The 72089-nt window shown below is 41.8% G+C and overlaps 2 protein-coding genes across 2 annotated transcripts; both read right to left on the bottom strand.

Annotated features, from left to right (window-relative positions):
- Window positions 1-18566: 18566 nt before the first annotated feature.
- On the bottom strand, window positions 18567-36408 carry LOC112965517. Its single transcript, XM_026064552.1, is given in 6 exon segments — window positions 18567-18985; window positions 22820-22908; window positions 28985-29142; window positions 29330-29367; window positions 29369-29480; window positions 36215-36408. Coding segments are annotated over 6 exon segments (657 nt in total). The 3' UTR covers window positions 18567-18919.
- Window positions 36409-38213: 1805 nt separating this feature from the next.
- LOC112965568 (neuropeptide-like protein C4orf48 homolog) lies at window positions 38214-47708 on the bottom strand. The gene is made up of 4 exons (XM_026064695.1): window positions 47656-47708; window positions 45337-45481; window positions 43401-43489; window positions 38214-38679 (listed from the first exon to the last, which is right to left on the bottom strand). The coding sequence occupies exons 2-4, from the start codon at window positions 45458-45460 to the stop codon at window positions 38608-38610; spliced, it is 285 nt and encodes a 94-aa protein (XP_025920480.1). The 5' UTR covers window positions 45461-45481; window positions 47656-47708; the 3' UTR covers window positions 38214-38607.
- Between the last annotated feature and the right edge of the window lie 24381 nt (window positions 47709-72089).

Below are 72089 nucleotides of genomic sequence, written 5' to 3'. Positions count from 1 at the left end.
AGAGCAATAGGAAGAACAGACGCTACATCTGCTTTACACTACTGTAACTCCACGGGCTGCACAGGGTGGTCCTCCTGATTTACACAGATGGACCTGACAGGAGAATTCAGCCCATAATGTCTGTCTGGAAACCCTGCTGGCCTGATCCCTATCTCCCTCCATGCATATCCCAATGTAAGCAGTGGAAAGAAGGACAAAGAACTGCCAAGGGCTGGCCACAATGAAGTAAAAGCAGGAAGCCAAGAAAAAGGAGCATGGCCAGGAAGTCAAGTTAAAGAGAGGAGAAGACTCTACAGAACTACAAATGCCACAGGTGGGCAGCATAATTTGTGTCATTAATACCTGCGCTCTAGAGCAGCCAGGATGGTGCAGAGCTCTGCAGAAAATACTCATTGAGGGTAACTGCAAGAAATGCTGTCAAGCCCATATACTCTGCTCCTGCCTGCATGCTGAATGCTGCTGCAGAGGTCTAGATAGGTGTCAACTGGTCTATAGTGGGTATTGCTCCAGAGTAGGTTTCATATTATTTTATAAGATTGAAAAATATGATTCTTGACCATCAGCTGAAATCTGGTATCTTCCTCCTGCAAACTTTTGCATGTGGTAGGACAGTTATAAACCCAGACTGCTTCCAAGTGAAACCAGAGAAGACATTAGGAAAAGGGAATGCAAGTTTCATTCAACTGATTGGAAACTGAGGAACACAAAGATTATAGCAGTTTCCCAAAACTGCTCTGCAAGCTGAGCTGGCTTCTGATGAGCTTTAGAGCTGTACCTCAGTGTGGAATATCAGCTGGTATTCCCCAGTGCATTATGATGGTCATTTTAAGGCAGAGAGAAAATTTTTGTTTCCCACCAATTGCTACAGAGGGGATGCTTTTTTGGCCTCTTTCTCTCTGTTATTCCTATGCAAGAACTTCACTACAAGTCTAATTTTTCCTTGAATAGATTTTGTGAGGCTGCAGGCTGACCCAAAAGCCCTCAGTAAGCAAAAGAAAAATGCTAGTGCCAACAGCTCTGTGATAGCCCGTGGCAGCTCAGCAGTGCACTAAGCAACCAGAGCATCTGAGAGTGCCAGTCTGGGAGCCCACCAATGCCCATCTCCACTGTCTAATTGGCAGAGAACTCTGTAATTGCTACAAGTAAACAGCACCAAGAGTTCAATGCTAGAGCAGAACTCAAACAGGGGGCAAATTAAATGACTGTACAGTGTACACGCTTCTAGCAAGAGAGCCAAAGGTTATGCACCTCTCAGCAAGTGAACTATAAAGCAAGTTCCTTACACATATGCATAACCTTTAGCATGCAGATTTAATGACCTCAGTGAAAATACTGACAAGCAGAGAGTTTGGCATATATTAGAGTATCTCATGGTCTCATGGAATAGAAAGGGAGTTTTCCATAGTTGGGTAGGAAGCAAGAAGCATTTGCCTTCTTGTGTAAAGGATTTATAGGACATACCTAGGCCTGTGAGGCCAGGCATAACTTCTCACTGCTTAAAAGAGGAAGGCAAGTTTCCAGCTCTCCTGTATTCCCATTTACAGGGACTAGAACAGAGCAGTGGGACTGAGAGAGGAAATGAAAAGGCTTGAGGCTTTTTGCAGCAGCCTACACACTGATGGCCAAGAGACATACATTCAGGCCTTCTGACTTCAGTGTGGGGAAAGAAGAGTGGCCATCAGGTGATGGCTGTGGCATCTTAACTCCTCCAGCCTTTTTCTAAGTACCCCCCCCATCCAAACCTTGAGAAATACCTCTCAGTGACATGCACAAGAAACAGCCAAGATTTATTTCTCTTGATTCATATTACCCATCTAAATGGCCTTCTGCTTACGCTCTCACACATTTCCTCTGCTGCATCATCTTGTCTCCCACTTCTCTGCAGACTCACAGAAGAGCAGCCAAAACATGCGAGCAGAGTGATTTCAAGGCAGTAGTGCCAGCCTGCCCTATAAATAATGCATGGAGATCTTTTGTAGTGGCGAATTTTGCTTCTGAATTGTAAACAGTGTTATCTTTCCTATTCCTGCCTTCTGCTGCAGCCTTCCTGTAACCCTCCTGGAATTAAAGTAATATAAACAGCAGATTTGAAGCACAATTTTTTCTTTGAGTTCAGGTATCACTGAATGTCTTCCAATACACTCTGACTTCACAGAAGAGCAGTTCTCCTTTTCCAGGGAACAGACAGCTGTGCAGCTGATGCTCAAAGACAGCAGAAGAGAAGACGCCTTGAATTGTAGCAGTGCTGTGATGCTCAGTGAGAGAGGCATTACATACATTTTCTGTACATAAACAGGGCTTCATCTAAGAAAAGCCTGACCTTGACCATTAATTTTTCCACCTCAGAGGATAAAAAAAACCAAAGGCTTCAAATACTGGCAAGTCAGGAGTAGAAATTCTAAGATCAAATCAGACATTTTCCTATAAGCCAAAATCTAATTATCTCTGATTGCTGACTTACAAATAGCACACTGAAGCAGTACAGCGGGGTGTGAATAACTGGCTGAGATACATGTTTGTGCAGTTCTCTTCCTTAAAACAAACAGAAAAAGTGTAAGATTTGTAAATTTAAGAGCTATTGGCCCATTAATCTGTTTGCTTTGCTCATGGAGACAGAGAGCCTGCTAAAAGTGTCATTCCAGATAGGAAAAAAGTGATTACTTCAGGAGTTCAAATGTGGGGCTGAATATTGCGCTTCCATGTCTGAAAGGTCCCCAGAGTGAGAGGAATAAACAGCTCATCATAAAGTCTGAACTGTGGCTCAGTGCATTTATAATTGTATCAAGAGTGCTAATGGCCCTGAAGGGGAAACTAAGTGCATGAGAAAGCACCCATGCCTTCTGCAAAAAAACATAAACAGATACTAAAAGCAAGGGAGATAATAGGTTTAAAAATAATGCCCTGCAAAGCTCCACCAGCTGAGTGATACTTATCTATATAAAGAAGCTTGTGAGATCCAAAAGCCCCTGGAGGAGTACTTTCTGTTCCCTCCTCCTATTTACCAGTTTGGTCTTGTTGGCTGCCTGAGGCTGAGCACAGAGAAACCAAACAGCACTTTGCTTCTCAGAAATCCACAGAGGTCACTGTTGACCAAAGCGAACCACTTTTTCTCTTCCCATCCTGTTTGGCCACGGGAGGCTGAGCCTGGTTATTGGCCGCCCTTGCCTCAGAGAAACTGGGATACCAAAATCTGAACTGGACCCTGTGGTTGTGCCTTATGGGTCAGTAAGGCCTCACATTTTTGGACCCCAGTGGCATAAAAATAGTTCAGTTGTCTGACAGCCACTGGTGGAGAAGTTCCTAATTGATGTGCATTTTCCCCAAAGGCAGTCAACAGCGGGGAAGCACTTTAACAAACTGAAACCTCTCTGACTTAATAGGCATCATACTTTCCAGTAGCCAAAATATACCAGCACGTAGGATGCAGTTCCTCCCCACCATCAACAGGGACAAGTCCCTTTCCTAGTATTGTAGAAGCTGGTCCCTTCTCCTCCTTCTCTGGTTTTTGCAAAGCAACAGTTCTGGGTAGAGTAAATTGCTGAGCTCTTCTTTTTCCCTCCTCCTGCTTCTGCAGGGACAGCATTGGCCATGGAGGGGGCAGGATGGAGAGCCCAGAGCAGCACTGGCTGGCTGCTGTACCCTGACAGCAGCCCCATGATCCTCAGTGGCCCTCTGCCTCCCTGACCTCCCACAGGGATATCTGCTGAGAGGTCCATATTCCCAGTGCTGGGAGAAGCGGCAGCACTGAGACAGGGTGCTGGTGGTCTCTGCAACCTTTCTGTTCCCAATCCCTGCCCCTGGGTTTTTATGTGCCCCAGACTAGCACTACCACTTGTACACTGGGTATGCCATCTTAGCTGAAGCCTCCAAGATACCACCGAAACATACACAAATGATGTGGTTGATAAATCAAGGTCGTTTAACATCTCGAAGGAGTGGACCTCACTGGTCTCATTGCTGCCATTCTCCTATTCCCCAGCAACAGCGCATATTCTTAGCAACTTCTAGCACTTTCACAACCTCCACTACTTTGTCTCCTGAACACTGGGTTCTCCTGACCTGTCCCAGGAACAGGCTGTCACCTGGGCTACCTGAGTGAAATTGCTTACAGCACATTTCTCCACTGACATTTCTATTAACCCTCAACCACAGTGGATCATTAATCAGTTTGTTACTTGGATCATTAATTATTATTTATGCAGAAACTCAGTGGAACACTGTCAACTTGAAGAATCATGTTCCTGGACAAAAATATGAATTGTTACTAGCTGAAATGAATGGAAAATATTGCCCAAGTTTTCTTTTTCAAGTTCTTGACGCATCTGTTAGCAAGCTGAACAGACTCGTGTCATTCCTTTGCACTTCCATTTGTGCTCTTCAGCTCAGACCTTACCTATCACTGTAAGTCTCTTTCTTAGGAACAAATGTCAAAAAGTAATTATTAGAACTGTGGAAATATAATTATTTAAGATAACTTTCCCTTTTTAATGACATTGACCTTCATTATCATATAAAGCTTTGTTTTCCTCAGGCATTTTCTAGCAGTGGCTCTTCTAGCCACGAAAGAAAAAAACAAAAACCATGCATGGTGATTGAAAGTGTGCCAAACTTTATTGACAGGAAAGCAACAAGGCTTTGGAGGACTATGAACAAAAGCCTACGGAGAAAGGGATACATTATGTATAAGAACACATTCTAGAAAATACCCCAGGGGAAAAATAACCAGACTTGAACAAGTGTGACAAAGCAGACGCTTCCAGCCTCACTGACTACATTTCTGCTGAAATCTCGTGGGGACGACTGGTCAAGAAGTTGAAATCAACAAAAAACATCAACTCACAGGTTTCTCACAGCGATGAGCCTCTTTAAATCATGTAGACGGATGGGAAAGAGAAAGACAGGTAAAAGATTTGGCTGCTCACTTTCCATCAAAATTAGTAAGAAGTGGGTTTTCAAACTCCCTAAGGAGAAGCGAATTCTAACTTTACTGTCATAAAAACTCAGAGAGAAATGTGGAACTGCATAAAGTTAATGAATGTGTGGAAACAAAATAATTATCAGCAAATGTGAAAGTTCAGCCTAGAAATCTGCACATACATGGTAGGCAGAGAGCCAACAGGCACTTGGAGGTCCAAATGTACACAAGACATTGACAAAACAAATCATTGCAGAAACAAAAATAAATCAGTCTCTGATTGACAATGTAATTTATAAAATCACAGACTTGAGGCTCTTCTGCTTGTCCCTCCTCACATAGTTAAAATTCTTGAGTGATCTCACAAGTGCCTCTGTTTGGGGCAGTCACACGTGTCTATGCTTTGGTCAGAAACTCCTGATGTTTCAGACACCTAGTTCCACTAAGGAGCTTACTTGCTTCTTAAGTTATCTTAAAAGCAAAGTGAGAGTACTGGTTCTTATTCACAGTATGGTTTAATCCATCCCAGAAGACCACTCCCAACATCCCAAAATAGAACCTAACATGATGATTGCCTTAACATGCTTTCCCAGATAGAAAAGAAAATAAATGGTTTAAATTCTAGTAAAATTACAAATTCGACCACTTTAACTTGCAATAATATAGAAAGTAGTTGCTTTCCCAGAAAATTCATCAGCTTAAAACAACTGAAATCCCACTGTAATCTACTTGGACCTTTTTTTCTCCATCCAAAATCCTCTCAATGCCCTAGAAGTGGACCTTTTTAAGGTGACTCTAAAGAATGTAACTTTCATCTAAGACATCTGCAGGCTGAGAGAGCTGTCGGCTATTTTGTTTAAGTCTTCACCACCACTTCCCAGCCACAGTTTCCAACACTGTGTTCTGAGTCTGAGGGAAGGCAGCCTGAAACCCTGCCCTTTCACACTTCCTCAGATAATCTCAATGGATAAATCTGGGTTATTGGGTATAGTAGCATCTGTTCATCTCTTCACTTGTGAAAATTCATCTCTAAATGGTTCACCCCCAAATTTATCCAAGTTAGAACTCCTAACCTGCCCTTCCAATATGCTTTGAAAAAACTGTCACATGAAATTTAATAGTCTTTTTTTTTTCTTTCCTCAAAAGCTATCTTCATACTTTTCCTAGCCAAAGCATTACCTTTTTCAGCTGGGACTGGAGGATGGCCACAGAGGCCAACTGATACAAATCCCTCTGACTCACGAGAGGGGTTTCCTCAACCAGTCCTACTCAACCAGTCCCAATGCGGAGCTGACCTTCACGTTCTTCTGTCTCTTTTCTGTGAGACATCCCATGAAAGAGGACCTACTGGAGCTGTTCTGTGACTTTAGCTGGCTTAACTCCGCAGCCCAGTGACACTATAAAATGTCATGCCCTTTGCCACTGTCTGTAAGTGGGAACAAGCTGCTGGAAGCCACATTTGTATCTCTAGTTTCCTGCTTTTGTTAGTGCCTATACTGTAAAGTCCCAGACAACTGTTCTTGAAATGCTGTTTACAAAAATAGCATTTGGATCTTTTGCACACTACATTTCCATCTGGAGCAGATCTTTTCTTCAGCAATTCCAAATACATGGATATATAGTGGAAATAACTGTCATGCCTTGAATAATGGCACCATACAATAGAGAGCAAAACTGACTTAGAGGTGAATCCCTAAGAGTACTGAGCTCTCGAGGTCCAATTCTGCAAAGCTGTTAAGCATGTATGTACGTTGTTTTAAGCAAGCTGTTCTTGCAGCACCTTGCAAGATTTATTGTTAGTACTCTAAAGGCTCACATTGATTCCTCAGACATGCAGAACTGAAAGAATTGTTACAGAAAATGCATCGAGAGTATTAGAACTGGAGCGTTGTATCTTGGCTCACTGATCCATCCAGTTTATCTATCCAATCTATCTACCTTTGTACCTATCCATCAGCATCCCATGCACAGCTATCCTATCTTGTTTTTCAAGCAAAACTTGTTAAAGCATCTCAAAATTGAATTAATTCTAAGATCACAACTAGGTCTGCTGAGCTCCACAGTCCCCTTCTCAGGAAACATTTGATAAGCCATCTGTGTGTGCAAAACCAGTATCTGCTTTTGCTTTATCAGGCACAACAAAAAGCAGTTCAACAAACTGTCTTCAAGTCTACCTCAAAATGTAATGAATGAATTGATGTGGATGCATCCTTTGCCTGATTCACTGCACCAAATACAGCATTAGCTGAACTCTGGGAAAGTCGGTGGAGCTTTTTTGACTACAGACTGCAAGGGTTTTTGGAATACTGTAGGACTTTTCTTGCTATATCTTCTGTAACAACTAAAGGCAAAGCATTAAAAATCTCAACTCTGTGGAGTTATCAGCTCTTCAGATTTAACAAAACTTCTGCAATATTTGGTGTTTCTCCTGAAATCTCAGTTCCTGGAGCCATGTGATATGAGAATATCTGCATTTAAATAAGAAATGAAGCATAACTTCCAGCTAGCGTAATTTTAAAGTTTGAAAACTGATGATAAATTCTCTCTGATTTCTCTCTCTGAACCAAAACGTATGCATTTATTTCATTTTGTGCTGTTTGTAAAAATCCCATGATTTCTCGTACGGTATTCATGACTCTGGACTCCTGAATTTGTCAATACCAATAATCTGACGGTTTCTGTGACCGCCAATGAAGTCGTAACATAGTGGTTCCCATATGATTTAACCACAGCCATGCTTTGGAGATAGTACTGTACCAAATTGCATTTTAGCTCTACTCCTTCCTTGCAAACAAGCAACACGGCAGCATTACGCAGGAATCATTCCAAATACTGCAATATGGCTATCTCAAGGGTGGCTTTGAGCAACTACTGTCGAATCCTGTAGGTCTGGGTTTCTTTCAAAGGCTGCTGGAAGCCAGCTTGGGGCAGGGGGAGCTCCTTCCTGAGGGGCCAAACCCAACTACCTCATGCAAAAAGCAGGCAGGGCTCTCTCTTACCACAGAATATGAAGGCTGCATACGCTTTCCTCCCATCTGGTGCTGGGTCACAGACCCAAAGGATATAGGCAGAGGTGGTTTGGGTTTTTTTTTTTTCATATCTTAAGGATACCTGGATTTGCATTCACTCTGGGGAGGATGGGCCCACGGGCAGCCCTTGCCCTGCCGAACATCTCAGGGAAGGTGACATGTCCAGGGGAATGGCTGGTGACAAAGCCTCTGCCATTTTGCCCCACTGCTCCCAGACACCACACACCGGCCGGTGCTCCAGAGCGGGTGCCCTCATGCCCAGAGCAAGGAATAGAGGCTCTCACCTGGGCCACCGCCGCAGCTTCTGGGGTAGACAGGCAGCTCCTCAGCATGGGCACCGCAGGGCTGTCCCCTGCTCTGTGCCTGGCCCCTGCCTCCTGCAGAGCTGCTGCCCACTGGCAGCCATTTTGTCCACCCCTCTCACAGAGGCCGCTGCAGGGGCACACAAAATGGCGCCCTGGCTGCCTCTTGGTCGTGGTCTGTGAGTTTACTGCATTGTTGATGGCTGTTTTCAGCGCTGTGCTCACAGGTCGGCGGGGCTGTGTTTTAGCAGCCTGCACAGACAGCCTGTTGGCCCCAAGAAGGTAAATGTTGCTCAGCCCAGGCACAGTACAAAGAAACCCAGACCACCTCAGTTGTCCAGGGCGCRCTGCTCACCTGAGGTGTGCGGCTGCCTCGGCCCCACCGGCTCCTTCAGCCGGCCATCCCGCCCAGCGCCTAAATGCGGGGTGAACTCTGCAGGACTGACTGCTTTGGAAGCACTTTAGATTTCAGAAGTGATGATTCAGCCACGCGACAATGCGTTTCTCAGCRCTGCCCTGTAAGGACTCTGTGCTGTTTATTGCAAATAATCAGCTGGGGCACGGAGGGGTTGGCCAGCGGTCCACGGGCCTCATGAACACCTCCGGCCCTGAGTCCTGCTCCTCCCTGCCCTCCTCCGTCTCAGGGAACCCTCGAACACCTCTTGTTGATTCTGCGGCTTTTGGGTTTATTCCTGGCTCTGACAAAGGCCTTCTCTTTGAACTACCAAACTGTTCATAGGCTTTTTCGCTGCTACCTGCTGTCTATCCTGGTCCTCTTCGGTTCAGATACTGCCTCTCACAGTACACTTAAAAAGTTAACTAAGCCCAAGGGAAGTGGCACTTTTATTTGTTGCTATAATATTATTAATAACTAATAACAATACACTGATAAGTAAAGATTATGTTTGCAGGTTTTTTTTTAAATATTCTTTCCACTTTAATCACTGCTTTTCTTACTCTTTTCCAGGCATGTGAGAACTACAATCATTAATGTAGCATGGATTCCTCCATTGCTCCAAGTCAATCTCTCCAGTATGGTCTGGGACATCATAAGGAGAAGTACTGACAAACAAGCATTTTCTAGGCTCCTGCAGCTTTATAAGGAAAGAAACAAATAATGTTCTTTGGCAACATACTGATGAGAATATGCCACTAGCTTGATAACTACAGTGAATAACATGCAGTCAGAAAACAAGATTAAAACTGAAGAAAAAGCCCTCACACACTGTGAGGGGATGACTGACCTGCGTAAATCCTCTTGTTCCCTGCTAGGGCAAAAGCTATCAGAATGGATAAAAAATATTCTGCTTTCCTTAAAAATGTTTGCCTAATCATTGCTCTTTAATCCTGAACATCCCCAAACTGCATATTAAAAGGCTGTTTCTCTTCAGCTGGATATCCCTTTTTGTCTTTTTCTTTAGCAAACTTAATTTGTGCCACATTTGAGAAATTTTTACATGTATCAAAAATGTGCAGAATACAGTCAGTATCGAATACAAAACTGAGATTATTGTTTCTAAATTTTTCTTAACCACCCCATTCCTGTATATCTTGACCAATTTCTGTGCACTACACCTATTCCAATTTACAGCATTCTGGCCTCCGTATTCAGTACACAGCCAAGCCATTCCAGCCAGCATGCAAAACTTCTCCCCTGCAAGGATTACAAGCATCCATGTCATTGGATTCCTCAAGCGAGGTCTTGGCGGCTCATCTTCCCAGGCTTTGTGTGCAGTCCACAAAAGCACTTTGTAATTGAGGCTGTTCTCAACAGAGCCAGTCAGTCACTCAAGCAGAAGCAGCAAGATGCCTTTTCCGGGTTGGCAGTGACCAAGAGGAGCATATAGGTATCCAAAGTGCCAACTGTTTGCCAGGCACAGCCTGGAAAACCTCACTCTCTCTTATTCCAGACTCTGAATTTGGTGATAAAGTCCCTGGCCTGACACATCTCAGGTGTCTCGGGGCCTTCCATGAATAAACTGTAGATCTAAATGGCAATTAATCTTGAGCAGGCAATACAAGGAACTTGCTCATATGCCATGAAAGTGAAAAAGGAAAAATAAAAATTTTAATGACAATTTGAAGTGGACATGGTATAAATCAGATCATGTCAAATGGAAACTAACTAAATATATTTTTTCCCAAGTTCCCTGTATTTGTCTTCCTGGCCTTTAGCTACTAGTCTTATTTTTTTCTCTTGAGTGTTTCATATTTGCATTTGTTCTTAGAGAGCTGGCCAAGGTCCAATACCTGTTAAATTAATTGAGGGCCTTTATATTTACTTCCAGGTCCAGGTCCTCTCAACAAATGTTTATGTGTGACTAACACAAACTTCATCACAGTGAAATTTTTTGTTTCTGTTATGTAATTGTATGTGTGGGAAACAGCTAATTATTTGCAATGAAGAATATGTTTAAATTTTGCCACTTCTATTTTTTGGCTTAGTATTCAAGCACAATGGAATCTTTGCAATACATACACAGTTGTTTCAGAAATTCAACAGTAATTCAACACATTATTGGGCATGGAGTACTTGTTCCGTTGCAGGCGATATACAGCATTCTACTTAGTTACAACAGGTCATGTTATGCAGGGTCATGCAAGTCACATGTACTAAATCTAGTCTCTGAACAGAAGTTTATAACCTTCTCCTTGGTCCTCCTTTGTGAATGTTCATACAACAACCTTGACATTTCCTTGCTGTTTCTCATCTTGGTATTGAGACTCACTCATGTAGTTCAGGGAAAGACAATATAAAAAGAGCATCAAAACAGTTCCGGAAGACACTTTAGAGATCTGGACCAGAATTAGTTGCCAAGTATCAAATCGATGATTTTATAAATCTATTTAAATGTATAACACTCATTTCTTTATTTCCTATATAAATTATCCAAATATTAGGTAAACAGGCAACAATTAGGCAGACACTAATTATTCGTGACTTTGACACTAGAAGTCATACAGGGCTCTAATGTCAAAAGATTTCACCTTAAAACAATGATACCTTAGCACTTTAGCAATGATGTTAGTATTTTCATCTATAAACAATGTATTTCCATTTAATACATCCACAAGTGAGACACAGTGGTCCACATTCATCATATGCAAATAGTATTCCTCCACTGATGAATCTGGAGGTCAAAGGAAACATTTGGTAGCTTGTACCCCAAAGTACATAAGCAGCAAAGCTGTATCAGAGCTCAAAAATTCTGGTTTCCAAATTCTTCTTCAGGCTTATACTATACTGAACAGGTACCAACGTGTTTATGTCATACATTCAACTACCTACATCTGAGTAGTGAGATACAGTCACGGTTAAGCAGTTAAAAAGGAAAAGAATTAAACATCAGAGAAGATAGGCTTGTTATAATATCACTGTCATGGCTTTGCAAACAGATCCACGGTTTTATCTCGCCTTCTTCATTTATTTATATGGAGTGAATTCTGATATAAAGAGAATCTGTCCTCTTGAGAAATGTTAGAATTATCATCTGCCTCCATCTATAATGTATGGAGGAGTAAAAGCAGGTTGCTGTATCAATAGAAAAAAACAGTCATATGCAGCAACCTATGCTGCAGGCAGCATCTATCTTTAGTACCTTAATGCTTTTAAGATGATGAAATACCTTCTGTACCACTACAAAAAGGTTAGACTTCTATTTGTTATTTCACATAGTCAGTACTTAAACAATAGAAAGCATTTAAGCTTGAAGCCAACTCTTGATCAGAATGAGAAGTACAAAGTAAAGAATAATGTGGTACAGGATCAAAATTCTTTAACACAGTCCACTGTTTTGTATTTCCAGGGATAGGGCACAGCAGCTTGCTCTCCCCTGCAAAGCTGTTTAGAATACAGTAAGGGAACTTTAAGAAATCCAAAGGCAGTAACAAACAGAGTAAACAGCACTGTGTTAGTGTGAAACGGGCCTGATTCACCTTTTGTGGTTTCCAGTGAGTTCATGAAGAACTCCATGTGGGCATATGAGAGTAGAATTTGGGCCATCATGTAAAGAAAACTGCTTTGGTAATGACTGCAGCATACACACATGGAATTCAAAGCATTCAAACGAGCTAAACTGAACAAAAGGTCTATCTATCACTGGAGACTTTTCAGCAAAGAGCTATTGCATGGAAAACATAATGATGGATGTAGTGAACTGAAGCGTTAGTAATGGATATTAATGAACATCATCAATGTGAATTCTTATTTATTTACTAGGGACAGGGCTATGTTTACACACAGACAGACCAAGTGGCTACTTGAGGTTCCTCATTGTGTAAAGCTCCATCATGGATGACTGCTCTGTTTCAACTGATCCTTTTGTTTTTGCCTTTCCTCTCTGTCATGTTTGAGCTGCGCAGCCAACTGGAGCTACATGTTTCACAGATCTGGTTATCTTCCCTTTGCCACCCAGCTTGGGATGGAGCCAGATGAGACARGTTTGAGGCAAGTGGGCTCTCAATGGACTGTGGGTGCTGTGGAAACAGAAGGAAGGACTTGGTTCTTTGTATTCCCACTTTGCTCATGTGGGAATGCACAAGTCCCGCACAAGCTATAAAGTTTACCATGTGCTTTGGTCTCCCTGAAGTCAGTTCTCATGGAATGGTGGGGATGATGAAGTGATATTCTAACAGACTCCTTGTATTTTCCCCTCTGCATTTAGGGGAAGGAAGTTAATAACTTCAGCTTCCTTTCTGGTCTTATAGATATAGAACATAACATAAGCACATAAGTTTGTCCACATCAAGTCGGACCAAAAGTCTTTCTAGTGTTGTATGCTTCTCCAGCAGTCAATACAGATGCTTAGAGAAGAAGGTAAGAGCAGAGCATATATAGAGTGTTATATCTGCAAAATATTCTGCCACTCACTAGTATTTTGTGATTCAGGGACTTCCTGAGCCAAAGCTGGCATCTCTGGCACTCAGTTAATCTCATTTGGAGCCCAACAGTAATTATAATCAACACTGACCCTTCTCAAACCACTTTGTGAACATGAGCCAACAAATTATCATGAGCATACAGGGAAAAAAAAATCTTTCCTTCCTTTGGCCATGTGGAGATGCAGAGAGACTGAACCCCAAGAGTTCAGAGCCCCAAGGCCAGTTCTTGGCAGAACCRGAATCAGAAACTGGAAAATCGTGGTCTCTTTTCAGAAGTTTAGCAGACAAACCCATCCTGTTCAAGCTGTCACTGTCAGGAATTATTTATTTGGAATGGTTACTGGAGCAAAAATGAGGCTAAATATTTTTATATATATATACACATAAATATAATATATATATTATACATATGTACATATTTGCAAGTGATATTATTTTTCTACCTCTAGTTAACTTTTGCTGCCAAGAGCACTCTTCAAGTGAGTCCTGCCTTTCTCTGTGGCTAGAAATAACACATACAAATTAGTTTTCCCTACATTTTTGAATTGGCAAGTACCAATTTGCACAAGATGTTTCCAGCTCCGCTGCATTTTCTTTGGGAATGGGCATAACACAAAGCCTCCCTGAAACTTGCCATGTTGTGAACAGCTCCATCTGAGGAATGCAGGGGTTATTCACAGCCACCTCTTCCATCTGCACTTCATTGCACAGGTCTCAAAAGCAGGTTCCTTAATGCTTAGAAAATACACATGCTGTTCTTGATTACACTGGGGGAAATAACCCCTTCTGTTGCACTGGTGTGCACAACGTCTCTGTGCTCCCCATTTTGAATCCTGGCCCTGATACCATTGTGCTGGCTGTGTACAACGCCGCCCTCATTCAGAATAATTGCAGCCTCCGCTTACCATGCACAGCATATAAATCCTTAGGAGGCTGCAGATCTGGTTTCTCAGTGAGGAGCGCTGATTTGCCAGGAACTCAGCCAGGCTGCAGACGGCAGGTCTCTCTTTTCCCCTCCACATTCGCTCCAGTCTTCTCTCCCCCACCAAGAGCTGGCTCCGGGAAGGACGAAGCAGCACACTGCTTTAGGTGAGAGGGTCTCCCCCTCCTGTCTGCTGGTCAGTAGCTGACTTGAGAGAATCAAAAGCAAAGTTTCTGCCTTGTGCCAGCTGCAAAGAAAAATCATCCCTTCGACTTTGTGCTTCTCTCTGCCTCAACAAAGGCACAACCCCCTCAGGGACTTTCTTCTTTTAAATTACCTTTGAGTGAAATTGGAATTCCTATTAGCCTCCTTCAACACTGAAGGCACTTTCCATCAGCAGGTGAGATCTCCCGTCTGACAGCAAACAAGCAGCCAAGGCCAGCCCTCTGCACGAGTCCCCCAGCTGCAGGAAGAGGCCTCGTCCCATAGGTCCACAGGTACCGGCATGGAGGCCCATTCTTAGGGAACATGCCTACACAGTTTGTAACTATCGAACCAAAATGGGGAATGTATATTGGATGCTCAGGTCATCCAGGAGTTACCTACAGATCAATTTAGGGTAAAAAAAAAAAAAAAGATTTCTAAATATGAGATTTCCTTCTGGAGAGTGTATTTCATGGGGCTTTCAAGGTATTCTACGCAAAACCATGGGCAAAAAGCACGAGCCTATACACCAGCCAGACTCAGCTAACAATAATAATATTTAATCTTGATGTAGCAGAGGAATCATTACAAGCAAGGTAAATTGTGTTCCCATTTTTCAGAATGAAATCCAGAGATTCATTTTAGCTACATCTTCACAGAGTCATCCTGAGACTTAGCTCAAAGCAACTACCTTAGCATACACACAAAGTTATACCCAAAGAAGATATTAGCGCAGGTGTGAGAAGCTGGAAAGATGCATTACCAGCATTTATCTGTCATCTTGCCTATCCAGAGATAGCACCACATGATTATGCCAATTCTTTTCTAGCAAGAACTTGACTGTGCATCTTTACAGCCTACTGCTTGCACTCCACCATGCGTACAAATGTCATGTGCCCAGGGCTACCTGCAGCAGCATTGCACCAAAAGAAAAGAAAACACAGCTTGGTTTCAAAAGGTCATGAGAACTGCCTTGGCTCCACAGCAAAATGATGCTAAAAGTGTTGTGTGGGAAAACAGACATCTAATGGCCATCCTCCTAAATAGAGAGACAGAAAATAGCTTTCTCTCTTAAAGCCTCCTGCTGTTACAGCCCTCTATGTGTAACATTTACAGTTTCTTCCACTAAATGGAGGATCAAAGAATTTCTGAATTTAATTTAACTTCATGAGCAATAATAAATTTAAAATATCTAGCTCAATGTTTTCTTCATGCCATCATATTAATTATAAGGGGCTTTATCTTAACCACTAAGTACAAAGTATGAGGTTCTTAAAGAAACAAAATCATTGCAATTCTTTTAATTTTAAATAAGAGTGAGTTAGATTTTATACTTCAGCAATCAAGAATACATTCATAAATTTAGCCCAAATACAAGATTTCTTGATTTTCTGACATAAAATAGCATTTTTCCCTGTAGATTTTCCACCTAATTAAAGAGCAGATATTTATGGCTGCATGAGCACTACAACTTTCCAAATCAATAACAAGGCACACCAAATACTATAATGCATCTTGCCTTTTTATTGTTATAGACGAAGAGGAGTACATATAACATAATCGCTACCATCACAGGTGTAAACTTGCAATGTCACTCTGATCCCTTGGGAGTCAGAAAACATCCACTCACCATTCACTCCGATTTTTATCATAATAAACTGCATATATCAACTGTCAGCAACCATTTTTCTAAATAAAAACACAGCCCAAAATAGTGCTTGCTAATAGGCCTTTTGAAGATTCTTTAAGGTACCAGCAGAATAAGCATGCACGCTAGCAATACAAAACCATAGGTATGTTGCCCTCCCCAAAAGCTGAGCTATGCTGGAAAATTCACAGGTTCGGTGTTGGAATCCCACCTCCTGCAAAAAGCCAAGTCAAGATCTGTGCATTGCTTAAGTTCAAATCCCAGTGGGATAAAGCAACGTAAGGTTAGTGTTTTGCAAAGGGGTTGCTTTAAACCTACTATTTAACTGTAAAATAAAACCTGATCTGTGGTAAGAAACTCTATTGCTCCCCATCAGTTACCAGTGTTACAGTGGAGAGCAATACTACTAGAAACAATGAGCTGGTCTATCATGTTGCTTCTCTTTTACACAAACTGTAGGATTTTGCATGTATTGGGGGGTAGGGGGATGTGCACTTGAGGGCTGCATGAACACCCTCAGTAAATATTGGGTCCTGATGACGTACAAAGGGTTCTTCTAGAATTCTAGAAAGGACAAAGCAAATTTCCTACTGGAAATGCAGGTGTAAGGAAGCTTTTCCTTGCTGAGAGCCATGTGCCTTTCAAATAGCTTTGGCAGAGCATATGGTAATGAACTCCTCTGTGATATCTAGTACGTCTGCAAACAAAGTAATAATTTGGCAGTAGGTCACAGTTCCTAATGCCTGCCGTAGTGGGACAAAAAGGATGAGAGGAGGTTTGAAAACATATAAATCCATCATAAAGTCTCTAACCTTACACTGATATCATTGGGGTGGGAGGTTTCAGCTGATCATAGGTGGACCTCCACCTTGCCCTGGATTCCCTTTATGGTTCATGAAGAGAATTCAGCACTGCTGAAGTGCCAGTCATCTTACCGTAAAGAAACCAACTTAAAATAGGTCATGTGACTCAAAGCCCCCAAACATCTCTTTCTTTCCACTAGTGCTAGAAGGAGGCCAGGTCACCTTTAAGATCAAGATGTACACATTTGGTCAGCTGCACCCCTCTCTGAGGAAGCACGTAAACTCTAAGACAATATTGTCCTGTAAAGTTTGTTGAAAGAAATGTCAGACAGGGTGCCGCTCGGTCCTGTGCAGAAAGCCAAGACAACATGGATGCATCACTGAAATCCCAATTCTGTCCCCAGGCTTTTGTGTAATACACAGACCTGGCATTTGCATTCAGCTTGGGGCTGCACTTCACCCCTAATGAATAAAAAGCACTGCAAAATTAAGGTTCCTCCATGACTTAGCCATAAATTCTACTGCAGCCAAGTCATTCCAGTTTACTATTTTTTTTCCAAGGGTATTTTCTAGAGACACTTAACAGGCTGCCTTGTGACAGGGGCTCAGATGAGTCCAGCTCACCAACCATGAAATAGTTTACATGATGCCACCTCCGGCTTGTTGCTTTTGTAATCCCTCCTACTACACACACGGAAATATTGAATGATCCTGACACTGGACTGCAGCTCAAGGGACCAATAACCCCTAAAATAAGCTTAGCAATCTTCCTCTCATGGCAGTTTGCAAAGCCAAGTGATGCACATAAACGTATAATAAGGATGATGATAAAATAAATATTTCTAGCCTGTTTGTGTTTAAAAAGTTACTAATTACCCACATAACTTACTGAGCAGCCTGACAGTAAAATATCAGCCAGTTATGGGAAGATAAATAGACATATTAACAAAAGTGGATAAAAGAACTTTAAAAACCACTTTTGTTGGGTATGATATTTTAAGTCTATGAAAAATTTTTTATTGTCTACAAGAATTTTCCATCGAGGCCATTTTCTGCTCCTCTTCCCCTGCCCCTCCCCCCCTCCAGAAAAGGAAAAAGTAAAACAATGAGAAGGGATCTGCTGCTTTTTTCCCAGAGTAACAAGGCCAAATCCTGTCTACTGCTACACTGCCTGAATTGTTCTGTTCTCTCTTGTCTCCCACTGATTGCAGCAGGGATATTAACAGCATCAGCACTTTAACCCCCTGCTACGGAGTGAAATTCTTCCCCGTATAAAGTTCATGAAAAAGCTATGGACCATTTTGGTGGAACTTAAATGTTCCCAGCAGACAGTTTGCAGGAGATTTCTGGGTTCACAGGCATTTTGTACGCTCTTTGCCAAAACTCTCTGTAGAGGCCAGTGAGAGTGGTTCAACCCAGTATGTGATTTGCTTAATGAAAGACACTTTTCCGGAAGATTTTGGCAGACACAACCAGTTCAATTGCCAGGCGGTATTCATGTGATTACAAATGTGACTGATCACATTAGGTATTTAATAAATCCCTCCAAAAAGATCACAGCTACTGTGTGGCTCTGAAGAAATTAATGCTGTGATGCAGATTACTGTGTTTGCTATGTACTGGACTATTGATACAATCTCTACAATTGTGGACAAATACCTTCCTCGAACTGCCTAGTAGTCAATGACAACTATTAATTTTATATAAAACCATGACTGCTTGTAACTAACTTTTCAGCTACGCATCATTGCAAAATAGCTTTCTTTTTATTTTAGGGCCACATTCTAACATTAAATATATCAAAGAATTATTTAAAAAATATCCTTAGATGTCTTCTCCCAGCTGGTATGAAATGATGAGACTCCACTGACTTTCACAGATCTATGGCGATTTATATGTGCTGAGGGCCTGGCCTGAGAATCTAAGGACAATATTTGGCTTGAAATATCAGAAAAGTGAGATGCTGTCCTTACATAAAACCCATGAGCGAGCCTTTGGCACTGTTTCTTCTTTTGACATTTCAGCAGATGCAATATCACATACAGTTATGATAAAACACATTAAAGCAAGAATGGTCTAACTGAGCTGTACCTGTTTGGATAAAAATTGTTTTCCTTGTGGTGTGGCACAACTTGCACTCTAGATCTTCCTGTAATTTATTGAACAGAACTTTAAAAATGAGTAAGTGTCCACTGGCCAAATCCCCATGCTCATTTCAGTGTATTGCAGGAAAGCAATCACAGAGGCCTCTCTTTTCTGCTCTCAGGAGGAGGGTTTCTGTCTGCAAAAAACATGAAATGAAAGAACTGAATATATCACTTTAAAAGAATATATAATTGATTAGGCCTAATGCCTCAGCACAGCTGTAGTCAAGGTGCTTTGCTGAGTGAAAAATCATAGTTATTAGTGCTGGTTTTCATCCAGAAAAAGTGACATAAAATAAGCATATTTAGAACTGGGATGCATGGAGAGTATTTTTGTAGTTTAAATGTTTTCATTTTCCTAGCTAACTTGTAGGGACTAGGCTTGCAAAATTATTAAAGTGTGCTTTATAAATGCTGAGCAAAATTCCACTTCCAGCTGCACTGCTTTTAATTCCTTCTAAATGATTGATGGCTTCCTGTTGGTGATGTCTTCAGTACTGTGTAATTTAATTGTACCAGATAGCGTGTGCTAAGGGGCCAGTTGTGCTCTCAGTTACACTACTGTTTCTCCAGAATAACTCTGAATTAAATCCAGCTGTCTTTCTAACCTTATTCTCTGAAACTCATAACCTCTCAGGGCAGATCTACACTTGAGTTTGTGGCTCCTATTTTAACCTGAGTTAATTTATTGACGGTTGCCTTATTGCCAACTCCATTTGGAGCCATGCCTCTGGAATCCCATCAACAGCTTGAAAACCTCTCTCTGTGCTCATCATTTAAAATTTCTGGGTCTTGGTTTTGGAGTCTTGGTAGAAAAGCATTTCCAAGCTTTTTTTCTCTGTATCCAGGAAAAATTAATTTCAGAACCTCAAAGATATTTAAGTATCATTTATTTCATTGTGGTTAAATATCCTAGATATTTTGTGGATCCTGGTCTCGCCTTTTGAGAAACAAAGGCTGAAATTCCCGTCATTTCAGGAGCTGAGTCTCTTGCAAGACTCCCAATCAAATTGTTAGTGCCAGCAACTCACATGAGCAAGTACAATTGTGACTAAAGAGAAACTTCTTCCTGAACATAATTTGAGATTTTCAACATGTGGTCTGTGGTCCCCAAAGTAATTTGTGGATTAACTTTGAAGAGTTTCTTAAGAAAAAAAAAAGTTAACAGGCTTAAATTTACCAGGAACGGGGTTCACATCTCCACTGGACAAAACATAAAATCTTGAAAACTGCTTGTTCACAATCAAAAATCTCTGTGAAACAAGAAGGTCTTTAGCCAGCTGGTGTTCCTTTGACATGATGCCTCCTGACAAATTAAAACCAGCAAGGGCTTGATTAACAAAGACACTCAGTTCCCATAGGAGTAGTTGGGCACTTCTATGTAGAGACCTGCTCCACCATGCTACAAAGTCCCTGCTGAGCTGTGTTTCCCTCCCTTCACAGCCCTTTATCCCCGTCAACCCAAACTTTTGACATCCACCTTTGCATTAAAGAGGACTTGTTCACTTTCCTTGTCTGCTTGCACTTATCAGCTTACTGCAATGGCATGTGTTATTAAACACTGCTCCTTGCTTGTACAATACAATCCTGGATGAGTGAATGCTCTCATTGTTGGGAGCCCAGTAGAGATCATAGAATCATCTTAACATCACACAGACTTATTGGATTTCATCGTAATGCCAACAAGCTGTCCCTGTTACCACAAACCCTGCCTAGGAATCACTAATGACTTATGACTACAGGCAGGAAGAGCAGCTTTGGGAGCATTCAATTGTAATCTGAAAGACTGTGAAAGAGAAACCTCAATTACCAAAATTAATTGTGGGCCTCTTGGCATTGGCTTAGGAAGCCATGTCCTTCATGGGGTTTACCCTTGTAACAAGGACTTTCCATACTCAAGAGTTGCTGAATAAAGTTATTTGGGGGTAAAGCTTGAGAAGGCAAAGAGCTGGTCAGCATAAGCCAAGCACCAGCACTTGGGTAAGGATATGCAGGTGGTACCTTTCAGTGAATAGAAGGCCAGAATGTGCCACTTGTAGAGCCTTGGCCACTGCATTTCACATTAGTATCTCTGTATCATTCAATAATTTGTATTTAACTAAAGCATCTTCCTGAAAGGTCTCCAGTCTCAATCTAAAGACACGAAAAGATGGAGAGTAATCTACCTTTTTGTTACTAGTACTATTGAACACTCCTAGCTGTTGAATGGTGGGTGATGTTCCAGATAACAGGTTATGTTTGTTTTGGTGATGGACTGTTCCTGTACCACTTGTCCTGTTGTACTGAGAGCTGCCCTGAATCAGTGCCTTGACATCTCAGGCCTCTCCAGGTCTTTACAGAAACAGAGACTTATTCTGTGGCGTTCTGGAGCCAACTTCTTCCTCTACGCTCTGCCTTGCCTCTGATTGCTCAGACCATGGTACAGCACAGCATTGCTCTCTGATGGGTCCGCTACACACTCCACCCTCCAGATAGAATACTCAACACAGATGTCTGAATATATCCACCAGTGGGTTTAAAGGAATCATGCTGCCTCTATTACACTCAGAAAATCTGCCCAGTGCAGCTTAGACAGAAGTTTGGTACCTCCTTTAACTTCCCATGTAAGAACCTGGTGATGTTAAGGGTACGAACACAGCTGTGACTGCATGTGGTCTTGCCATATCATGCATAGATACAAAACATTTCAGCTGAACTTAATCCAAACAGGTGAAACCCCACTTTGCACCAGAACAGCCCAGCACAGCTGCAGGGGGTGATTGTACAGCTGATGCCCCTCTATTCACAGTCTGCAACAATAGTTATTTAGCATTATGCTACTGCCTGCACAGAAAATTCTTTTGTAAAGGTAACCTATACAGCACTGAGAGTTCTGCCCTAATCAGTTTGCTATTGATAGCTCAAGAAAGCTGAAGTCACTCCAACTTTACTGTGTGGGGCCCTACATGATTGCCCAAGGTCACAAGAAACCAAAAGCAAAGAAACATAATCATCCTTCTGTATTATAGTTTGGGACACGTAATTGATTTACATCTCTTTGGTTGATTCTGCTGTGAATGACAATTTGAGCAGAGTGTGACTTCAAATGAGCAAGGGACCCTTCTCACCTACCAAGGAGATGGCACTAGCCAAAGGCACTGAGCAGTCACCTAAAGGAACTGGGAGATGTGGCTACAACTTCACTCAGCAAAAGCTGCTTCCCTGTCATGTTGCCAGCGTTTATGAAGCTGTTAGGGAAGGAGAAGTAGTACAAGGCGTACGTGGGGGGGGGGCTTTATTAGACATAAGAGACCTGCTGCCCCTTGCATACTTCAGACAGCATGGGGACCACCTGTGCATTTTAGATGAGTAAGTCCTACCCCAGTCAGTATTTGTCTATATTTATGAACCCACATCTGCATGCATTACTAAAATCAGGGCATTTACCATACCCTGAGTTTTTGTTCTTTGGGACTTCTGTATCACAAGACAGGCATATGAATTYATAAAATGCCCTCTGTGCTGTGATAAGTACCTGAGCAAATTCGCTTCCTCCTTTTTCATGGAGAATATTGATACATAAGTGAGGAATATATGCACTTCCCTTTCCTCTCTGTCAGCCCTACTTGCCTTTTCTCCTGCTGTCCCATTCACCTTCTGCTCCTGTCCAGGGTGGTCACACCACAGCTCAGAAGCAATGTTTTGAGATAAAGAGTCAATCATCTTTCTTTTCTCCTTCATACATCTTCTTTTCTTCTCTATTTGATGCAGGAACTGTCTAGGTAATTCTTTGGCCTGTTATGCAAGAAGTCTGATTAGATGATCTTTAATGAACCTCTCCAGCCTGTGAAAAATAATCTGTACTTGGTACAATCCTATTTGCTGAAATGCAAGTGAGTCAGCAGAGATGTCATGTCTGCTGTACATAGACAAGGAGACCTGGCTACTGGGAGATAAAGGCTAAGTAAAAACATTTCTATAGAAACACGTACCCGTGTGTCTAGATTATACRCCGTCTTCTTTAAATCCTGCAACGCCCTCTGCATGAACTCAAATGCATGGCAGTCAACACAGGGACGACCTGGAAAAAGGGACAGTAAAAAGGCATCACTGTCACAGCTTTCAGTCTTGAGCGTGGCAATACAAAGAGGAAATACTCAGAGATCTTGCACTGCTGAAAGAAAACCCATTCTACCAGGCACCCACACATGCATGTGTACAAAGTTAGGGCTGTCTGTGGACAAAGCCATATCTATCCCTGTGCAAGTGCTCACTTCATGTAGGAAGACAAGCAGAAGCGCATTAACATTTTGCTACGTGTGCTCTTCTGAACACAGGCCAGGCTTGATTCTGCCAGGTGCTGTGTGCCTTCAACCCCCAGCCTCTTGCCTTAAAATTAAAATCCTCAGCTCCTCATACATGAGTTAGATCTCAACCTATACTCTGAAAATAGCAGTTTGCAGTGGTTCAGAAATCAGAGAGGCAGATCTGTTTTTACAGGAGCCCTTACAGAACAGCTTGGCAAGGGACAGAGCCAGATCTGTATTTGCTTCCTTTCACCTGCTGCTGTATTTTCTCTCTGCCAGGAACGCAAAGCGTCCCACTGTCTCTGCAGCTGGTGCCGGCGTGTGTGCACAGAGGGGCAGGGCAGGGAAAAGGCAGRGAAGAGGAGGAGGAGGAAAGGACTTGACAACCAAAATGCCTCACTTCTATCTTTGGCCTGAGCATTCCTGCTCTGCCAAGATTCGCCCTGCACTGATCTCACTCCCTGTCGTTCAGTCACAGAGTTAATGAAGTGTGGGTTTTCAAGGGAAGAAATTGCAGATACTGGAGGAGATGCATGGGGAACGGAAGGAGAGAAAATGTTACACTGATCACAGAGCACCCCTGATGGGGGGAAGTGCTAAAATCATTGTCATAACGCAGCCACTTGTGCTGCTCTGACAGAGCAAAGTGGGTGCAAAGCTGCTGCTCAGATAGCTAAGGAGCTCCCTGGTGCCAGAGGGCTCCTGGGCGGTGTTGCAGGACCCCATTCCTGGCTCCCTGCTGGGCGGCAGGCATTTCTGAGCTGGGCCTGATGGAAGGGAACAGCCAGCGTACTTCTGGCTCCATCACTCCCCAGCAGGCCTCTTCGGAGCTGTGACCTGTCCAGGAGGCATTTCTCCCTCACTCAGCCTCCTCCATCTCTCCTCCACACAGCTCACATCTCAGGCAGATTCAAAAGTCAAGCTAGGGATTTCATCCCAGGATGTGGGGAAATGCAAGGTCCCCACCTCCATAAGAACAGCAGCACTTGCTAAGAGCCTCTCTCCAGGCCTGAGATGAGTAGTGACAGGGTGGCTTTGAGCATGTTTTTAAAGACACTCAAAAAATACCATTTTCAGTATTTCAGTAGTCTAATTGTTTTCACTTCAGAGCATAGAATAGAGCCCTGAGAAAGAAACCTGCATCCTTGATGTGCTATCAGCAAATCTGTCATTCCCTTGGCACTGTGGCCTGCTCCCTCCTGCTGCCGTGGTCTTCTTGGAAAGCACCCTGCCCTGGCTCCACCTCAGGAAAGTGCCGCATACCCTGAAGTGCTTGTCACCAAAATGTTCTCAAAATCAGAACTTGTAGGAGAAAAACCCAACTAAAGGTCACAAATGAACGTCTCCCGCCCCGGCAATGTGGAGAAAGTGTCTTTGAGGAAAGCGATGAATTTCATAGTCAAACACTGAGTGCAACCCAGGAAGCCTTCCCAAGCTCTCACGAAGGCCATGGCTCTGCAGGAACATTCACTGGCATTTATGCTGGCCAAGCATGCCAATATGGACAGGAAGATACTAGTGGAATGGCACAACCATGCCAAGTGATTATTGCACTTCTGCTATCCCCGTGAAAGGAGCTGCTCAAACATCAGAGCAGCTTCTGCAGCAAAATGGTGGTGGCACTGAGGGTATCTGCCCATGCAGATCTGTGGGTTCTGGATCAGACCACACAACTTACATTAGCACAGAGCAACTTGAATGCAGTTCCCCAAATAAAATAGATTAGGCAAGAAGTAAGATTTCCCTACTCCCCAAAAAGTCTATAGCTACAGTCACATTAATTTACCCATTGCTTCCTGAATCCACATAAACTTTTGGCATCTACAACCTCCTGTGGCAATGAGTTCCACAGCTCAGCTATTCATTGTGCAAACAAAATACTGATTTTGTCTGCTCTGAATTTATCATCTTCTGGTTTCATTTGCTGCCTCCGCTTTTTGCACTGGAAGATACAGTTATTCTATATTCACTATTTTTGTTCCACTTATGACTTTGCTGATCTCTATCACTCCCTGCCCCAGGTGTCTATTTTCCAGAGTGAAGAGTATTAGGCCTGTCTAGCTCCCTTACTCATCCTCCCTTAATGCTCTCAGTACTTTCTGTAGGATGCTCCTGGACATTTCCCCAAAGTAACTATGTCTAAGGGTCTGGTTTCACAAAGGGGTTAAACAAATCTAAGTGTGTGTGGCTGTCGATAGGAGCAGTCCCACCCTCCCTTCTGCCCTTGGCTACGTGTTCCCACACCTTCCCTTGTTCACACTGTGGCTGACCATGCTGTTGCTTGGTCAGTTGATCACTGATTTTTTTTTTTTTCCAGAGCAGCTCCCTGGACTGGCTGAATGTACAAGTCTTAGGGCCAGGACAAGAAATGGGGCAAGGACAGGAGGACAGGGTTTGGGGAGGGGAAGGGCACAGGCAGCATAAACGTACATCAGCTTACAGCAATCATGAAATCAAACCTAAAGTCACATCATAGCAAAGTACAGCAAAGTGCTATTAATTCCTTGCTGACAGCTGGGAACAGGCTATCATTCATAGGGAGACTTAACAGGTTTGTGGATTAACATAATGAGAATTATCAAGAGTCAGCTATAATTCTTTAAATGGATCCTGTCAGCATGAAGACTGTATGTGTCTGTTTGGGGAGAAGTGGGGGAGGAGAGCTTAAAATACGCTTCTTGGCCACATTCTTCGTGAAGAACTGGAACTGTAAACACTGTGGAAGTCTAATTTACTTTCCCTCACATGCTCACTGCATTTATTCTTTGTATTTCATGCACCTTGGCTAATGAAACCAGACTGATCAGCTTCTGTTCTTCAAACTCCACATTTCAGCTTTTGCAGTGGGTTATTTGGGTTCTAAATGCAATGGGAGGTTGGAGAAATTACTTAATTTTTTTAGCAGATTGCACTGAACTTTAAAGAAAATCCTCTGCAAACATTTGTAACACCATTTTTTACTTGAACAGTCTTTTGCAAATGCAAAATGCTTGTGTATATAGTACAAGGACTTGATGAATCACTGCTAATTAGCGTTATTCATAATAGGCTAGGCATGGCTCTTTGATCTGCTTGTAAGCAAAGTGGAGAGTAGGAGATGGTACCCCAAGCCAGATACCACTGCCACCCCATGGGGCAGTATCTTTCTGTAACACAGAGAACCGTGACTCCCTCACACCTCTCCACTGTGACTCCTGCATCTCCCACACTTGCACTTACCTTTCCTATAACCAGCAAGGACAAAACACCACAGAACTGAGCATACTGGGTCAGTAAATGCCTCTCTTCTCCCTTATCCTTAGCAAAACCAGAATTATTATGGTCAATGTACATGTCTCTCCTGCTAGAACCTGCACTACAGCCTCCCTTCTCTCCCTGGGTCATTTAGGATCATACAGACACCAGCTTACCTGGGCTGACAGTATGGACTTAAGCACCTGCAATATGGAAGGTGCACATATGTGTTGCTGTTGCACTTCCCCCCAAATGGGCCAGTACTATCAGCTCCTTGGTGAGAAATAGTCAGTGGAGCTGTCTTGTAGGACAAGATGTAAGAATGTCTATACTAGATCAAATTGAAGGTCTCTCTGGCCCACTGTCTTGCCTTCCACGAGCTACATACCTCATAGTAAATAACCTGTGCCCAGGAGCCTTCCCAGGCTTTCAGAAGAGCTGGCATGGAACAGTTCATCTCTGTGAGAATAAACTCTTGGCCTTCCAGATAGGCAAATGGCCTCCTGTCATGGGCAGAACTGTGCCAGGGACCATTCTAGCCATTTACAATCATGTTCCCATGCCAGGGAACAGCCCTGGGCACTGTGTACTTTCCTGGTATAGATATGACCTCCATTGCCCCCAACAGATGCCCACAAAAGTGCACAAGAACATGGCAAACATGTAGGGATGCATCCCTAGAAGACCCTCCCAGGCCTCAGCAATATGTGGCTTACAGAGTTCCCAAGCCAGAGGAGGTGCCTCTGTATCTAACAGCCCTTTCTGACACTTTTCTTTCTTGAATTTACCTAATCAGTTCTGTGATCCCATGTAAACTTTTAGCATCCACAGTGTCCTAGAAGCCCCACAAGTTAACTATCAGAAATAGTACTAATGGGCAGAGGAAAGCACTTGGAGTAGTTAGCAGCAAGGCAGCACTCTCAACAACCGGCTAATTAGGGGCATCCTGGGTTCCTTGTTGCCTTAAAACTCAGTCCCTGCAGCAGCACAAAACAATCATGATCAGCTGGGAGCCTTCCTCTTGGCCTGGTTTCAGACAGAAATAACTTTCTAGCATTCGTAGAAATGCTAGCAGGATAAARCTTCCAGCCTCCATTATTCAGGACAGAGCAGCCCTTCTCCTCAAAAGCACTCAGACCTGCCATCAAATCCTCATTCTCACATGCAAGAGCAAGACAAACCAAGGAATCTTTCTCAAGGGTTCTTCAGGGGACTCAGTAACCTGGCCACGGGATATAAAAAAGATCAAATAACACCTTGAGACTGGGGTGAGAGTCTGTGGCCAAGATACTGTTCTACAGATAAAATAGGAGTTTCCACTACACAAGTGGAATGAGGAACCACTCTATACTTTTTCCCCCAAATGTTTATTTCATTGACCTACCTCTGCTAACAAAGACACACAAAGGGCACATACAATTTATTTCTCAATCACCATTTTCTCTTTGAGAAGACAAAATGGACTACTTGCCACAAAAATTATTCAAGTTAATTAATGCACACCTGTAAAACAGACACAGAACAGAGATGAGTGCGATACGAGAACTAGAATGGCACAGAACCCAAATTTAGCACTGTCCCAATAACAAAAAAAGAAGAGAATGGAAAAAGAAGCCAATTCAGAATTCAAGTCCTGTATAGGTAGCCATAGGCTTGTTTAAAAAATAGTAATACTATTCTGGAAGAATAATATGCAGTGACTAAATCAGACTTTGGATTAAGGATTTTGGTGGTCATGTAAAAAGACTGCTGTGATACAAAATAAGTATCACTAGTAACTAGAGGTTGGTTTGTATGCAGTTACCTTCCTTTTTTTTCTCTCCAGAGGCTATTTTACATTTCTAATGAGTGGATACTTCACTTGTCCTCATCAAAACACCCTGACAACATTGACTCCTTCTCCTAATATCTTTGTACTATTGCCTCATTTCAGAGCTAGAAAAGTTGAACTAGAGACTTGCTCAAAATCACAGAGGAAGTTAATACAGAGCTGTGATCTGAATTCAAGAACTCCCAGCTCCAAGGACTGTGCCCAACCCAATTTGTCATATTTTGTTATTTTGCTTTGCAGAGTAGCAGCATGATTTCAGAAATCTGTATATGGTTTACAGATACGCTGTTTGGGTCAATTTCCCCTGTGTCAATCCGTAGTAGTTACAAGAAAGTTGAACTTGACCTTTTGTTCCAACCAAATACCAAAATACACGAAATGCAATGCCCTAGCAGAAATAAACATGATTTTCCTTCTAMCAATACCCAATTTAGCAAGGACTTTGTATGTATAGTGGCAAATCTGGAGACACAGCTCTCGAGAACCAGAACAAAAAGATCTACAACCAAAGAGTTTTCAAATAAGCTCAGATGAAAATTACCGTATGCTGTTATTATTTTTTCYTAAGTAACTACTAATTCTTTGCTTGCTTGCTGTTTCTATAAGTGCTGTTTTCATGTGGTTTGCTGACAGGTTACAAAGTCATCATTACACCCTTGCATTTGAGGCAATGCAGTATCACCCTGGAGCTTAAGATCTGTGTGGATGAGGTGGGTTAACTGAAGGAAAGAAAGCAAGACGCGGTGCAGTGGGAAGGAATGAGTGTAGCACGGCAGGATACATACTTTCTGCTGGAATGACACTCCCAGAGTCCTGGCTGGCCCCAGCAAGCCTCACGCTTAGTAGGCCAACCACCGAAATGAACGGGATCACCACACGCATCACGCTCCAGACAGAYGGCAACGCCATTACTCTCATCAATAATTCAAGCTGTCTTCTCAGCCTGAAATGAGGAGAAATAGTGAAAATCTGCTGCTTGCTCCCAGCACACTCCGTTCCCCCAGGGAAGCAGACAAGACATGACAGGCACAGATCCACACGTACACACAAACCCACATGCACACATCATGGCGGCAGCATGCCATGAACTTGGAGATGCAATGCACCCCAAGGGCCAGTTTGCCAAGTACCTGATCTTTCTCTTCGCTTATGTGACAGACCCTTGGAAATAGCTGCAGCAAGCAGGCAAGACTCAACGCAGCCACACTGAGCATGCGTCCCCTCTTGCATCTCCCCCTTCCCTGATTAGGGTCATTGCCATGGAGATTCACTATAGCAACACTGAAAAATTGGAGCTGCCAAGTGGAGGAGAAGATTTAAAGGGACCGCAATGATGGTTGCTGCTTTACTCATGCATTGCCTCTGCTCCCAGAAGGCCACTTCCTCTCCTTGGTGAACACTGGTTGCTGCAATCCGAATAAGAGGGTCTTAGGAAATGTTTGCATTTGTTTCTTTTATTCCCCAAAGGACTGTGCTGAAATATGCAGCGCCCATCCTTTGCTTTAGCTGTAATTTACTTAAAGTGAAATTCTGTTCCAGGAGGTTTCAAATGAAATGAAAACTCAGAAGTTTGCTTGGAAGAAAAAAGACCTGCCACTGACCTCTTGCTCTCTGTGTCGAACCCCATTAAAGGCTTAGTGCAACTCTGAAAATAATGTATCCTTGTGGAAAACAGCAACGCACAGGAGCCAGTTGGGAATATAAGTCCTGCACAGCATCATGCTAGGTAGTCATGATAACAGCCCAGTCAAAACTGATGCACTGCAAAATTGTTGGGTCAAGGATTATTCAGTATTTCAGTAGTCACCTGGATAATGAATAAGCAGAGGGGTCATTTACAGTGGTTGTAATGCCAGCCTGGGAGGTTATAAGCAATGCTGGGGGAGGAGACTAGAATTCTAAATCATACAGACAAGTTGAAAAAAAGGTCTAAAAACAGAATAAAATTTGATAAAGGGGAGAACAAGGTGCTACACTTCCTCAGGAATAATCAACGGTACATATACAGAATGGGGAACAGCAGCTTACGTGGCACTTCTGTAAAGGAGCTAGAGAATCACAAGCTGAAATAAGTCTACAATATTGTGTGGTTGCCAAAAAAGGCAATTATACTGGGATGTACAAAAAGGAGTGCAAGAGCTTAGACTCTATTCAGCACAAGGTCTTACCTGCAGTACTGCATCTAGTTTTGGTCACTGCGGTACAAGAATGCTATGAAGAACTAAGAGAGACCCCAACAACAGCAGAAATGATCAGAGGTTTAGAAATCATGCTCTCCAAAAACAGTTGAAAGAACTGAAGTTATATAATGTAAAGAAGAGAAGGGGACATGAATTTTTTTCAAAGACATAAAAGGCTGTTGCATAGAAACTATCGTTACGTGCATCTCTGATGAATCAGACAAGAAGTAACAGGTTAAATTGCATCAAGAAAGAACCACCAAAGCCCCTGGAAAACTTCCATTTCTCCTTTCTCAGTTACCAGGGCAAAGGCAACTTCTTCTGATCTAAACAAGTAAGATGGCTGGAGAGCATTCCCATTTTGGAATGGGTCACTGATAAAGGAATTCAGAGACTTCTGGCCAAAGGGCAGCTACCAGGCCCACAGCTTTGTAATCCTCATTTAAATAACTACTTTACAGTCTTGTAGATGAGTTGAGAGGTGACAGGCTGCTGCACTATAGACATTTTAGCACATAAAGAGAAGAAACTGCATTGGGTTTTTTTCTGACAGTCTTCTCAGGCCCTGAGCAAGACTGAAAATCCAACTACTCTATAGTTATTTTGTTCTTCATGCCATGAGATAATGATTCACTGTTGTTTGATGGCTCAGTATCTTCTTTAAACAGTAAGGTAGAGGTTTGGTGATGGAAAAAAATCTCCCTCATGAAATGACAAATTTGCTGTTGGCAGCATTGTTTGACAAGTTCTCCATCTTAGAGCTTCCTGGAAAACCCTTCAAGAATCCAACCACARGCTGAACCCTGGTCAGCCAATGAAGGTTCAATACACTGCAGCTGTCCCAATGAGGTCCATGCAAGAAAGGCATGTGGCTCAAAACAGGGAGCATGATAGAAACTCAACACCGAGATCCCCTTTAGTGCAGGAACTATTCAACTCCAAGAGGCCTCTTACACCATAGTGTAGGATGTGGGAAAGGATCCAGGCTAAAAATCTTTCACAGTTTACCAAAAATCAACAACTGAAGCCAAGTGTAACAGGCATCTTTAAACCCCTCCTAAAGGCTAGAATGCTTTCTGATATATAGGAAAGGCTGTTGTCAGGCTATTGTGAAATGAAGGTCAGTTGTAGGCTTTCCTGGTTTGTATTTAAGGATTGCATTGCCCTGCAGCAAAACTAGCAACTGAGCACTGTGCCGGCTGTGGGGTAAATTACACCATAGGCAAGGGCTTTGTGTAGTTTGTATACATACAGCCTCAATGCCATGGACAGTAAAGCTGAACTATTTGCCCTGCCTATTTGCCCTACTACTACCAGTCTTGTCGCTGTCGAGGAAGATATAAGCAAGTAATTTCTCCTTGCTTGAGAGTTGTAGTACATTTAATTTTTCTCAGGTATCTATTATTTTTTTAGGAGCTGGGGGTTTTGGCACATTATTCTGTGGCTGCCAAAACCAGAGCAACAGAAGGTGCAGGCAGTTCTCCTCTGAACAGCCTGTATGTGCATACTGAAAGGGGAGGGGGGGGAGATCTCATGGTGTTTAAGAAAAGCTATTGACTTCTAGGACATGGTTCAACCCTCCATGGTTAAAACTCTCCATTTTACATTGTATATAAACCAAACCATACTTTGAATGTGCAATATACCAGCTGTTGAATGCATTTAAACATTGTTCAGTTCCCCCTTCAATGCAAGACTGAACTGTGCATTAGTTATATTCAGTGCTGTTGGCTGAAACCAGACACTTTTCACAGTCTGGATGCTTTTTTACAGTGTAGACCTAGTTGAGGAAGAATGCAAGAGCTGCTCAGGCAAGAAACCATGTGTATCAAATTTACTGCATGGGTGATTTGAATGGCTGCTCTTTGACTGGGGAAGAGAAATAACCAATGATACCCAGAGGTTTGAAAGTCCACTCAAAGCCTTGACTATACACATTCACAAGTGCTTGTAACTTCGATTTTTGTCCCAAAGTTTGTGTCTCTCCCTAGCCCTCTATATTGAACTGAAGAGTTTCAGAGTGAAACAGTTACTTAGGCCTTTCTCAGTCGGTCATAATTTTATGTTGTGGTTGATAGGTGAATTGATATAACCTTATTAAACCTGATATCACTGGGAACTTAAAAGTCAGTCTGGATTTATGCAAAGGAATATGCCAAGTTTCACCATGCACTGTGCAGAAGCCACAAAAAATGACAAATTTTGTTGGTATTGTTTGCTTAAATGACTGTTGGTTTGCTTAAAAGTTAGCCCAGATTTGAAATAAAAATGCACTTTACATTAGCAAATCTTTCCATCAATTTGGACTAGACACAATTCTGTTATACAGACAAACTCCTACACTTCCTGCTCATTTCTTAGAACAGCTCCCTAGATAAATAACCTTATGTACATCAAATTGGCATGCATTAAAAATTCCTTGCACTTCAAGCTAAATAAAAGCTGTGTTTTGCCTCTACTTTCTAGCTAACAATCAACACAAGACCCAAATTCCTGTAATGCAACAATTCACACTTAACAGTGCAAAAAATCTGTTGTATTTTCACCACCCCAATTATGTGATTYCTTCATTTCTGTCAGTGATACCTAATGGTTTTTGCATAGCCAAATGTTCTATGGAGTTTAGGAATAAAATACAAGATTAAGTGTAAAAATAAAGTTCTAATCTCAAAGAGCTAAATGAAAATAGCATCAATGCTTAAAAAAGTCTAACAATTATATGTAGCTCATATGTTTGCCAGAGCACAAACATTAATTATAAAGTGCAGCTATTAATGAGCACACTCAGAGCATTCAGATCCCCCCACTCAAAACCAAGAATTTCAGTACCGACCTCCCTTGGAACCTTGTCCTACATACCCTATGGAATGGTCTAACTTGCATAACCAGTCAGCAGTCTTTCCACTTGATTTGAACTCTCAAAGAAGAGTGAAGCTATATAAAGTATAATGAGAGGGTTTTCAGTGCTGTTTCATTTTCAGACTCTATTGACAAACAGAACTTAAATGAKCGGGAAAGTGCAGGATCACATACTTTGATTTAAACAGCAAAAGGCGCTCAAGGCTAATGAAGACAAACTGATATGCTATGTAGGTTTTCAGCAAGTACATGGTTCAGAGCAGAAATCAAACAATGACAAAAATCTGATCCTGGAAACTACAGGATCAACTTTTGGGAAACACACCTTGGTATGGGCTATCTCAAAAGTATCCAGAGAGATCCCATTTGTCATATCTATCACAGACCCAGCCTCACAGTGAAGACTAATGTAAATATAAAATTATTATTGTCAAACTCTTCCTCCTGTAGGTCTGCAGCCTTGACTACCAGGAAAGACAAGCAAAGGCAGATCAACATAAGAAATAGAACATATGCAGATAACAGAATATATGCAGATTTTTTTTTCTTTTCTCATGGCCTCCACACCTGGAACTCTTTTTCTCATGTTTTAAACTACTTTTTAAAATTCAAGCACTAAGAGGCCACAAAAATACTGTTTCTGCCATTCCCCATCTCTACGAAGCTCAAGGCAGAAAAGCAAGCTGGAATAAGAAGGTTAAGGAATATCTCCATGGAGATCAAACTGAAAACCTGGATCCATTTTGTATCCGTCTGTTATATAAAAACAAATATTATATTTGAAACTAGAGCAACAGGCAAGTATATTTTACATTGATTTTTATTTAATAAGTTCACAACAGCTGAAGGTGTGATGGCCAACTTCCAGTGCTATTAACATGACAAGATTTTTGCCCCAAACAGCTTTCAGTGCAGTCACAAAGCAAGAGACCACTACAAAATGCAGTATAGGGAATAAAACAGGACAAGGTGTACGGAAGGAAGGCCACATGCATATTCTGATGGCCCTGTTAAATACAACAGTTTGAATTTAACAGGGACCTTTGGGTATTAAGAAAAAAAATGCACTTCTTGTAGGAGGCACAGTTAAGGATGACTGGAAGAGAAAGTCAGCCTGTTTGTACAAACCCTTTCTAGCCCTTGCACTTCCTCTTTTCATGTTAAAAATATGCCAGGCTTGCAGAGGGCAGAGAAAATACTGTGTGTGAAGATGAGGAGCGACAAGAGGCAAAACAGTGCCAGGAGCTTCAAAGACATAAGAACATACAGTTTTCCCAGCTCAGTACCACGAGCACAACAACATACAATCGTCCTCTGACTTTTTTGACATGCACAAGTGTGCTACTAAGGAGTGCACTGCTGTAAGATTTCATTATGGCACAGGAGCGATGATCAGCACATCCAATGGTCAGCGCAGCCAGGCAGCCAGGGCAGCGGCTTGACCAAAAGCCAAGGCAGAAGCAGAAGCAAGGAGTGAAAGCTTAGGCACAGTAGTCTTCTTCCTCCGGACAGGACTGATTTTGTACACTACATAGGAGACCCAAATTCTGAGTAATTGCATAGCTCCTTCTTGGGCACAGTGAAGCTTACTGGCAGTAGGCATGTGAAGGGGTTCGCTGTCCCATTTCTTTCCCTTCATAAAGGAGTGCTTTCTCCTGCCTGTGGAGCGGTCTCTGCACTGGGCCACAGAAGCAGGCCCCCTGGCCTGCCATCAGGCAATGGGGATACCCAGAATTCAGAGGCTTTGTAAAGGTGTTTGCTTCTAAGGGATTAGGAGTGGCTTTCTGAAGCACAGGAAAAGGCTTGCTTTATAAATCTGGGAAGAGCCTGATTTCTACACATAAGAACAACTGTACCAGATCACACCAAAGGTCCTTCAAAGGCCAGCGTCTTGTCCTTGGCGGTGACTAATAGGAAAGGTCTAGGGAGAAGTATAAAACCAGGGCAGCTACAATCTTCCTACATTATTAGCCTGCAGTRACTTGTGTTTCAGGGACCTCCTGAAACAAAGCCGATGTTTTTATACTTAACAGTTTGAAATAGATTTTTCAGGCATGAGTCTGAACAGCTGGCTTTTAACCCCATGTAAATTTTTAGCACCAGCAACATCCTGCAATGAGGAGGTTCAGAGTTTGAACACGCAGTAGGTGAAGAGTCTCATCATCCTATTTGCTCTAAACTTGCCTCCAGCTGATACACACCAGTTCTTGTTTGGGAGAGGACAGCAAACAATCATCCTGTGGTCACTCATGGTTTTATAAACTTCCATCATCTCCTTGTTCAGTCACCTCTTTTTCAGACTGAAGACTCTCAGTCTGTTCTTTGCACATTACTTTGGATTATCCTAGTTGCTTTTGTCTGCAGTTTGTCTAGTTCTACCATAGTCTTTTCCTCTATAAAAATGGTGTAGACTCTTGTCACTATGTCACACTAAACCTGAGCATACAATCTTCAAAAGTTTCTCTTCATTTGCCCAGAACAGATATTCTGGTTGCTGATCTACAATTCCCACACCTCCCAGCAATCCATTTTTAGAATTCATGCCATATTAGCCATCTTCCACTCTCCTGCTGTTATGGTGGTTTTAAACAAGAGGTGACAGTGAGCAGTCATTCAACTAAAGAAAAACAGGTAAGGTGGACTCTAAAGGAGCATAAAGCAAGTCCTAGTGGAAATTCCTGGTTCTGATGGATCTTCTGCAGGCAGGAAGGAATCTCTAATTTTTTAGATGCTGAACAAGAGAATGAGAGAAGCTATTCCCCTTTCCCCATTTACTCCCCTCCTTGATCTCCTTGCTGCTTTCTCTTGGGCTGACAGCTATGTCCTGTGTCTCACTAACCCAGTTCTGGCAGTGAGAATCAGAAGGTAGGGTGTGTAGCAAAATGACTGAAGGAAAACATTTCCACACTGTCAGATTTTCTTTTGTTCAAGCAGATGTCTGTGCAGACACCAAGAAAAAAATTCATCAAAACCTACAGGTGTTTCCAGTTGTGCCAGAACATCTTATTATTCAGCCGCTGGCAAAAGCAGCAGTTGACCATGGCTGGGTTCCTGTCCACACCCATAACAAGCTGGTGAGTCTTCAGCAACCTGACGGACAGTTCACTGATGAACTCAGCTTTGTGAGCAGAGCTTTCACCACCTGCACTCTTCTGGGACACCTTCCACATTCTGCAGTGGGAACCTTGACTTCTCAAGTAAAAAAAGTCCCCACACAAGGTCACTGGGCAGGAACTGAGACAATAGTGTTGCTCGGCACCCTGTTCACTCACTCCACTGTTAAGCGGGAGGGCCACACACTGATCCTGCAGTACAACTGCTGACCTGAGCAGTATCAGCCCCACCATCCAGGCTTGCAGTGACCACACACAGAGTCATCAGGATTGGGGGGGGGGGGGCAGGGGTTTACCAAGAAATCCCTGAGTCTGGAAAGAAGGCAGTGCCAGACTGGAAGGGGGAATGGAAGTTGCAGTGGAAAGAACAGCCAAGCTAGAACAAGAAGGGAAAACCCAACTGCAGCAATAGTCAAGAAGCTCTGAGAAGCCATTCCGCTACAACCAGGATTGGGCTGAAGCCATCCAAAGGAGGCCTTGCTCCAAGAAGTCTACGAAACCCCCGTGGGTGTGATGAAGGGCTGCTCTCCCACTGGGAGTGGAGCTGCAGCTGGGGCTTGCAGTTACTCTTGTTTTGCCCAGCAGTCAGATATGAGTGGTGCCAATGCTCCTGTGGGGTATGAAAGGGCTTAGTGAAAAATACACACAGCACAGGTGCTCCAGGAGGGGATTAAAAAGAAAACAAAAACCCAACAGAATTCCTTCCTCTCCCATCCACAATGAACTTCCGTGCTGGCTTACTGTCCTGATCCCATCCAGAAGGTCATGCTGGACTTTTCAGTGTGCAGAAATTGGGTTTCCGAACCCACTTTAACTGTGGACAGATGTTCATTTTGCAAACCACTCAGGCAGCCTGTTGTGTTCCCCTACTCTGCCAATTGTTTGTTACCACACCTACAGTTGCACTGCCAGAGCAGTTTCTGTGACTCCTCTCTAATTCTCTTCCAGCAAAGTCCTGCCATTTTAGTTAGGAAGGTGAGGCTGCAGATGGGCACCTTCTCCCAAATTCAGCTGAAGAGGTTTTGACCTTCAGATGTCCAGCTCCCTTCCACTCCCCATGCCAGTTAGCTAGCACGATGTAGCCCCACTGTTGGAGTGGTTTGAGAAGGCTCTAAATCACATCAGACAAACTCGAGAGCATCTACTCAAACTGTTCAACCTCATTCAGACTTGTAGGTGGGCACAGTATCTTAGAACAAAATGATAGTGTTGAGGAAAAAATCAGCTCAGCTTTCAGATGCGCAACTCTTTCTTCATGCCTGAAACAAAAGAGCTGCTTCCAGAGGCAATTACAAGGAGAGATTCAAAAGTTCACAGTTTAGTACTTACAGTATCACGGAATGAACAAAATATGACTGACCTAACCACTGTGTTTCACCTGAAGTAAAGAACACTCACATAAAGAAACTCCTTGGCAATACAGGGAGTTCGTAACCTTCTGCATTGTGGTCCTGAGCAGCTGCTGGTGGTAACATCTTGGTACAGCTGGACCTGGCAAGGCTGACTAATCATGGTCTTATTCTCCTTTTTCTATTTTTCTATTCAACCCATTTAACCTGCTAAGGTAGAGCTATTTATAGATATGATGGTTTTAAAGTGGACTGTCCAGGAGGAGGAGAGAAAGAAATGCAAGGTTTTAATTAAAAGAATGATACTCTTACCCAGGATACCAGAAGACTCCACACTAGGATATAGGCCATTTTGGTCCAAGCACAGTACACGTACCTCCTCATGACACACACCTCATTACAGCTGACAGAACTGCAACATGTCTGAATGTGGTCGCAGTGCACATAACAAGCAAAAAGGACTTCCATCATCTTTAACAAAGAGGCAAAACCAACAGAAACCACAAGTCCCTTTCTCAGTATAATTGGGTAAGTTGCCACAGAGATACGCTGACATTAGAGACAAAAATCAGCTACAAGAGTCTCTAGAACACTGCTGGCCATATTTATCCTGTGGGTTACACTTGGCCAACTCTGATTTAAAAATCAAAACAAGTAGATTTTTCCCCCCATCTAATACCAAGTAACAGATTTACTGAACTGAGCCTTTACYGGCAACCCAGTGGATGTGAAGAGAGGACTATTTAAAAAAAAACAGAACAAACAAACACATAAGACACAACCTCCCAATTTCCTCAGTACATTGGGGCATACATGCTTGCAAGGTGAACTCCATAAAGCTGTATTTTATACAGCTGCTTTTTAAAAATCGCTGAACAGCTGACACTCCTTGGCTGGCCTCCAGGATTCAGTTTAGCAGATTTGCAGTTACACAGTCACACAGATTTCTTTTTTCCACCTGAAGAAGCAGTGTTTCTGTCTATAAGAGGGGGGAACAAAAGCAACATCAAAACACAAGTGTCAGTGCTATAAAACTAAATAGCTCCTAAACAAAAGCTTGTTTTACTTTTGTTGTAAGATTTGGGATTGGTTCCACAAGGTGAGGCTTGAGGTAACAATCAGACTTACTGCTTACTGTGCTGTGCAGTAATTTAGCTTCTACCTGATTAACTGACATACCAATATGGCAATACTTCCTGTGACACTGAGAAATTCAGTCTAGTATACATTCGTGTTTTTCACAGCAGTATATTCACTGTGTGTCTGCGTGTTGTCTTTTTTTGTTTGAAGTTACCTGTCTTTCTTACAATCTTACTTTAATTGCTCAAGCTGCCTCATGAGAGAGGCTTTAAAAAAAAAACATTCAAAAATTTAAAAGAATCAACAGTATTACAGGCTGAATTAACTGTTGGAAGTTATACAGAGGAAGTAAGGCATAAATTACCTGGCTTTTAACTTCTGCTTAACCACTGTTATTATTAATACACTGTTAGTGTCTAAAGTAGACAGTAGGTGCTGACCTGGCATATAACAATCACGGTTTAAACCTGTGATGGAATTTCTGGCTTCGTTAYGGAAAGGGATACCAAACCCATGAGAGCAGAGGTCCCAGGTCCCCCAGTTGAATTGCTGTTCATCAACAGCAGGAACTCATTGCCCTCCCCATGGGGCTTCTTGGAGCAACCAGGGTGGATCAGGAACTTTCCAGAGCTGGACCTATGGGTATGATCAGAAAGGCCTGCATCTTCTCAGCCTACATATGGCTAAAAAGGAGGGAAGGAAAAGCAGCGCTGCGTAATGGAAATACAGCAATCCTTCCTCTCTAGCACACACAGACCGCTTCTCCTGGCTGTTTGGAGCACTTGTGGCTTCTGTAGATGCATGGTGGAGCACAAAGCTGCCTGGCACCAACATCAGCTCTTCATCTATTACACACAGTCATTTCAGTTTGTCTATCCTGAGTGAAGCTGTATCTGGGAATCAGTTGGACCCAAGACATGAATTCATCCTTATTGTTATGTAACACACTAGCTGTGGGAAATCTACTCACCAAATTAATTTCCACTGGTGTAACATGGAATAATGCCCTTTTTTTACACAAAAAAGAGCATTATTAACACTGCCAACTCAAAATGTCAGTGAAATGCATCCTTAATCTGCCCGTCTTGTGGTTGTCATATGAAATGGGATAACCATGTGATTCAAGACTGTGTTCTAAAAGCTATGTTATCCATTGACACACATCAGCTAAAGGCACCTGGGAACAGAGCTAGGCTAAAGCATCCTGCTTACCATTTTCTTAGTACAGGAAGAACTATTGGTTAGGTGTTTTTCCAGCTGATACATTACTAGACAGAGCCATGTGGCACTACATTAAATCAGGCATCACTTTTGATCATTTCAGCTACCCTACAAGACTGGAAAGATTTGATCAGACTTTGCTAATCATCTAGAAGACACTCAGTCACCACCTTCTAACTATCACCTTGACACCATTCACAATGGTTTGAATAAGGGAGGCCGACAGTGCGCCAACAGCTCTGAGCTAAGCCTCAAGGCTGCCTACCATCATATATATCTTTAATAATATTTCCAAGCCTTTATTTTTACTTTCATGGGCACATCCGACTTAATGTGTTTTGAACATTCCAAATAAGCAGTGACAGTTTAGAAAGGAATAAAGAACAAAATGAATGGCACTAAATGGCTTTACTGACTGTTCTGTGAGCATGATCACAGAGTCATTTGCACAGAGATTTGTTATTATCCCCCAGTGGATCTAAACAGACTAAAAAAACACCTCAGGGCAGGGGCCAGATTCTTCTTGTGCACAAAAGTTTGTAATCTCCAGCTAAAAGTGCAGYTCTTGAGCTCTTTAAAGTTGTAATGCAACGTCCACTGGGTAACTCTGAAAAATGGGCTGGAATTTTGAAAATAAGTGTCCCTCATGCTAACATATAGCGAGCTATGTAGCCCATGGACTGGATTTGTTTTACAGAATTTAGTTTATGGCCTGCTCCCTGCTGGCCTTTGTCTTTAGCAGCCTTTAGATGCAGTAGGAAGCAGGCCGTAGGCTCGATGAATGGGTCTGATGGTAGCAGCTCCCTCCCTGCAGTACAAGGGCTTCTCCTCCAGTTCATGATCAGGGCTGCGCCTGCTAAAGTACACCTACTGCGCTTTGGTTAGGTGAGGGAGGAACACGGGTGCCCCCAGAAAAGGTTGCCCAGAGCTGGCTACTGCTGCTACAACAGTTAATCCAGCCTGCAGCCCCCTCCGAAGGGCCAGCAGGAGCAAAAGGGCAGAAGCAGTGTGCAAAGGGGGCAAGCAGACCTGGTATCTGCACAGGTAGTAAGCAGCCTCTCAGAGGTGGGCTGTGACCGCTCTCTTACCGCATGACTAAAATGCAGCCAGCCTGACAAGCAGTAAGTGATCACCACATCAGTGGGGGTTACAAGCATGTCTAGTCTTGCAAAAGGAAGAGGACACAGCTTATGGCCCATAAAAGGTTATGTAACCTATGCTAGAGTCAGTTTGCTTTTCCAGACACCAAGCAGATCAACACAGGGCCAAATTCACTGTGAAAACTCTGAGTTCATGTAGTAAAAGTATACGGTCTCCCCGGTGCAGAACTGGAGGGTTAGATTTCCAGAAAGAATTAAATGGGAATTTCCTCTCTAAGCTTTTGGGAATCCCTCCCACTCCAACACAGTTAAGAGCTGCTTAGTCATCCTCTAAAAATCCTGCCTGCAAACAAAAGAGGGTTTTTCAAGGATATAAGTGTCTCCAGTGGGAATATTAACAAAAGGCATTGTATGTTTGGGGACAGAAACATTTGCCCCACTAAGCAGCAAACCAGTCTAAAAAAGTCAAATGTAAAATATATATGTGGCCAAAAGTAATTGTCTTAAAACTCCCAGTTTGCATCAAATTGGACCACAGCTAAATAATAAAACTAAGAACTGAAACACTGTAGAAGGCAGTTCCATGAGCCAAGCAGTCTTCAACTTCTAAATACTTCTATGACTTTTGAAGATGCAGACAGAATTCCTAGCTTAACAACTGGAATAGGCCTGTCCTAGTCCAGAGGCACTGAAGGATCTCAATATGGATTCAATTATTTAAATTTTAAAGTAATCAAAAAATGATAGGTTTGTTTTTGCAAGAATGTATTATGGAGCCACATTTTCAGGCTTGCTGTCAAATTTACAGCTGCAAAACTCAGTTCTAGGACATTCTTCTTAACTGAATGTTTTTCTTATCCTTTTTCTTTCTTTCTATTTATTTATTTTTTTTTATATATTTTAAAAATAATAATCTTCAAATACAGTTGCCATCTTTAGGGCTCAGCAATTCAGTCCTCATTGCTACCTTTCTGCTTTGGATATCTGTATTTTACAAAGCTTCACTCTTGGTTTGCAAGCTATAAGTGTCATAAAAGTCATTGCCACAACCAGACAACCTGAGATTTTAGTAGTTGAGACATTTTTAAGCAAGATTTAGAAATTCTAGCAGAAAGTTCAAAAGTCTGTAATAGAAGGAAAAAGTGTTCTAGAACCATTTTTCAGCAGTCTTAACATCTTGTTTTGTCTGTATACCATACTCAGCAGATGTATCCATTAGCCAGATTTTTTCCTAAAGGAGCCCAGAAATTGACCTGCATTTATTGAACAGATTTTGTTTAACTATAAATCTGTTACATACCAGTTTGGTATGGCTGGATTTTTTTTTTTTTTTTTTTGGTAATAACCCACAATTCAAGGCATCTTCATTCCTACAGCTGCATTTTCATTTAAGTATCATGTACCCTGCTCAGAGTTACCTCAAACCATTCTTCAGAAATGCCAGTTTGCCAGCTTTGAACTGTGAACAGTCTTGACCATACATTAGAATAGCAAAAAATTTTGAGTGCCTTCTGTTGAAAAATCTGTGCAAGAGTGTAGATATAGCACCTGAGCTAAAGGGTATGTGGGAGGGAGGGGAAAAGCCACCCTCTTGAGACACCACGATCTCACAGCAGCTGGGATACAGCTAGTCACAGATTGCAGGTTGCAGTAGCAAGCGGCAGATTCAACTTCCCTCAAAGAAGGAACATAGCAACTTGGCAAATTCTGCACACTGACTGCAAGCCAACCAAGTTTCTTTCTCCATGCTGTTCTACTTTGTGGTACTTTCATCACTATGGAATCAGAGCAATGCAAAGAACATCTGCGAGATGATGCTTCCTGCCTTAGCCTCTCCACTGGGGTAGAAGCATGTGCAGGGGAGTATTCTATTTTAGTATGTTTTTTGTTTGAACTGCCTCTGTTCTTACGGACAGTTAATATAAATGATGTTCTGAACTTTGTTCGCTCTAACATAAAAAGAAAAGTGTGCACTCAACATTTGGAATGAGAGTGGTAGGGCTAATGGTAGTCCTTAGATAACATACTCTGACTTGGGCAAGGGAAGGGTAGAGGGCTGAAGATTGTCAGTTCACTCTTTCCTAAGCTTCCTAGTGTCCCTGATAAGCCAAGTCAGAAGAATTCCAAATATTATTGCCTTGAGTGGTGAAATGAGGTTACCCAACATCACCTTTGAAGATAGGACAGTACAGTAAATTGACAGCATCTTGTGCAAAATCCATCCAGCTTATCTGCTTCTATCATCTACAGCATTTTCTTCCATATTAAAAAAATAAATAAAAGTCAAATGTTTCCTTACCCGTGTGTCTAGATTATATGCTGTCTTCTTTAAATCCTGCAGAGCCCTCTGCATGAACTCGAACGCATGGCAGTCAACACAGGGACGGCCTAGGAGAATGTTTAGCAGAGAATTATGAATAAACAGCATGAAGTATGAAGGAGAAGGAATGAACATGGATTTTGAGCATGATGAAGAGCTACAGACAAGAGTGCAGAGTGAGTACTGATGGATCTACTCCTGAGCAATTCAGGTTTTTAAAACTAGTCCATCAAGATGGTCCACCTAGTGTCTCAATGACAAAAGAAATGCTTCAAGAAATTTGCATTAAAATTTTCATTTTCCCTTCCCCTTTTCTTCCTCCTTTATTGCTGYTTCTCTCATCCTTTTATATCTTTTCCTCCCTCCTCCTTTCCACTATCTCTCTTCTCTGTCACAGTTCATAGAAGTATGGAAACGCTAAACCCATAACATGAGTCTTCCATTTTGCTCCACAGCCCTGAGCACATGTTCAACCTAATTTCCAGAAATGGTCTCTGAAACCACAGATCTGTTCCCAGAAAAGTCTTGTCTCCTAATCTCACAAACTTGAGCTCTAAATAGAAAGCTAATGGAATGCAATTGAGATCATTATCAAAAGACAGATCACTTGGGCTGCAGCTTTGAATTTGATTCAGCTTTGTCCAAAGCCAGTGAAGCAAACAGCAGATAAACACAATGCCCTGTCATTACTGGGTATTGCTGATAAGCAAAGCTGCTGCATTCTGGACTAATTGCAGTGTTTAAGACTGTATTCTCATATCTAGATAATCCAGACTGAAGGTCACAAGGCTTGCTTTGCCTTGATCATCATGTAACAAGAAGCTATTCTATAACAAATAGCGGTAGAGAGACAGAACAAATATAGACATGATAAAAAGCCTTAGAATCATCAGGCTCTACATATGCTCTTATTTGCTTCTCAATGCCTGTGCCTCTCTGGCAGCTTCCTAGCAAATATTGTGCAAGTTAGGAATTCTGAGTGTAGGGCTTGTTTGCTCTTTGAAGCCTGGTAAGGAAGAAAGGATAAAACCCAGAGGGATGTCTGAAAATCCTGTGGTGCTTGTCAGTCTATTTTACAAACACTTGATATTTGACTGATTACTATATGCTTCTGATAAGCTGAAGCACATGCCTCCAGCTCACGATCTGTGTGCAGACAGCAATCCTGCCTACTGGAGAAAAGGAGTCTGCCAAATTCTTTAGCTAGCTAGGAAAAAAAAAGAGGCAAAAAATAAACACTGAGCAGCATAAAAGACCTCCTCTCCCATTGTTGTAGCACCACCCAACCCTAGTGTTATGATATATACACCAGGCAATAGGAGAGGATAGCACTTTGCAGATCAACAGCTTGATGCAAGGACCTGTCATTATGTTATGATGTAAATTAAACACAATACAGACCAGTGAAGGACTATTAGGTGGTTGAAGGCAGCAAGGCTGAGWGTTGACAAGGTGTGCTTTCCTGGCATCTTCACTGAGCTATTTTTTAATAAAAATTACTGAATTTAATATGGTAGACAGCACCAAGAATGAAAGATGTAATGAAAGGTCAATGTCAGTTGAAAAAAAGCAAGTCTCAAGAACGTCTCTGAAAAGCAAGCAGGCAAGCAGGGTGATTTGTGGCATAGCAAGAATGAACATAATGAAAGGGATGGACAAAAGAAAAGGTGCACAACAGCAGCAGATTTCAGGTGCAAGCAGGACAGAAACAAGCATGAGACCATGGGAGGAGAGTGGAAAGCCTTGGATGCATGAGGAAAACACCATCGGTGTACTGTCAAGTTGCAGTTTTAAAACAAGAGCAAGAAGTTTCCAGAATAGACTGAATTATTTGGACAAGTTTCAATGATTTGGAGTCCTGCAACATTAAAACTACAGTACAAGCTGTATGAAAGAACTATATGGTGGCACACACTTTCAGCTGGTATGGCTGTTCCCGCTTCTTGATCAGCTCTAGCAGGCTCCGTGAGGAGCAGTGCAACCAGAAAAATTAAAGGAACTGTAAGGACAACTCTTCTCAGGAGGCAGGGTGCCAGCATCTTGGGAACGGGTGCTTCTCCCTTTATCAAGAGACACAAACAAGTCACTGAGAAAGAATACAGATACAAAAGTTTTGTTACAAAGAACTTAATGTTTGTGACAGTTAAAGCATTGACAGTTCTTCAAAAGAAAAAAATCAGCACAACTATAACATGGACAGAAGTTCTCTGTACTTTGCCAGCAGTGCACATAAAACCTGACCTGGAGAGAATGACCCTAGAAATGAAGGGGAAGATCAGCTGCCTACCAGTTTTGGGGTTCATTTGCTGTGATTGCAAGCCAGGATGCCAGCAACTGTGACCCCAATCTGTAATTCTAATCTTTATCTTACTACACAACCCCAGACCAGCACATGAATCTGGAAAGCTGGTTCACTGTTAGACCTGGAGATCAAACCTGTAGGGGCTACAGAGCTCTGCTATCTGGCTGAAACAGCCCTGAACCTAGAAATGAGGTTTTCACCCACTGGCTCTCTTTATTGATGTACCATCTTTTCACGAACATAACTAAAGCTAATTCTTGTCATTAATTACTACATTGATCATAAAAACTTACTCCTTTATGAAAGCAGCTGAAGGAAAAGACTTTTGTTAAACCTCCACAAATTCACAGGCAGAATTTCTATTGGCAACTAAATAAAAACTCTTTGACTCTCTGTTTCCCTTCCTGCTCTGTCTTCAGAMAAAGATCTGAAGCCATCCATTTGTTCCTGAACCTCACAGCCAGGCCATGCCATGCCCTGACGATAGGTATAGTCTGGTCCAGTTACACCTCCCCTTCACACAGAGGTGAAGTTTTTGAGAAGTACATGTTTCAAAATGACGTATTTTCTTGATTCAACACGTAAACTGTTCAGATCAAGAAGAAAGGGGAAACTGGGACTGGTGCAAGCTGCAACTGTCTATTACAGGTATCAATCACAATCCTTAAGAATCCTGGCAAACTGACAGGGTGGTCCTTAGTTCAGGCAAGTTTAGCTTCCCTTCCTGTACGTTCAAAGGGAGGAAACAGAAAGGATAAAATAAGGTTAAGTTGTTGTAACAAAAAGACAAAATCCACAAGAAGACTCTCTTTAGCTAAGCCCAGGAAAGCAGGACAACAGGCATCTCTCCCTGATGTTTAAGACAGTTCATACTGAGCAAAAGATGTTGCATAAGAATATTGATTCAGTGTGCTGAATGTAGGAGTGCAGCATTCCCCCAAACAACCTGTATTTCACATTTGGAAGGGCAATGGAGGGAGGCAGGAAGGCAGAGGTTTTCCCCATATCTGGCCACAAAAGCAGAACAGGTCCGTTGTTCAACATGCGCAAAGCCACTGTTTCAGACACAGCTAATCTGCAGTTGCAAATTCTGTACGAACACTTGCTGCACGTGCAAATCAGCAATTCACCCAGGGAAGGAATAGCATTACACATGTTCCCTTCCTGTGCACCTCTACCTAAATGTAAGAGCAGGGGAGGGTTCACAGGCAAGAGACACATGCATGTGTACAGTCACAAACATATTTGGGCCCACATCAGATAACAGATCTGGTAATGTAATTCCTATAATCCCAGAACTGAGTTCTTTACCCTTCCCGATATTTAGAAGTGATGTGATCTGATGTAATCCTTTTCTTATTTCTACAATCATTAAAATAAAGTGAAGTGATCAAAAAATAACAAGTGGCTTGTTTTTTCTGTTTTAATTAACGGTGATCTGCAATCAAAGCAAGTGCAATCAGAGACAACAGGCTTTGCAGTGGGATGCAGCAGAGTTTTCATGTAACAGTAAATTAAGATAATACAAGCCTCCTTCTAAAGTACCTAACGCTGAAGCCTTCGTGGTCAGTAGGAGTGGAGGTTATTCCCACAGTTGACTCAGTGCTACAGAGATTCAGTAAAACAACACAGATATGTTGTTAAAGTTTTTTTAGGGCACCTTACACATCATTTACCCCAGCCTCAGCTCAGCTTCAGATGTGAGTCCTGCTGCAAAATAATTGCTCTCCGAGTGCAGAAGTCACCTCAGACCACATCTAACTACTGCCTCTTAGTTATTCTGTGAGAATTAGCTGTCTGCATGGAATAATCATGACAGGCTTCAATGCTGGTCCCTGTCTGCAGTGCAACTGGGAACAGCGACAGATCTGTGCATGGACTTCTGTGAAAGAGAAAAGTCACCCCCTCCAACAAAGGAAAAAATATCAGTACCTGATCTCTCTCTCGTCTTTGTGATGATCTCTTTGAAATGGCCGCTGCCAACTGCTAACAGAACAAGTGCAGCATTTCTGAGCATGTGCACTGTCTCTTTTTAACCTTCTCTGAAAGGGGTTATTACTATGGGGAGATTTCTGCCATGGCAACAATGCAGAGCACTGCAGCACACAGCTAGGATTTAAAGAGGAACAGGCTGTGTCTCCCAGGTCTGAGGAAAGRTGTTTCTGCTGTGACATGTGACTTCCAGCAGTGACTTACCTGCTCCAGGTAAGGTTTGGCTTGAATGCTCAGTTAAAGCCAGGCCATTTGATTCATCTTTCCTGAAGTCCACTGAATGGTTTTCCCCAGGTCTGCTCAGGGATGTGGTGCTTGAATCAAGCAACTTTCTTCCTACTGCCTGAAAATAGCCATGACAAATTGCAGCCGCTTTATGGGACACCAGGGAAAGCTATGGGATTGCACCCAGGAACTGCAGGCCRCATCCCAGCTGAGACTTTGGTGAAGGCCAGGAATTTCTCAGCCCACGGTCTGCCATTTGAATGGCTCTGAATTAAAGTGGTTGTAAACCACTCATGCTTGCTTTCCTGGACACTTCTTCAGAGCTGTGATCCCAGTCACAAGGCTGTCAGAAGGCAGGAGCAGCAGCAAGACTGCAGGCACTTAAAGCCTGAGAAGGAACTTGAGTCTGAGTTCAGAGTAAACTTCACCCTCCTTTTCCAGCCTGCACCTCTTTTCCCCTTTTAATAGTCCACGAGCTATATTCCATAACAATACGCTGCTGGCATTTGTACCGAATGCAATACAATGATGTAGCATAGGTGATAAAGTGCCCTTGTCAAAGCAAGACTAAGCCCAAGGGTCTCATCTCCCCTCCCAAATACATTTCCTATCACAAATTAGACACTACCAGTTCTTGTTCAAAAGTGAAGGGGTATAGCTGAGGGCAGGCGCAGAATTAAGAAGAACTTCAGAGAACTTTAAAGGGAACTGTTCTCTCTGTTTGCTTTTAGACAGTTCAATAGGGACTGAACCTTAAATGCTTTCAGGGTGAAAGTTAGGGGCACTCAGCGTCCAGGAAGGTCAGGAATGCAATCCTTTTTTTTCATAAGCAGAAACGCCTACTCAGAGTTATGACTAAATTGCTGCCTAACATTTTTCATTTCAAGATGCTCTAAATGCTGTCTGTCCTTTATAGGGGAATGTCTTGCTCTCATCAGTTCAACTTTTCAAGATGCTAAAATTTCAGTTTGTTCTGTGTAAGTTTTGCTTTCTGACAGTGCTGCAAACCCTGTGTATTCTGAAATTCATGTAAAGTTACAGCATCCATAAGCATCGTCAAGAAAGGATTAATTACAGTACTGCCACTCATATACATCACAAATAGAGAAATAAAGGGAAAATATTTTTTAGAGACTGTTCTTTTGGGCAAAAAAAAAAGATATAACATTGTTCTTGCAGAGAGAAAAAATATAGGATTTGGTCTGATTAAGTATCTGCCTATATACAAATTACAAATGCGAAGCTTTATTCATGGTCATTCTCAGCCATCTAATCTCAAATATTGGCCTCTCTTCTTGATAAATAACATATATATGCACATAATCATTTACATATATATAATATATGCCTTTTCTTAACTTGTGTTTTTGACCCTTCCCAGTAAATCTTACCCTGTTCTCCCAAGTCCTGTCCTTTCTCTATCACAATAGTAACACCAAGCAGCCAGCCCCTGGTAGTCTGGGTGTTATCTCCAATTCATTCTTCTAGACCCAAGCAATGGGCTTCTGACTTCTCCTTAATTAAGATTTTTAAAATCCAGTGACTGTCTGCCATTCTCAGCCACCAAAGTCTTTGCTCTAAACATCTCATACCAGCTACTGTGACCTCCTTTGTTTGGTCTTGACCTAAATCTACTTTCCCTGTGGTCACTAGGACTAACCTTTTTGGTGCTTTAACCACATTTCTTCTTTACTCATCTCTCCCCATTCTGTACCATGTTGAGCTCCAGCTTTTCTCTTCATTAAGCCTAATATTTCCTCAGATGAAAAACATCAGTTCACCAAAGTGGAAACTTTTCACAGAGAAGGAAGAGCCCTCACTTTTAGGATAGTTTTACTTGAAAAATGTATTGAAGTTTTCAATTGGCTGAAAAAATTCATTTTGACATTTTCAATTTGACAGTTTCTGGCTTTCTGCTTCAAAGATATTTCCTTTTTAAACCTAAGCTAATTAGAGTAAAAATAAACTTAATGCTCAATTAATGAAATATTTGTGACCAGGAACAGCTCTTATCTTGGGGATACTGGGGTCCACCCTCACCAGAACTTTACAATCCCTGACAAAATCTTTCCGAGTCGTATTTCCCTCTTGCACAAAGCCTGCATAGTGCAAATGTTAGCCCTAAGCCCAGCACCAGGACACCCCAGAACTGGAAGTACACACCAGGAGAGGGAGCACGCAGCACCTGCACAGCAGCCTTCAGTGGGGATTTCACTGGCTGTCCCCAAAGCTGCAGTGATAGCCTTGTGCTGACTCGGGATTAGCATGAAAGGTGACGTGTGGGAGAAAGTTAGAAGGTCCTGACTCCCCAGCTGCCCTGTGGGATCATTCACGAGGTGATCAGTGAGACTATACTGTGTACCTCCTATTTAAGATGAAGTTGAACAAAATGGCTTTTCTTTGTGATCCCCAACAGCTAAAAAGCATCAAAGCACTGTTGCAGAGATTTCAATTTTTCATCTTGATTTGGCAGCACATGTTTTGATATTGTAAATATTTCTGTAGAATGGGGAGAAAAGAAGCTCAAGCCTTTATCTCTAAGCCCCTTCACTCTTTCATCTTTCCTTGCCTCTTAAATCTAATACTCTGTCACAGCAGAGAACTTTCTTCCCTCACTAAAGATAACAGATTCTGTCACTTCTCCTGCAGACACTTTTATGCTTTCTCACATCCTGCCCTCTAAATCACGGTAAAAATCTCTCCACAAAGGTACCATCTTGTCTTCCATCAAATCTCCTTTTAAGCTTTACCTCTGCCACGATTCCTACAAAGTGCTGCTGTCTGGCAGTGCCTGGGGAGAAAGCTGGCCGGGACTGCTGATGCTATGCAAATGTGCTCGTTATACCAATATCTCACCGCCTCACACCTCTCGCTGAGTTCCTCCCTTGTCATCTTGTCACAATCCCAGGCTGCGAACACTCGAGGGCAGGGGCTGTGTTTTCACTTGTTGGCGCAGCACCTCAAGGCCTGGGGTGTTGATTGAGACCTTCAGGCAGGCATGATGAATAATAATGTCAAACTACCTACCGCTGATTGCATTGTCCCATACGCTGATATCTGAGCTATTCATAGAGCAAACCTCTTGCTCTTTTCCTTCCAATTTAAGGCTCTTGGAAAGTGTCAGAGTGACCAGATTAAGAAATGAAGCCTTTTGTTCCCTGAACAGTTCTCGCATATCTGGGTAAGCAGCTAAACAAACGAAATTGTCCCTTCTTCCATTTTCCCCATTAGTAATTTTAGGAATGATTTTCTTGTCAGTAACACAGGGACTCCGGTTCCTGCAGTCCCCTCTCAGTCAGAGTATGGCCAACAACTGAAATCATTCTAGGCCCAAAAAGTCTTGAGTTTCAATGCAACACTAAGACTGGGCTGGTGTCCAATGCTGACTTTTCCACATAGCTCTCAGGGAAACCTGCACTGTCAGAAGTACTTACTGTTCTTCAGATGAGACATTAAACTGAGGTCAAATCTTTCAGCTTCCCTCTGGGAGCTGAGAGGCATTAAAAAATCCCATGGCAGTTTTCAGGAAGGGTTAGCATTAGCTGTGCTATCCTTGGACTGCACTGTCCCTATCTGCTCTCCTCCACACACACCTTTGGGGAAAGAAGTTCTCATGTTCCAGGGTGTAGTTGAGCTATTTCTAGGTAAATAATAGTGTTAACTTTTTTTTTGCAACAGTATGCTAAGTCTACAGAGATGTCTTGAGTATTTTGCAGCAGCTATACAAATACGCATACATATAAATGGGCTGTGCTTTGAACTGGAGAGGACTGAACTACTGTTTTTCCAGGTTTCCCATTCTAGAACTGGACTTCACAGTGCAGAGGCCTCTGCTAACATGGGTGGCATAGAAAGGTAAAAAGAAGATATCTCAGCTGAGAAGCAGCACAGTATTAGCCAGTTTCCTGCAAAGGCTGCCTTGAAAAATGAGAACTGAGGAAATCAAAGGAAGAAGATTGCTAAAATGCAAAGCTTATAAATGACCCTTTTCCCTAAAAGATGTTTATTACCCAAAGTCCACACAAGGACACTTCAGAATCCAGAAAAAACATGATCGGGGGCCCCAAATACATTCCTTGCTCTAGGAGACAACTCCTTTGTAGCTAGCCACCCGAGACTGATCCAGGATTACTTGGTGACAGCAATCCCTGTATCTTATTGATAATCAGCAATTTTGACAATAAAATCTCTATGATTTAGTGGCTTAAAGATGGATGTACCTTTATACATTAAGCTTGAAAACAGCATCTTTAACCTGAGTTCATGTAAACAAGGTATTTGCAAGCTGACACATATGACTTCTCCTTTTAATAGTTTTTTTCTCCTTTCTACAATTACAGTGCTACAAATTGCAAGCTGGTTAGTGCAGAAAATCTTCGGAAACTGAAAAGCCAGGAAAAGGCATGTTTTTCTTCCTGTGGAAAAAAAATAATAAGCTGCCCATCCATAGGAAGAAAACTGTCCTTGTGTTCCCATTCTTTTCCATGGAAGGGCAGAGATCCATCTATAACTTGGTCACAGATATGTGAAGGAGATGATGATGAACTGAATCTTGCTGAGGAGTTTGAAGGACATGTAGGGAGCCACCACAGAGGTCATATTGAAGAGAAATTTCTGTTTGCAGAGAAAAGAGTAAGCATGGTCATGCAAGATGCAGGCAAACATGGGAGCTGAAGTTAACATAGCAGCAATGCAAAAAGGAGGCTGGGTAGCGAGAAAAAAAGAAAGGCTAGTTTAGCTGGAGATGTGGAGGAAAGACTCATTTTGTTAAACCTTCCTCCAGGTTCTCAGATGAAATTGGTGTAATAATCATGAGGAACAAGATACCCTCATACAATTTCATTGTAAAAGGTGCTGTCTAGACATGTCCCATTACTGTGACTTTTGTGCATTACTGTTTTCAGAAGCCTGACCTTCAGTGAATCAAGAAAAATAGGACTTTCACTGTTACTGGAACCCAGAACTGTCAAAAAGCCTTAAATATGTCCATTTGATAGATGAATCTGCCTGCCAAAACAGCTGAACAGTTCTTCCAAAACTCAACACTGCCTGAGTGAAAGTTGGACAGATGCTTATACAAGTTTAATAGCTTATGTTTATGTTTAAAAGTAGGAGCAGGTTATTTACAGTGCAGCCAAATTTTCAAGGTGAAGGAGAAGAGAAATCATAGAAGATATTCTACTGGGCACTCAGAAAGGGACTACAGAGACAGTATGGGCAGCTGAGAGAAAACAAAAGAGGTATTTGTCAACCAAGCTCTTCCCTCATTTACTTTGCCTCTGCTCCTTTCATTTTTTCCTCGTCTCTTATACAACTTCTGCTATAATTATTCGTTCCCTCTGCCTTTCTCTCTTAGTTCTTCGCCCCCATCTGACACCCTTTGTTCTCTCAGCCCTTGATAATTTTCCTGTGATCTGAAGCTCAGCTGCAGTGAGTGAATGCTGACCCTTGGTTTGGGTCCTCAGCTGTCTGAGTGCAGTTTGGAGGACCTCCAAAGAAGCAGTAGTTGTTTGTGCCCCTCTCAACCACCTTATCCCTCTGCCAAAATATTATTGTTCCCTGGAAGGATGACTGAGGCAGACATATCGGCTTCTTATCCCCTTGTAGTTGACAGTCAATGGCATGCTATGCCAGAATGGATCATACAGTGCTTTGTAAAGGGCAACATGGAGTGTCACTGAATGACTACATGCTTGTCCAGTCTGCCAGAATTAGCATCAGCTCAGCTGGCTGGCTGCTCCTAACATGGCTAGCTCCAAACAGTGGAGACTATAAACAAAGATGTAAATCAGTGTAAAAGAGAGAGATACTCTTGGTTTTAGAAGTCATGTTATCACCTTGAGAACATCAAACATGCATAGAAGTCACTCAGCTATTACAGAGAGAGTCAAGTGGCATAGGTCCCCAAGATCAGTCAATCAATCAATACAGGCATTGGGATTGTGCTGAATTCAGTGCATACTAGCTATCTGGGGACAGTAAGAAAACATACACTTTTTAAAAAAGAAAGTTACAGGCAGGGGAGGTCTGGGAGAAAAAAAAGAGACAAAACCTGCCCAACCYACCTCCCACAGGGTGACACTTGGCTCAGAGCTAAACCTTCAGTCTTTAGCAGGAAGCCCTGAGAATGATGCAAAGGCCCTAAAGAGAGGTTCTTCACCTTTTCCACACTGAGGCCAATCTTTTCTTTTCCAAGACTTTCTCCCTATTTTTAGGGATATGGGAAAGACACAGTAGTAACCACCTGGTTATTCTTGTTCATTGCTTCTGGAGGAGGCATCTGCAACAGGGAGGAGCTCCCTGTGATCAGGGATGTGGGCATCCCATGGTACCATCTTGTATTATGTTAAGTGCTACGCTTGAATCTGTGATCATGCACAAACTACTTCTCATCTCCTCATCCCACAGAAGGAAAGAAAAGAAAAAGATAGAGCTCTCAGTTGCATAAATACTTTTCTCTTGCCAAGGAATCTTCTCTGGGCAGGCATCCTGCATTTTTAGCCTCAAAGAGCAGCATCCTTTCCTCAGAAAGCAGGTATCTTTAACTAGTTTTCCCACTATCTTCTGGAAATTGCATCGGGGGGGGGGGGAAGAGATTATGTGAGGGTTAAAAGTTCTAGTTTTTCAAAGCACAGATTCCTGCAGTGTCTATGGTAATGGTGCACTTGTGCCATGCTAATTTTGCAAACACAGGCAGCCACCTTTGAAGAGATACAGTATAATCTAATATGACCCAGAGTAACTATGGGGTAATGGATTCACATATACAGCATGTAGTTGTCATACAAGGAGATTTTGCAAAAGGCAAAATTGAAATTTAAGCAAATATTTTTCATGATTAAAAAAAAAAACTAGTGGATTTATGTCAACTTTACAATATAACTGAGGCAAAGAAAGGTTTTCAAGTTACATTCAGATGAGAATCCTTTTAAAAGAGAGGTACCAGGGCTCTGTACAGTGTTTGAAAAAGTATGCACTACACATGGCATATAAACATGGCTACAGTGTATTTGGTTTTTAAAGCTGAATTCCAACTTTTATTGTGACCCCCACTTAACCTCTTCACTTGCTCATAACTTTTGCAAAAGGATGTCTTTGGAACTGTAGTTTTTCATGCACTGTCTCAGCACAGAAGCGAATTTAGGGAAAGCACTTTAAACAGAATTGATGCACTGGTGTGAGAACAAAACAAGCTTACCATTCCTCATTAGTTCCAATGTTTTTTGAGCCTAAAGCACTCACACTTGGCTCAGCTCTTTTTATATTTAAACTTGAATGGTTTTGAGTCAAAAACAAAGAACATCTGTTCTGCAATTTTAAAGCTATAAGTATTTAACATTTTTTCCTTGATGTGCATGATTAGATTCACTGCCCTGTTGTACTGATGTTACTGGAGGGGCTTTACACACGATTTAGAAGACAGATCAGCAATGCAGGACACCCAAGATGGCAAGTGGACAGACGGGAACAGCATGCTGTTGGGCTGGTGCAGGGCCAGGAGCTGGGAGCCACAGCATCTTGAGAGAAGTATTTGTGAGAGGAAGCAGCTGTCAGCTCCTGGTTCAAATTGAGTTCTGAGCTCAGCAAGGGCCACTGCCTTCCAGAGAAGCAAGGTACCTCCCATCAGCTGACCAGCTGCAGGATCTTACTTTCTTGAGAAGCAGATCTCCTGGTTTCAGCCAGGTTACTACAGGAATACATACCTTCTTCTGGAGGACAGAAACGTGAAGTGCCTCCAGATTAGCAGTGTAGCCCTCTTTATCCTGGACTGCAGGACTGCCTCTCCTCATTATTATCACTTAGACCTACAGAGCTGCTTTTCTGTTTCAGACTTGCTGAACAAAGAAAAGTATATGCATATTCTGAAATTTAAAAACTCTTAAAGAAAGGAAAATATTTGCTATTTTACCATCACATATTTTAGTTAGACTATTTTACTTAGTCAACTATTTTATTTATTGGAGAAACTGTCAAATGTATTTTTTTTCAAAAAGGCTGTAATTATGCACAGTCAGGAGTCATTAGCTTATCCAAAAATCTGCTGCTTTCCCTTAACTAAAAGCAACTACGAAAACAAGGCTTTTATTTACAGACGACAGCTAGATCTAAGTAAAAGTATCTTTGAGGGCACAAGGCACACACTATACTTAAGAGATCTCATCTTCATGCTGTAGGATTCTGTATTGACACTTAGTTCATTCCAAGTTGGAGGCAGTTGAAAATTGCCTTTTTCCAAACACCTAGTTAGGAGGATTACATTGCCTTTTGCATAAAATGGTCTTTGAAGATTGATTTTGCTATGAGTCACCTTTTACCTTGAGATCACTCATTTATACCTCATGCAGGCTGCACTTTTTTGCTAGCACTTTTTATCCTAGTGGAGAGGCGACTGGATATTGTGGTGTGGGAAATTTCTGAATCAATGAATTCTGGCTTTTCTATCTAACCAGGAAAGAGAGTATTACATTGCAAATATCATCAGAGAAGAGGAAAGTATAAAGGTATCAGAAATGGCAACTTCCCAGAATATAGAAAATATAGTCTTAAGACCCCATCTTCATCTGAGGCAGACAAATGCTGAAAAATACCTTTGTTGCACCAGCAAGAAATGTCACAAGAAAATGTTTGGATGCTGTTCATGTCACACCATATTATGTTGGCATTTCCATTTGACACGCAGACTTGTCAGTTTTGAGCGTAGCTGTGAACTACAGATGCTTTTAAAATAAGGGATAGAGGAAAATAGATTCCCATTCAAAACAGAGCCTGTGCTGAATGTCTGTCCCAGATCTAAAATGGTGTGAGATTTACTGGTCATAAAGACAATTTTCTGACTGCACTAACACTGGGGGAGGGAAAGAACATATTGAGGTGTCCTCTGTCCCTGATCTTTCAAGCAGGCTTTGAAATCTCCAAACAGAAGTATTTCCTCTGTTTTAGAGACCAGCTGTTCAACAAGAGGTGGGAAACAGAGGAAGCAACAGGCAAGCAGCTTTGAAATCTGCTCATATTGGCATAGCAGAATTGTATTAACTCATCTCTTGGATGACAGCATGTAAAAGACAAGACAATTCTCAGAGGATTTTCCCACCTGTGCATTTGTAAGTACACAGAAGATAATAAGTTATGGTCTCTTCTCCCTGTCTCTCCAATGCTAGACATTAAATAAGGTGTGACTGGCGAGGGACATGCTTCATTCTGAGTAACAGACTTGCAGTGCCTGGGGCTCACTATGTGTGCCACCTTCTGTTGTCATCATTTACTTCAGAAGCCAATGCTGACATTGTGTAAAGGTGACTGAACTGAGCACAGATTAAAAATGAAGGTAAATTGCAAGGACTGACAGACCAGGAGCATCCGATCTTGTAATAGACAGCAACAGAAGTACAGCAAACCACCCAGTGCTGTGCTCCAGAGGAGCATTTTGATTCAATAACCATGTCAAAAAGCTCCAGCCTCCCCAAAGACACCTCTGCTTACAACAGATTTAGCCTAAAGCCTGGGAATCCTCCTCCATATGTGCCTTTACATGGCCTCATCGTCATGTAAAGGCACATATAGAGGGAAGAATAATAATTTGAGATGATCCTTAATATCTGGAAGAATTGTGTCTTCAGTCAGAAAAATGCATCTACAGTGACACTTATGATAGAGCCAAAGGATAACACACTCCCAGCTATCTGAGCGACCTTCCCCACATCTGTATCTTGTCAGCACCAGCTTCCACATCATTCTTCTTAATTCTCCAGCCAACCGTGTCTATGAATCAACTTTCTTTCTCCCTTCAATCTTGTCCCTAGTTATGGACAACAAAGATAGGAGGTATAGTGCCATGTGGAACTGTGGGATTGCTGCTCACAACTACCCATACTTGCAGGCTGCAGCAGCCAGATAAACTAAATATATCATATGCAACTTCAGAAAAGCTTCTGGACTCAGACTGGATGGCTGCTGGGGCATATACTTAGCAGGTTTCTGTATAGGCATCTGGTGAGTTGGAGCTTGAAGGTGACCCTGAAGTCAACCATAATTATCAGACATATTCTTATCCTTACTGTGCATCTAATCTCCCACTGGAAAGTGGGGATAACTGAAGTCCTTGACTGCCTCCAGCACACACAAGCTTTATTTATCCTTGTGGTAAGAAGCTTCATAGTGTCTAGGGAACAGTACTATCAACTCTGGCCAACATCCCAGAGCTTTGTCATTTAGAATCCCCAGTCCAGGCCTTAGAGCAGCTGAGAAATGATAACTGAGACTCTGAGTTTGACTGGTTACTCTATGGAAAACCAGTGTAGAGAGTAAGAATCAGTTTGATATAATTCTGGGTGTCTTGAGTTGTTAAGGACACACACTGCGGTGTTCTGTAGCATTGTGTTTCCTGGGGACTTGTGGCATCATGCCAAGCATGGAGTATCCCTGCAGATCTAAGAGCAGGTGATGTTTTAGAATACTTTCCTCCTCCCCCAAATCTCTTTACCAGGCAAACTGGCAAATGGGCATCTCTGCGCATCTTTCCAGAAGTCTCTAAACTGATGCAGTCATGCAGCAAAACTCAATTGGCACATTCATATCATTTTCACCTTGGTATTCTCTCTGCATAAAGTATTTCTCCTCCCTTTTCTACCCCTTTGGAAGCCTACCAGCACTTTGCCTAGTGACCAGAAGTAGTAAGTAGGAACAAAATTTAGTGCAAGTCTGACAGATCAATAGTATTTGCCAGATACTATGGGCACAGGCTTCTTAACCAACATTATTAATAATAGTGTTAGACTCTAGGTAGACGTTCCTCCTGAAGTTACACCATGCTGAGCTGAAATTTAACCCTTCACACATTCAAAAGTCAATCAAGCTGTCATTGAAACAACTGAATAAAATCACCAGTCCTTGATCTAGTTCCATGTTTCTATTTAAAAGTAATATACAGTTGAATCCACATTAGATCTCATCAATGTTCCTTAGTCAGCATGATTGTTCTGGATTTCCTGGCATCCCTACAAACTGAGCAAGTAAGGTTATTTAGGGGCTTAGAGCTAGGATGGATGAAAAGGGAAAGTAGACAATATGCTGCCACCTTTTGGTTACAGAAATGAGAACAGGTATTATCTGGAAAGATCTAGCTAATGGAAATTAAAAGAAGTCAGTGCCCTTTTTCTGTAATGAAACAAGCTGAAAGTCCATACAGTAGAAGAAGCATTCCTTTATGTTCTAAACTGGTGCTATAAACTTTGCACATATATTTCAGGTTTGTTCAGTCTTGTTGGGGATAATTAATAATCATTAATAAATCATCAATAATTTATCTAATTTAAAACATGTAATGTTGAATTTGGTCACCTAAAACTAAAACTCTGATTCACTGAACTGATTGGAGGAACAAAGCTGGAGAAATTGAAGAATCTAAGATCTCAGGAATCAACAGCTTGTAAAAGTAAGTTACTGCATGTTATAATTCCTGTTTGGCTATTTATATGGACACACATAATTAAGGTAGTCTGACACTTTCATTACTAGGTCTGTTATCAGTAGCTTATAACTTTTAATCTTAACTGTTTGGTCAAGATTGTCTATGCTGGCTGATTGCCAAGGACATGAAGGATATTTTCTTTGCTTGTTTCTTAAAATTCTTGGCTTAGCTGTCTAAGAGAATAAGATAGAAGAATGCCCATCTTAATAAAAGAAATGCAAGATTGTTCTGTTAAGAAGTTTGTGCATCCTCTACTTCGAAGCAGAACCTTGAAGTTTAACAGGGGAATTGTCTGCATTGGGGATGTGCTTCTTACTGCTCCTATGACTCATTGCACAAATTTGGCCCAAGTGATAAGTCTCAGTTCAAATATGTTCTGTAAAGACTTATGGGAGCTTGTGAGCTCAAGACAAGAATATTCTGTTACTCACAACTTCTATTTGCCAAAGACTCTTTACATTTAGTGTTCATACATATTCACTGAATACGCCTCATCTTGGGGCACAAAAATCTGCCGAACACTTGATTCTCTTCTGTTTCTCAGTGCTGGTCCTAAATTCTCATCCTTTTCTGCTGGATGTGGACAATGAAAAGAGAGATCCTGTCTGCCTGCATGGCAGAAGGGACATGAATTCTCCAAGCACCATTGAAGCAGTGCTGCTGGTAGGTCTGTACTGCCCTATAATACTGACACATTGGTCCCTGAGCCCTGGAGCCCCTGATAGTTTGCAAGATTGAGCTCTGGGATTACTTGGCAGGGTGCTCAGAGAGTCCCACAAGTGGAACGCCAGGACAATATGCTCTCAGGGTATCTGGCTGTGAGACCACCTTGCAGGATACTGCTCATGCAACCCAAACAGACTGCACTTTTTGGCGTATCCCCCACCTGGAGTAACCCCAGTCATTCAACCAGATGCAAAGTAGTGCAGCGGACCTGAACCAGGTCCATATGCCACAGTGTGCTGTCACTACACTTCACACATGGGTGCTTATGCAAAACATCCCTATCTCAGGAAGACCTGAAGATCTCTAATATGCTAATGGTGCCACCMTACACTGAGTCTGCTGCACCATGCTCCAAAAGTGGGGCATCTGAGAGCACCCTAATCCCTGGAGGGGGTCTGTGCTTTCTCTTACCATTTGGAGGAGTACCCAGAGGGCCACAGATATAAGACCACTACTAGGAACTATCTTGCTTATGATTGATCACTCACTAGCAGTCGCAGCAGGGGCACTCACAGCCTCACAATCACTGTCATATAAAGATCAAGAAGCTGAAGGAGACCTACAAAAAGGCTATTGATAGGAATTCTGGGTTTGGGGCAAAACATCCTCCAGGTGTGCATGACCACTTCTTCAGGAGGGTTAGCTCCATTACCCATTAGGAACAGAAAGAGAAGAACTTTCTTAATCTTGCTCCTTTAAGAAAGGGAGATGGTGCATTGGTTTATGGTGCAGTGGCTGGTCTCTTAGGGTTGAGGGCATTCTGTTATCTTAAACTTTCACTAGCCAGGACCACACCTTTAGCCATCTGGGTCAGCCCTGGGAAACAGCAAGACACACCCTCCCAGAGGTAAATACGAGGCCTCCTTTTCCTACCAATAAATCCCGCTGGGCCTCTTGGCATCCAGAATTCTTTCTCCCTATCTCAGCATTCATCTTCCAGGCACTTCAAAAAGTGTTTTTTTGACTTTCGTCCAGGAATAGTTTTTTTACCCACCTTCCAGCCTTGTGCCATGTTGTCTCCCAAAAGTTACGGCAGGGCCGTTCCTACTGGCCTAGGTGGCCACCCCATCTTTCTAGTGAAAAGCAGAGAGTATTTCATGTCTAAAGTGATTATGATCTGCTTATTGCTGCTGAAGACTTCCAGCTGCCTTGGGACATATCTTTGAAGGAAATATAGCAGGTGAAATACTACGCCACAGATCAATGCTGTCTCTACAGGGCCTTGCTGTGGCAGCTCTGCAGTCTGTACGAGGAGATGGCAGACTGGCAATAGGCAAGCAAGGGCGCTAGTGGTAGAGGACACAAATGTATGCTTGACTGGCAGGTAAAAATGGAGACCTATGACTTCTGTTTACATTTACCTCTGTTTACCTTGCCACAGCTGACATACTTCTCTCACTGTTCAAAGCCATCCAAGAATGGGCCGTCCAAAACAATATGCTATTCTGCTTCTTGGCTCTTGTGCACCTAGGGCTGGATGATCTAGGAGGGGAATGGAGGCCCTCTGGGAATGTAGGGCATACACCCTCAACATCAGTACAAACATGGTAGCCTAAAGCAGTCACTGAAGCCACATCAGGTTAGAGAGGCAAGGAAATAGGTGGGCCACCAATATGCTCAGGAATGGGCCTTTTTTTCTTTTCTTTCTCTGTGTACTGTTTCTATCACTTGCACAGCTGCATATCTGGCCTGTCATTTGTTACAGAGCTGTATATAGCTACAGAGTGTGATAACACAGCGTACAGAATGGACTGTGGTATGGGGATGAGTCAGGATTGTGTAATGAATCAGATGTTGTCCAGAGGATCCTGGCTCCTTTGCAGCAGAAAGTGAACAACACAGTTACTGCAGGAAGAAAAAGGGTGGTTGATGTCTATGGCATTTGTATGCTGCTCAGTAGGACTGGATTCTATTTTTGTCTTTAACACAGACTGCTAACTTAGTCACTTAAAAACAAATTTTTTATGGGTGGCCATGAATTGGATGGTGGGTTTTGCTGAAAGCCTAAATTCAAACCTTGCACTTTTATGGGTAAAAATGCTGAGCACAACCATCATTGGAATCAATGTGAGATGTGCTTTCAATATATGGAGTGATATATAATACAGGCTACTCCAGAAAACCAAGTACTAAACATCTCATGCTGGGCATCCAAAGATTAGTGTATATATTTTGMCTGCTTTATGCCTTAAAACCTTAGCTGTAGTGCTATCTTCTCCTTAGTTAATGTTATCAAACTACACTGCATTCTGATTGCGAAGCTCTCAGCTCCTACAATGATGCATACCACTGAAAAGTCTATAAAAGATTAGTAACTGTCTTCAGAGCAAGCTTTGAACAGTAAGTAGTAAAGCATGGAGTTCCATATTAAGCAACAAAGAACAAAATACTGAATAGCTGCTCTTAAGTCACTACCATCCTTTCTGTGCACCGAATGGGCTCATCCCATTAATGACTACTTTACAATTAAACAGAAGAGGACGCAAATTAAAGTTCTGCAAACAACATGAATTCTGGCATTTTCTAACTTCAGAATGCTTGACTTTGCAGACTTAAAAGCTTTAATATGATTTTTGTGTGGAATTTAAAGACACATTATGTAAAACAAATCGGTACGAACCATAAAAGAATCTCTGTAGATTAAAACTGTATTAAGACTCACATTTCTCAGATTACCAGCATCATCTACACACACACAGATTGTAATGGAGCAATAATTTAATCTGTAAATCTCTCTGTTAGCACACATATTGGTTTAACCTCAATTATTGTGGATTAGCTTATACCTATAAATTTATTACTGCAAGCTTTACCATAATGTTATAATTGTAAAACAGTCCAAAGCGTTTTGGACTAGTTTATCTAAGCTACTGCCAAATATTAATGAACTACTGCAACTCTGTGTATAGACACACTTACGAAAACAATATATTTGTGGCACAGACATTGAAATAGATAGGGAAAGTGTAAATGAATATAAAGCACTTTGCTATTTTAGCTAATCGTTCCCTTTGCAGCACTATGCTGATGTAATCATGCCTGTAGCTAACATATTTGAGTATCTGTGTCCCATCCTCCAGTGCATACAGTTGACACAGTCCACCCTGGGTCTGTGGCACCGCAGTGGGTTGGTCTTACAGCTCTTTCTCTGTATTGATCCACAGGGGATATTGGATGTTTGAGCTGCCAGCAACAGATCCTGAATCTTTAGTTCAAGCTGTAGAAAGTCAAACGCAACCCCAGTGCATCAGCCAAGAGGATGGGATCATACTTGTAAACCAGCTATTAGAATGCTAAGGTTTTTCATATTTATAGTTTTACACRGAGGATCTTCTCCTTCTGTGTCCACCTTCATCTGTCCTCATACCTCACAAAGCTGCCAAAAATACTTTTTCCGAAGTGCTTTAACTGAATTTACTCAAAGATCCAATCAGTCCTGTCAACTGTACCTGCAACTGAATTGCCTCCCTCTAGGCTTCCTCCCTGGAGTCTTGCAAGCTCTTCTGAAAAGTCGGTTCTGGACCCMATTTTGTAAAGCTTTGAATGCAAATCATCAGGAACTTTAGCATTTCATCTGTGAGCATTTTAACAGTGAAGAAGCAAATAGTGAATGACAGTAAAACAAACAAAAAAACCCTAAATCCACCATTGTTTTCATGTTCATCACCACCCCCTGGTTGGCTGGGATCAGCTTTTCCTTTGCTTGCTCATTCCCTGTTCTGCATTTTCCTGCCATGTTGTCAAACATGCAAAGAACTGGTTTATCCCTGCCCCTACAGCATCAGCATTTTACCACATAATTCCCCCAATTACTGTGTTCTTTAGCAATTAAAATAAGAGAGTGGAGAGGGAAGTTCTGTGTAGCCTACAGGTTAGGACTGTGTTATTTCCATTTCAGTGTCAAGGCTTGCATTTTAAGTGTGAGGATTAAATAGATACCTTTACAAGGTGTCTGGCAGTTTTGTGTTCGGCAGTTTGCAAAGAAGCTGGTACCTAGTTTCATGGTGGAGTCATTTTCCTTGTTCTATATCACTTGATATATAATTAAGACACAATTCCACAACTGGGCTTTCCTTATGTCAGTGTACGAACAATCTATTCCATCTGGACACAGTAAATTACACACTAATAGTTATCCTATAAAACACCAGTACCCACAAGTCAGTTATATCTGGTGGCCACATTCCTCTGTCTTCGGCGTCTTCCTATTATGCCTGATCTTCTTGCCATCAAACTCAGTGATGGTCTTCCACTGATTTCAAAAGAAGAAAGATTTGAAGTGATTTTAAGGAATATGTGAAATTGCTATCATTAACATTTTCCAAAACATTTATTGAAAACCAAGTATTTTTATAATTATTCTTTCCTCATTTTTTTTCTTCCCTCTTTTGCTTTTCTCACTCCGTTCCTCCATCAGTTTGAAAATCTAAGTGCTTAGTATCTCCTTTGAAAAGGGCTTTAAGGTCTGTAGATCAAAAAGTCTTCTATGTAAGTATTAATAGGATCCATTTCAAAACATCTTCCTTCAAGCTAATTCATATCACTGACCAGTAAAAGAGGGATTAAAAGATTAAGCTGGATTTAAACATTCTCCTCATTAATATAATTTAAAATTGGGATGAGTGCAACATTATTTTTAACTCTAGCATTTTCCTCTTTGGTTTAGCCTGGTTGAAATTCAGAAGAGGAAAAAGGTAGGGTAACGAAGTTGCCAGAGAACAGAGATAAAGACCTGCCTCTCCTAGTCATCTTTCATCTATCCTGCTCTTTAGCTCCCTCTTTGTAAAACAGGCTAACACTTACTAGTATGAATCTCAGAAGATTCTGTGAGAATACACTCTTCCAGGGGTTGACAGTCAGTGAAATACAATGGCAATTAGAATCATACCTACAGAAACAAATAGCACACACAAATCAAATCTATGCCTTCTGAAGCTCCAAGTACGTGAGTCCATAAGGACATCACTTATTAAAATAACAATAAAAGTCTTGCTAAAATGATAACAAAAACAGTAATAACAACAGTAAGAAAATTTGCAACACATCAGAGTGAAACAAATAATACTAATCCAAAACAYGCAGAAAAGTACAACCATTTAAAAAGTTAATTTACTGGGTTTGTAATGCACATGCAATATCAGTTTGTACTGAGAATAGCAATGTCTGAATAATTCATAAACAATCACATACTAAATACTGTAAGCTTGCCTGCAAAAACTACAATTTTCTAAGTTATTACTCTTCTGGAGTAAATCTAGCCGTGCTGACAAAATCTGTGCTGAAAAATAAAGTTTGTAAGGAAATGTAATATCTTTTAATAGATGAAATCAGACCAAATGTAAGGACTTTGAGCTTGAAAGCTTGTTTATTTTTTCCCATTATATGTGATAAAAGATATTACCTCTTCCTACAAACCTGACCTTTCTTGTAGACTACAACAGTATTACTTCAAAAGTAAAAGCTTTTACAAGAAACACTTTACTATAGCTGATGCAAATAAAAAAATGGTTATATGAAATGACATAATAAAACATGTCCATTTGGACTCTGGAAAACCAAGTTGGAACCCTTCCTTCACAAATAAAACCTAAGATAACTTATACTGAAATGGATTAGAGGATTTATAATCATTTTCATTGTTCTCTGTATACTGCTTAAACTGTTTAAAGCTAGTAATTTCCCCCTGTTTATTTGGCTTTTTCTCAGAGCAATGAAAAGGACAAAATAAAAAACTAGAAAAAGTGATAATAAAAACATAAAAGTGGGTGGAGAAAATTCACCAGCATGAAAAAGAACTTGAAAAGCTTTTAGTCCATTTTCTCTGCAAGTGAGTATAGTTGAAGTTCACAGTATCCCTTAAATTATGAGATATGTTTTGATTTCAGTCAGACTCCTAGGTTATGCCTATCTTGTTGTGCTCTTTGGAGATCTCTGTCCTTTTTTTTCCACTATAATCTGTATTTTCAAAAAAGATTCCAGTACTCAAAGCAGTATCTGAACTAATGCTAGAGATCTCCATTGCCAGTTGCTAATGACATTAATGACAATTACTATCCGCTTATTCTGTAAAGCTGAAAAGCTTGTCTGCATTTGAAATTTACTGTGGGTGAATTTGTATAATTTCATGATAAAATGATTTGCATCCATAAATGAAACTTTTTTTTCTAGTGAAACCTCTGGCTTTATATTAGAACTTCTTTGGAAAAAGAATCACTCAAACAGTGACCATCAGCCCAAGCATGTCTTACTGAATTGCCCCCCTGAAGCTGCTAAGTGCTTCCACTGGGGAAAAAAAAAAAAACAAGTTTGCTGGCTACCTGGACCCTCCTCTCTATCACTCTGACCAGCTGCTTATACAGCCTGATTTATTGGTGTTCCGGCTTCTGACGCATTCCCATACCAGCAGACCTGTGTCTGCATAGCCAAGCTTTAAGCTTCAGTGTGGACCGGTACTCAGGTCCTGATTTCATTGTCCTGGGAAAAGGAGAACATGCCTTCCCACTGGAATTCTGCCCAACATACTGCAGAAATATGTAAGCAGGTATTGAAAAATGAAGGAAAAGGAAATGATTAGAACATAAGCAAATACTGCAATAAGTGATCTCTATTTTAATATGTGTAAGAAATATATCAGCAGGAACTCTGGAAAGTTCACAGCATCTGCAGCTACCATTAAAAGCAGGAAACTCTGTCTGTGAGAGCTATGAACTTGCAAATTCATCTACCTGTGTTATGCATCTCTCCCAGTGTTGATGTTGACTGGGATCCAGGGCAAGCAGAGATAGACTGTGAAATCCAGATTCTCCACTGACGCATAAGTCTGGAAAGAGTTTCAGCCCTGGATACCTAAATCTCCTAAATCACACCCAGAAGATCCAGCTGTATCATACATGGACTCTCAAACAGTGCAATAAGGTATGTATGATACAATACAACTTTACGGTAAGACTTAAATAGCATAATTCTTGTCAGGATATGTTAGTGTGTCCCTTCTCTGCCTCCTAGGCTTTTGAACCTTTTTCCTACTGCTCAATATGGGATCAATGCCAAAGCATTTACAAGTTTTCAGTTCTCTTTTACTTTAATCTATACAGTCACACAAAATGACCTTTTTTGAGGAAGTACAGCCTGGACCCTCAGTCTGTTAGATGGACCAAAAATTGGCTGGACCACAAGGCTCAACTGGTAGAGACCAATGGTCAACATTCAGTTGGTAAAGAGCACAGTATCCCAGTGCTGATACTATGGCCCATATGGTTCAACACCTTGATCAGAGGCCTGGGCGATGACACAGAATGCATCCTTAGCAAGTTTATGGACACCAAATTAGGGAGAGTGGCTGACATGATGAATGTCAAAACTTTATCCAGAGAGACCTCAATAAATTTGAGGATTAGGCCAACAGAAACCTCACAAAGTTCGATAGGGCAGGATAACCTTAGGTATCAGGACAGGCTGGGAATGGACTGGCTGAGCATCAGCCTACTGAAAAGGACCAGGGGATCACAATGAATCTCAGGCTGAGTGTAAACCAATTTAAGCCAACAGTGTGCTCGCATTGCAAATAAGGCAAACCGCATACTGGGCTACAGCAAAAGGAGCATGGCACGCTCACTGAGGGAAGTTATTTCCCCAGTCATTACAACAGAGAACTTCGGAGTAAAAATTTGCACAGTAGCTGACAAATTCTATTTTAACTAAATGACTTATCCAGTATGCACAGAAAGAAAAAGAGCACTTTCTCAAAGAAATGGGCATAATTTAGTCTGGCATTTAGAAGGCAGAAACCTTCAGCAGAGCAGTGAGATTCTGGAACAGCTTCCAGACTTCAGTAACAAGGAAAAACAAACTAGTTATAAGATGGAGTTTAACAGTTTATAAAAAGACTGATATAATAATGTTGCTCATGACAGTAAATGGTGATGTAGGAGGTCTCTTCCAGTCCTACATTCCTAAATTTTGCATGCATAAAAAGGGTGATTAAAAATGAAGGAAGAGAAAAAATAGTTTCTCAAACATAATGAGAGAAAAGCGTAGAGAAATGGATGAGTCTTGGCAAACAAAGCCCCTGGGGGTAATGGAGAGGCAAACAGTCTTCCCTGAAAACTTTGTCAGAGATCACACCATTGTTTCAATGTGTCCTGATGCTGCCTGCCTTTAATACCTCATTTTAAYGCCTCATTTTGGAGCACAACTTCATTATAACAGCTGCTAGAAGCATTACTGCTTCTAGCAAAACTGCCATACTATTTTTTATACAGCATATATCATGAGATGTCAAGTAACAGATGACCCAGAATGATCCTGTTGAATCCCTTATCTACAAAGCAAGGCCTTTCTCCCACTTGGTCATCTCATCATAAGCAGAGAACATTTCAGGCACCCTGCACACACAAATATATGATTTTTAAAGAACAATTTCATTTACATGCAGCACTTTTTAGGTCCTCAAATGGTTTTTAATTTTACACATTATGTGTGATTAATAACATTTGTACTGCTCACAATAATTATATTCATGTATATTAAAAATTGAGAATGTTTCTGCATTCACAGTTTTACGTCTTAAATAATTGTTTTAAAACCTCCTTTTGTTGCAGTAACACATTAAACAACTTATTCAAATCAAGAGTGAAAGACAAGCAGCATAAGAGGTAGCAAAGGCAGGTGAACAGCCTTGTTATGCTGATGGAAGCAGCAGCAATGGCTGTAGGCAGAGATGTCTACAAAAAGCTAAAGGGATGCCACTCAGCCAGGCCCACCAGCCACAAGAACACCCTTTTGATGAACTCTGAGGTCAAATGTGGGAAGCAAATAACAGACTCTAGTGAAATTTGGAAGTCCCCTTAATCATCCCCTATGCCTTCCTAGCCAGGAGGGCCACACCTTCTTCGAAGCGGTCCATATGTACAAAGTCATGGCAACTCTAAGGACTGACACACTAACTCCACACTGCTGAGCTACTGCTAGTGACAACTGGGGATGAGGGAAAAGGAGTTTTCCAAACAGAGAAGGCTGTGTTTCCTCAAGGATGGGAACTGCACATAGGTATGCCACTGTTGTAGCTCTGCAGAGACTTTAAGGAAGTTATTTTATCACTGYTGATAATCTTCAACTATCAGGCCCTATTAGCCACTTAGACGTCAGAGCCTACGAGTGGTAGTGTATCAAGTGAAACTACAGGCATACCTCATTTTATTGCGCTTTGCAGATGTTGCATTTTTTTACAAATTGAAGGTTTGTGGCAACCCTGCATTGAGCAAGTCTATCAACACCATTTTTCCAACAGCATGTGCTCACTTCATGTCTCTGTGTCACATTTTGGTAATTCTTGCAATATTTCAAGCTTTTTCATTATTATTATATCTGTTATGGTGAACTGTGATCAGTGATCTTTGATGTTACTATTGTAATTGTTTTGCAGCTCCACGAACCACACCCATGTAAGACGGCTAACTTAATCGGTATATGTTGTGTGTGTTCTGACTGCTCCAATGACTGGCTGTTCTCCCGTCTCTCTCCCTCTCCTTGGGCCTCCCTATTCCCTGAGACACAACAATATTGAAATTAGGCCAATTAATAACCCTACAATGGCCTCTAAGTGTTCGAGTGAAAGGAAGAGTCACACGTCTCTCACTTTAAATCAAAAGCTAGTGAGGAAGGCATATCAAAAGCTGAGATAGGCTGAAAGCTTGGCCTCTTGTGCCAAACAGGTAGCCAAGTTGTGACTGCAAGGGAAAAGGTCTTGAAGGAAATTCAAAGTGCTGCTCCAGTGAACACACGAACGATAAGAAAGCGAAACAGCCTTATTGCTGATATGGAGAAAGTTTTAGTGGTCTGGATAGAAGATCAAACCAGCCACACCGTTCCCTTAAGCCAAAGCCTCATCCAGAGCAAGGCCCTAATGCTCTTCAATTCTGTGAAGGCTGAGAGAGGTGAAGAAGCTGCAGAAGAAAAGTTTGAAGCTAGCAGAGCTCGGTTCATGAGGTTTAAGGAGAGAAGCCGTCTGCATAACATAAAAGTGCAAGGTGAAGCAGCAAGTGCTGATGTAGAAGCTGCAGCAAGTTATCCAGAAGATCTAGCTAAGAGAATTGATGGAGGTGGCTACACTAAACAACAGATTTTTCAATGTAGACAAAACAGCCTTATATTGGAAGAAGATGCCATCTAGGATTTTCATAGCTAGAGAGGAGAAGTCAATGCCTGGCTTCAAAGCTTTAAGGGACAGGCTGACTCTCTTGTTAGGGGCTCATGCAGCTGGTGACTTTAAGTTGAAGCCAATGCTCATTTACCACGCCGAAAATCCTAGGACCCTTAAGAATTAAGCTAAATCTACTCTGCCTGTGCTCTATAAATGGAACAAACAAAGCCTGGATGACAGCACATCTGTTTACAACATGGCTTACTGAATATTTTAAGCCCACTGTTGAGACCTACTGCTCAGAAAAAAAGATTCCTTTCAGAATATTACTGCTCATTGACAATGCACCTGGTCACCCAAGAGCTCTGATGGAGATGTACAATGAGATTAATGTTGTTTTCATGCCTGCTAACACAACATCCCTTCTGCAGCCCATGGATCAAGGAGTAATTTTGACTTTCAAGTCTTATTATTTGAGAAATACATTTTGTAAGGCTATAGCTGCCATAGATAGTGATTCCTCTGTTGGTTCTGGGCAAAGTAAATTGAAAACCTTCTGGAAAGGATTCACCATTCTAGATGCCATTAAGAACATTCATGATTCATGGGAGGAGGTCAAAATATCAACACTAGCAGGAGTCTGGAAGAAGTTGATTCCAGCCCTCATGGATGACTTTGAGGGGTTCAAGACTTCTGTGGAGAAGTAACTGTAACTGCAAATGTGGTGGAAATAGCAAGAGAACTAGAATTAGAAGTGGAGCCTGAATTGCTGCAATTTCATGATAAAACTTTAACAGATGAGGAGTTGCTTCTTATGGATGAGCAAAGAAAATGGTTTCTTGAGATGGAATCTACTCCCGGTGAAGATGCTGTGAACATTGTTGAAATGACAACAAAGGATTTAGAATATTACATAAACTTAGCTGATAAAGCAGCGGCAGGATTTGAGAGCACTGACTCCAATTTTGAAAGAAGTTCTGTTGTGGGTAAAATGCTATCAAACAGCATCGCACACTGCAGAGAAATCCTTCATGAAAGGAAGAGTCAGTCGATGCGGCAAAATTCATTGCTGTCTTATTTTAAGAAATTGCCACAGCCATCGCAACCTTCAGCAACCACCACCCTGATCAATCAGCAGCCATCAACATCGAGGCAAGACCCTCCATCAGCAAAAAGATTATGACTCGCTGAAGGTTCAGATGATGGTTAGCATTTTTTAGCAATAAAGTATTTTTAAATTAAGGTATGTACATTGTTTTTTTAGACACAATGTATTGCACACTTAATAGACTATAGTATAGTGTAAACATAACTTTATATGCACTGGGAAACCAAAAAATTTGTGTGACTTGCTTTATTGCAATATTTGCTTTAGTGCAGTGGTCTGGAACTGAACCCACAGTATCTCCRAGGTATGCCTGTACTCTAGAACAAGATTTAAAGGAAATGACCATTTGATTTCCACCTCTCACAGGCTGTCTTCGTAGGCCTTTATCATTCTAGGTTTGAAGTCACTACACCATTTTGAAGTTTATTTAAAAAAAAAATCATGGAATTGTGTAGCTGGAGTCATAAGTAAGAGGGTGGGATGACAATGTAAATATAATCTTAGACACAGGTAACCAGGTGGTACACCCTTGCAGTAGCTACTGCCCTTCACGTCACATAAATTTACAAGAGAGGATATAGCGAGTAAACTTTTCATAGCTACAGAAGTACTTTTGTTTTTATTTCTGCCAGAATAGAGCCAYATCTGTTTCAAAAGACTTTGTCTGGCAGGGAAGGTAACTGGCTGCGTCACAGCAGATGCAAGAG

This window comes from Apteryx rowi, unplaced genomic scaffold (assembly GCF_003343035.1).
Source record: "Apteryx rowi isolate R43461 unplaced genomic scaffold, aptRow1 scaffold_22, whole genome shotgun sequence".
NCBI lineage: Eukaryota > Metazoa > Chordata > Aves > Apterygiformes > Apterygidae > Apteryx > Apteryx rowi.
The sequence above is the reverse complement of the archived record's forward strand: the minus strand, read 5'-3'. Positions and strand labels throughout refer to the sequence as shown.

Bases quoted from the DNA above. Each gene is read 5' to 3' on its own strand.
- LOC112965568 (XM_026064695.1), bottom strand. From the start codon at position 45,460: ATGCTGGCACCCTGCCTCCTGAGAAGAGTTGTCCTTACAGTTCCTTTA. The intron at 43,490-45,336 runs GTGTGTGCCACC...ACATTCTCCTAG, and splicing joins AACAGCCATACCAGCTGAAA to GCCGTCCCTGTGTTGACTGC. The intron at 38,680-43,400 runs GTAAGGAAACAT...CCCCTCTTATAG, and splicing joins CATATAATCTAGACACACGG to ACAGAAACACTGCTTCTTCA.